This window comes from Piliocolobus tephrosceles, chromosome 8 (assembly GCF_002776525.5).
Source record: "Piliocolobus tephrosceles isolate RC106 chromosome 8, ASM277652v3, whole genome shotgun sequence".
Lineage (NCBI taxonomy): Eukaryota > Metazoa > Chordata > Mammalia > Primates > Cercopithecidae > Piliocolobus > Piliocolobus tephrosceles.
In genome coordinates this window covers 86,800,609-86,872,697 of record NC_045441.1, presented here as the reverse complement: position 1 = coordinate 86,872,697, position 72,089 = coordinate 86,800,609, and positions in this window count along the sequence as shown.

The window sequence follows — 72,089 nt, the reverse complement described above, 5'->3', positions numbered from 1 at the left end:
AAAAGATGTGTTCATAAAAGCACTATTCATAATAGTCCCAAACTGGATAAAGCTTATAGTATATTTATACAATGGGCTATCATATGGCAATGACAATAACAAGCTACAACAATTAATGGAATGCCATAAATGTTATGTTGAGTGAAATAAACCAGACACAGAAGGGTACAGTTTGTGTAACTGTATTTATATGAAATTCAAAAAGACAAAGCTAATCTATTGTATTAGAAGTTATAATATGGTTATACAAATGTACTGATGGAAGTGAATGTTAGGCAACCCTGGGGTTCTGCTTATGTTCTATTTCTTGACCTTATTGCTTATTACCTAGGTGAGTTTGTTTTGAAAATCAAAAAACAAACAAACAAAAAAACTATCAGCCTATACACTTTGATCTGTATTATTTTCTACATGCATAGTATACTTTAATATAAAGCTTATATTTACAGAAAAACACTTTTCTCTCTGGAGTATGAGAGTTGAAATATGTTCAAGTAACACTTATATTTTAAAAAAAATTTTACAGAAAACTTCCCCTGTTACTCTCAACGTATCCACACAGCCCATCTCCCTAAATCAATTTTATGGGAGAGACAAAAAATGCTTATGTTGATGTAAGTCACGCTATATCTATTTAGGCTTATTATGCAGCACATTCTGTCACCTCTGGTGTGACTTCAGGATCTATTGAAAAAGATCATTTGTCTCTACATTTGTCTTCCCCATTTACTCAATGTAAATTGGAAAACCTTTCTGGATCTTTGTTTTGCTGGGAGCTTTTATATTTTACTGTGGATTTGTTTAGCAATATAACAGTTTGAGTCATTTATGTTCTAAATTAGTTTATAAAATAAACATAAAATTTACTGATAAAGCAGGCAGGAGAAATATGAAAGAGAAGTATGGAAAGTTCATAGAGTGGATAGAACTGGTACTTCTCTAGTTTCACAGATTTATGTAGAGTTGAGATAAGGTCCCCTTGAGTAGAGAAGAGACAAAGAAGGCCTGTGAGTTAAATTAATATTATTCATACTATCTTTGAAGGAAATTTATAAATCTATTAGTAACTTTGGAGCAATGCTTAAAAATACTGCATTCATCAATAGAACTAAAAAATAACTATACTATATAGCACACAACATTTTTTTTTTTACTTTTTCCTTCATGTTTGCCTTCTTTCTTTTTTATTTTACTTTTATAATTGACAAATACTAATTTTACATGGGGTACATCATGATGTTTCAATACATATAATGTAAAGTGATTAGATCAGGGTAATTAGCATATCCAACATCTTAAACATGTATCATTTATTTGTGTTTGGAACATTGAATATCTTCCTTCCAGCTGTTTGAAATGATGTAGTATAGCTAACTATAGCCATCCTACAGTGGTATGGAACACTAGAATGTGTTACCATTATCTAGCTTATAACCCTGTATCCATTAACAAATCTATCTCTATTCCTTCATTCTTTCCATTATTCCCAACCTCTAACATCCTCTGTTCTACTTTTTGCTTCTAGGAGATCAAGTTTGTTTAGCCTCCATATATAAATAAAGACATGCAGTGTTTAATTATCTTTTCCTAGTTTGTTAGAGGACATAAAGTCCTCCAGTTTCATCTATGTTGCTGAAAATGACAGAATTATTTTACATGACTGAATAGCATCCTATTTTTTGTGGTGTGTATGTGTGTGTGTGTGACATTTTCTTTATTAATTCATCTGTTGTTGAACACCTAACTTGATAAGACCTCTAATGCAAACACAAAAGTAAGCAAATGGGATTTTATCAAACTATAAAGCTTCTGCACAACAAAAAAGAATAAAAATACAACCTACAGAATTAGAGAAAATATTTGTAAAATACTCATTTGACAGCAGTTGATATATAGAATATGCAAGGAACCCAAACATCTCACCAGCCAAAAAAAAAAAAAAAAAAAAAAAAAAAACAAACAAAACACACACACACACACACAATTAAGCAATGGTTCTGGGCTTATGTTTTGGTTGGTAGGCTATGTATTACCAACTCAGTTAGAGAGCTCATTATTAGTCAGTTCAGGAATTCTATTTCTTCCTGGTTCAGTATGGAAGCATATATGTGCCCAGGAATTTATCCATTTCCTTCAGATTTTCTAGTTTATGTAGATAGAAGGGTTCATAACATTCACTGATGGTTGTTTGCATTCTGTGGGGTCAGTGGTAATGTTTCACTTGTCATTTTTCATTGTGTTTATTTCAATCTTCTTTTTTTTCTTCTTTATTAGTCCAGTTAGTGGTCTATTTCATTAATTAAAGAAAAAAAAAGAACAGCTCTTGGATTCATTGATTTTATTTAAATTGTACAAAAAAGAACTGGTACGATTCCTGCTGAAACTATTCCAAAAATTGAGGAGGAAGGACTCCTCCTAACTCATTATATAAGGGCAGCATCATCCTGATACCAAAAGCTGGCAGAGACATGACAACAATAACAACAAAAACTTCAGGCCAATATCCTTGATGAACATTAATGCAAAAATCCTCAAAAAAAAAATGCTGGCAAACTGAATCCAGAAGCACATTAAAAAGCTTATCCACGATGATCAAGTAGGCTTTATCTCTGAGAGGCAAGTTTGATTTAACATATGCAAATGAATGTGATTCATCACATAAACAGAACTAAAGGAAAAAAAACACATAATAATTTCAGTAGTTACAGAAGAGGCCTTCAATAAAATTCAACATCCTTTCATGTTAGAAATTCTCAATAAACTAGGTATTGAAGGAACATACTTCAATGTAATCAGAGCCATCTATGACAAATTCACGGACAACAACATAATGAACAGGCAAAATCTAGAAGCATTTCCCTTGAAAATTGGCTCAACTCAAGGATGTCCTGTCTCACTACTCCTATTCAATGTGGTATTGCAGTTATGGCCACACCAGCCAGGTAAAGGAAAGAAAGAAAGGGTATCCAAATAGAAAGAGAGGAAGTCAAACTATCCTTGTTTGCAGACAACATAATCCCTATATCTAGAAAATGCCACAGTCTCAGCCCAAAAGTTCCTTAAACAACTTTAGCAAAGTTTCAGGATACAAAATTAATGTGTAAAAAGTCTCTAGCATTCCTATACAGCACCAGTCAAGCTGAGAACCATATCACAATTACCACACACACACACACACACACACACACACACACACACAAATATCTAATAATACAGCTAACCAAGGAAGTGAAAGATCTCTACAAGGAGAGCTATAAACCATTGATCAAAGAAATTAGAGATGACATGAACAAATTAAAAAAACATTCCATGCTCATGGGTAGGAAGAAACAATACCTTTAAAACGGCCACATGACTAAAGCAATTTATAAATTCAATGCTATTTTTATTAAAATTAGCATTGACATTCTTCACAGAATTAGAAAAAAATTTCTTTTTGAAAAATCAGATGGAATCAGAAGAGAATCCAAATAGCCAAGGCAATACTCGCAAAAAGAACAAAGCTGGAGTCATCATGCTACCTAACTTCAAACTATGCTACAGGTCTACAGTAACCAAAACAGCATGGTACTGCTACAAATACAGACACATAGAACAATGGGACAGAATAGAGAACCCAGAAATAATGCTGCACACCTATGACTACCTAGTCTTTGATTAATATTTCAAAAACAAACTATGGGGAAAGGACTTTCTATTCGATAAATGGTGCTGAGAAAACTGGCTAGCCATATTCAGGTGATTAAAACTGGACCCCTTCCTTTCCCCATACACAAAAATTAACTCAAGATGAATTAAAGACTTAAGTGTAAAAACTGAAACTACAAGAAACTCTGGGAAATAATTTAGGCAATACCATTTTGGATACAGGAATGGGCAAAGATTTAATGACGAAGACACCAAAAGCAAATTCAACAAAAGCAAAAATTTAAAAATGGGATCTAATGAAAGAGTTCTGCACAACAAAGGAAAATATCAACAGAGTGAACAGGAAACCTACAAACAGGAGAAAATTTTTGCAAACTGTGTACCTGACGAAGTTCTAATATCCAGCATCTATAAAGAACTTAAACAAATTTACAAGAAAAAAACAACACCAATTAAAAGTGGCCAAAGGACGTGTACAGACACTTTCTAACAAGAAGTACATGTAGCCAACTATCATACAAAAAAAAAGCTCAGCATCAGTGATCATTAGGGAAATGCATATCAAAACCCCGATGGGATACCATCTCATACCAGTCAGAATAGCTATTATTAAAAAGTCAAAAAATAACAGATGATGGCAAGGTTGTGGAGAAAAGAATGCTTATACACTGTTGATTGGAGTGTAAATTAGTTCAACCATTGTGGAAGACAGTGTGGCAATTCTTCAAAGACCTAAAAACAGAAATACCATTTGACCCAGTAATCTCATAACTGAATATATACCCAAAAGAATATAAATCATTCTATCGTAAAGACACATGCAAGCATATGTTCAATGTAGCACTAATCACAATATCTAAGACATGGAATCAACCTAAATGTTCATCAATAACAGATGGATAAAGAAAATATGGTACATATCTACCATGGAATATTATGCAGCCATAAAAAAAACAAGATCATGTCTTTTTGCAGAAACATGAATGGAGCTGGGGGTCATTATCCTTAGCAAACTAATACTGGAACAGAAAACCAAATACTGTATGTTCTCATTTATAAGTGGGATCTATATGATGAGAATACATGGACACATAGGAGAGAATGACACACACTGGGGCCTATCAGAGGGTGGAGAATGGGAGGAGGGAGCGGATCAGGAAAAAAGATAATGAATTCTAGGCTTAATACCTGGGAGACAAAATAATCTGTACAACAAACCCTCATGGCACATGTTTACCAATATAACAAACCTGCGCATGTACCCCGGAACTTGAAATAAAAGTTAAATTTTTAAAAATGAGCAAATGATCTAAACAGGCATTTCTCAAAAGAAGGAATACAAATGGACAAAAAATAGTTAGAAAAATACTCAACCTCACAAATCATCAGGGAAATGCAATTCAAAACCACAATAAGGTGTCATCTCATTCCATTTAGAAAGGCTACTATCAAAAAGACAAAAAATAAATGCTGGCAAGCATGCAGAGGAAAGTGAACTCTTATACACTACTGGTGGGAATGTAAACTAGTATAGCCACAATGGAGAACAGTGTGGTGGTTCCTCAAAAAGCTTGAAACAGAGCTACTATATGGCCGTCTTTCTTGAGCAGAGGAACCAGTAAGTAAGTCACATGCTTTTTTTCAGAATGCTTTGCACCTCAGATTTTCATTGAGGTTACGAATTCACAAAATATTTATGACTCTAAACTGCAAAATAAATTTTCAGGGAAAATGATAAATTTTTAATGCCATTTTCCTTTTTACTCTCTGCTTACCTATTTATATGTATGCACACAAGCATATTCATATTTTAAACAAAATATGCAATATATAATATAAAAACATGCAAGTAAATACTTTTTCTTAGAGAAAAAAGGAAAAAGAAACTTTCATAAATTCAATGTAAATAGCAAGGGTGTCCTCCATTACCATTGCTTCCTCAAGTACTTCTTGCTTTCTCCACACCACTGCTCTACTTTTTCAGTCACTGCTAGTTACCAACCCTGCCTGGTCTAGAAATCTCTATCACCATTCAGTTGATGCATCTTCTGCAAAAGCCACAATCATGACCAGGTAAACCAGGGAGGGCATGCTACTATGATAAGTGACCTCTGACCTTCATACATAGGTTTTAAAGACAAGAGTGGCCTGATAAAGAAAAAATGGCCGAGTGCGGTGGCTCACGCCTGTAATACCAGCACTTTGGGAGGCTGCGGTGGGTGGATCACGATGTCAGGAGATCGAGACCATCCTGGCTAATGTGGTGAAATCCCATCTCTACTAAAAATACAAAAAATTAGCTGGACGTGGTGGTGGGCGCCTGTAGTCCCAGCTACTTGGGAGGCTGAGGCAGGAGAATGGTGTAAACCCGGGAGGCAGAGCTTGCAGTGAGCTGAGATAGCACCCCTGCACTCCAGCCTGGGTGACAGAGCCAGACTCCCTCCCAAAAAAAAAAAAAAAAAGAAAGAAAGAAAGAAAAATGTGGAGTTACATATATACTTCCATATTCAATTTTACAACAAGATTACACTTTCTCCCAGTTGGCTGAAAAAAATATAATTTTATCATTTAGTAAGTCTTAATAATCTACATTAGAATTTTTTTCTCTGTTTTTATTGTTATCCTTTCTTATTCATGTTTTCAATATAGCACTGTCTGCTATGTATGGAACAGCATAACACTGTCTACATATGTGCAGACTGAAGGACTCCTCAACAAATAATTATTTATGAGAGTGTGTCCTAGAAAATCTCATAGTTACATGAATTTTATTATAAGTGACAGAGAAGAGTCAAGCCAAGGTCAGCCAGTAACTCTGACCTCCCTGGAAACCTGGACCTTAGCTAGATTTAAGATTTCATGCATTTCACAAATGACAACCATATACTCTTCCTTGAAGTGACATAGTAAGATAATAGTAAGGAATTTCAAAGCAGTTAGAAACCCATGATTTCCCCTGTAAATAGTGTTTTTAAGTGGATGCACGTCTCTTGGTTAGCAATAGCCAGTAACCTGCAAGTTGCATTATTTATGACACACTTTCATATACATACTGCCACCTGCTGGTAACTGTGTATATATCAGTCCACAAAAAGTCCTAAATCCTAATTTTTCAAAAGACTGGTTGTTTCAAAAGCCCAATGACTCAGCTTTGGATTTTAATGATTCTTTCTGTTAATAATTAGAGAAATGCACTGGTATCAACACCTAGATTCAAGTAAATACTTACAACAATAATGAAGACTTTCATAAAGGGTTTCGTAGTTTAATTGGATCAACTTTTTGAGATAAAAGGAAGCAATACTAGTGAAATATATGGTCAACTTTTTATAAATACACTGACTGAGTAATTTGTAACAGCCCTTTTATCATTTTTATGACTTTTAGTTTACAAATTTAATAAAGTTAAAAATATATGACATTCTTAATTACAACTGCTGTTAATATGGAGGGTGTATTATATCCCAACCATATTAATTATCTCTTTCAATCCTTACAACAGCATTATGGGGCATTTACTGAAAAATCCTCTTCTTAAAGATGAATTCAAGGACACAAAGCTGGTAAGTGGATTATGAATAGATCACTGAATATTGGAAATATTAGACAACTCATTGTTAAATTAAACTTGTCCTCCAAACTGGTTGACTTAGAAATTTGTAAATTGTGAATTTCCAAAAACAGCAAACCATTTTGTTATTTTGTAATAAATCTAATTATGATCCTACCTTTAATTATAATGGGCTCTATGTGACAAAAACACACACGAAGACCGGCAGCTATTTAAAAACACAAAATTGAACAATTAAAATATATGGTCATGATAGTATGTAAAATCAGTAAAGGCCTAAAATGAAGAATAATGTAGACATTCCAAAAAAGTTACGCAGTATAGAATTAAATCAGGGAGAAAAAAATGTTGAAAACATGTCTGTGATGATGATACCTACGCTATTATCTAATATAAATACAAGAAATCATTTCTAAGTAGATTCTAGTGATTAATAACCAATAAAACAGCAAAGACATTTAAAAAATATATATTTAGAAGACAAAGCAATTTCTAAAAAAGACATATTAATTCACGTTTTGAAAAGACTGTCACTTAAATACTGAATGGTGTCCCCTAATGTGTATCCATTTACATAGATTTTAGAGACACAAATGATGTTAGAAGGATGAGAAACCTGATTTGTTTCACCATGCCGTGCTGAAAAGCACAATGTAAGACTCAATCATATTTATAGTAACCATATGTTTTTTATTTTCTGGGACAATCTGGATATCATATTTGCTTTTCAATAAAGATGACCAGTTAAATTTACAACTAATATGATTTCATTTTTATGCCTTTAGAATAATAATATATCACTTAAATAAATACAAAGTACGGTACAAAATGTTTTGTTTTATTGAATGCACTCAATTTTTATTTGGCCAATATAATTATTCTTTGTGTTATTGAGCTGTTTTAGGATAAAGGAATTTGGTTGTATCGGGAACAAGTATGATTTAGAACCTTGAATTTTCTAGTATGTGCAGAAATACCTCATCTTATTAAATGATGTAAAGAGTGACCAGCTACCTGTAGTCAGGCTTAGGATCAATGAAATCCTATGCTCTCATTATCTTTTTACCTAGATCACTAATTTGAAACTCCACCTTTAGATGTCTACTCCTTTATTCAAAATAAACATAGCTTTATCCACTTAAAATGGAATTTCTCTGTAGAAATCTATATGTTTTATGAGTTGTGCATTATAGAACTTATATTATTTCATATGATCAGGTGTCATAGAATACTGAGAAGACAGTTGATGCTGAAGGGAGAAGCAGAGGTAAACTTCATCTACCTTACTATTTGCTTATCTATATAATATGATGCTATTTTTGTTCAAATGGACCTAAGTTAAAGCTCATTTGTGATGCTCTCCAGAGGGTTCCATAAATTACATATTGGTAGACTCTAAGATTATTATAATAGAAATAAATTCCATGTTAAGAAGCTCTTTCTCCTGAATTTTGACATTTTACTGAAATAGCTGTACAAGCTTTAAGGCACTTTATACATATGTGTTTTTTCTTCTTTTCTCAAAGTTAACTATGACCAGGTCCATACATAGCTCATGTTATGCTCTCAAAAGTAAACTCCAAACCACATTTTCAACCTTATGTTGAATGTTTTTCTCTGATTGTTAATTCAACAGATGTTTTTTACAAAATTCAATGAAACCACCTTTCATTGTCACACTCACACCACAAAGCGAGTACATGTATGGATACAGCATAAGCTATGCTCTTAAAAGCTTACAGTCTAAGAAGAAACAAGTTAAGCATAGGGATATGCTGATAGGTATTTAGCAATCAGCTCTTCAGGGAAAAGTGAGAGCCTGATTTGAAGCATTTGTCAATTTTTTTGGTGTTAATGCTCCCACCATGACAGGTTTTAGGCTACCAAACTGAAATCATGGAAGTAGGGATTGGGAAGGAAATGTGCATAGTTAGCTTTTGCAAACTTGTAAAAGTTGGCACTAGCACACCACTGGTTATGCACACATTATTTCAAGCACAATGTGATAAGTGATGTGATTGAAGCATGTTACGGTGCTGAGGAAACACAGGAAAATGTAGGGAGTTTTGTCAATCAAAATCAGAGAAGGCTTTCAGTAGGGCAAAATCAATAACCCAAACTCAGTGTCATCTCATTATTTCCTCAACTTTATTATTTTCTTCATCTACTTGCTTATATTAAAAATACAATAGTATTTTTAATTTACTTAGAAGAAATACAATCTTAGATTTACCATTATTTCTTCTTATTATTATTTTTGTCCATCACCACTTATGTTCAGATTTGAAGCCCTATTATTTTGACTTTCCTTAAAACATTGATATGGATCCCCTGACTTCTGAGCCTCACTGACACAATCCTTTTGCCCTGGTCCAAGACACTTTTCTGATCAAGATAAAGCAGACATGTATTTTCAAGATGTTGAAAGAGGTTATCTGTGGTTTAGCATTTCTTGCCTCATTCTCGCCATTCATTATATCTATATTTTCTTTGTAATTATTTATTTGTCTTTACACATCTTCCTTCAAAAACTTACAATTTGCTTGAGGGCAAATGTGTTGTCTTATTCACCACAGTAGCCTTAGGACCTAGCAGGTGTGTCTTATTAGTATCCCCAATAAATATATATTGAATAACTGAATTTATAAATAAGTATCTACTGAAATTTTTTTCTTTATTAGTTCTCTAATTATCCTTCTCCATTTTTCATTTGATCTTTATATCCTTTATTAGACACCTCTCCTATACCTACCATAACATGCATTCTCTCCCTCCTAAGTAACAAATATACTCAAAGTAACAAGACTTGCAGCTACAAGTTGGTCTTATTTGGTCTCTCTGTGGCTATGTGACTAGAAATGGCTTTGGACTATTCCTATTCAATTATAAGTAAGTGGAAGTGTCTGGGAGTAGTTCTAGGAAGCCTTCTTAAAAAGAAGATAGTGGGCTTTCTTCACCCTTTTTGCTTTTTGTTGCTGGAACACAAGTGTAATTATTCAATTTCCATCAGCCATGTTAGGACATGAAATGACTTTTAAAATGAAGGCCATGAACAAGATGGTGAAGTAGCAAGATAAAAAAAACTTGTGTTTATGACATAACTAAATCATTATCTCTGAATTAAATTTCTCAGAAATTGATTGACTGCAGAGATAAACAAAGAACACTGAATTCTCATAGAAACTACTATAGTCATACAAACTGCTCCTATTTCTTATCAAATATAGCATAGCCCAATATTAACCAATATTGTTTCCACCATCTCTTGCTGTTCCAACTTTATTTTCCAAGTTCATTTATTTCCTCTCATGATCACCACTTGTTTCTATTATGCACTGTATCTTCAGCCTGATCTTCTAAATCAATTACTGATTAAGAATTTCTCAGAGTCCAATACCACCTTCTTGGGGAACTTGTACAGGTTTTGAGCCTCTTCAAATATCAAAGCCCAGTATATCTGCATGTGGTTACTGTCTTCTGTTTTTGAAGCCTCTCTCAGTTGTATTCCAGAAATAGCACAAGTTCTCCAAGCCAAAAAAACAGCTCTTCCTTTATCTTGGAGATAAGGAACAATTGTAAACAGACCCCTTTAGCAGACTTGTCTGTAGAATGTATTTCTTTTATTCTGGGTTTAGCATATTTCTGATATATGTCACTGGGATTCATGACCACATGGAAATATCAGGCATCTCTATGATTCACTTTGTGAAAGTTGAGACTTTGTCCACTTCATAAGATACTTGCCCCAAAATATGATGGTGTACGTAGCTCCCTGGCATCACAGATGTGGAATGGAAATCACTTATACGTATGAAATACTGTATAGTTTACAAAGTCTTTGTGATCAATTATCTGATTGCAGCCTCGCAAGACTTAGTGAGGAAAGAACCAGCATTATACTTATATATTGCAAAAAAAGGATTGAGACTCAGGGAACTTGCCCAAAGAAAATAGGAATAATTAAATTCAACACAGGTATTTTTAATGCCAAATCCCATGATCCTTCATTTTAACATTTCTTTGGACCTCTATTGAGCAAAAGTTGAACTTGGAATAAATTTAATATAAGGGTATTAGTAAAATCTTTCATTTTAATATCAAGAGAAAGTTATTAATCCCTAAATACCTTTTGCCTGGTTTAATCTTGAGTATGGACTAAGGTATATTGCAGTAACTGATGGGCTAAACATTTCAGTAGCTTAAAATCACAAAATTTTATTTATTGATGCCTTTTAATACATACCCTGAGTAGATAAACTGGAGTAATATGTTTTTTAAGTCAGTCAGAGACATAGGGAGATGGAAGCATCGTCTTGACTCATGTGTCCACATCACTGTCTCAGTTCTTGCTACAAGGCCCTGTACTGACAAGTAAATGCTTCCACCTGAAAGTGACTATCTTCATTGATGCTAATATTTTACTGGTCAACACAAGTCACATGGCCCCAATGAATGTGTGTTAGTTTCCTAGGGCTGCTGTAACTAATTACTATTAACTTAGTAGGTTAAAACAATAACAACAACAACAACAACAACAAATTCTTTCACAGTTATGGAAGGCAGAAGTCTAAAATCAAGATGTGAGCAGAGCCATTCTCTCTCTGAAGGCTCTAAAGAGATTCTTTCCTTGTTTCCTCTGGTTTCTAGTGGCTCCAGGTGCTTCTTAGCTTGTGGCTGCATAACTTCAGTATCTGCCAGTGTCTTTGCATGACCTTCTCTTCTATTTAATAAAAGACGCTTGTAATTGCACTTAGGAAGATGCAACCAGATAATCCAATATTTTATTAGTATGTGTCTTGTTGGGATAAACCCTAAATATTCACTTGGCATTTGAGTTTCATTTCTGCTGCTTTTGCAGAACTCAAATTGCAAATTGGCTTCAATTTGGGTGATTGATTGTATCCTAGTTTCCCTTTTGCAATGGAAGTCAATACTTTCCCTGCCTCTGTGCCCCCCTCCCACCACTCTACTTAAAGCCAACCCACATATTTCCATATTTCCACATCTCCTATATATGGGACATGGCAGGCAGAATTCTAAATGGTGCCCAAGATTACTGCCCCTTGATTTACATATTCTATGTAATCTCTTTACCTTGAATGTAAGCAAAATCTATGAAAATGAGGTGAAATCACTCCCATGATTATGTCCTGGTATATGGCAAATGTTGTTTTGAAGATATAACATTCTTAGTCAATTGATACTAAGTTATTGAAAAAGGAGATTATTCTGGGTGAGTCTAACCAAATCATGTAAGCTCTTAAAAGAAGTCAGCAATTTGAAGCCAGAAACACTCACCTACCAGCTTTGGGAAAGCAACAGGCCATGTTGTTGAGACTGCCCCATGTCAGAGAATGATGGACATCCTCTAAGAGCTGAGGAACTCAGTCCTACAACCATAAGGAAGTGATCTCTGACAACAATTTGAATGTGCTTGGAAGTGAACCCTGAGCTCCAAATGGCACTCAAATTTGGCTGACACTTGGATTTCAGTTTTGTGGGATCCTGAGTAGAGAACCTGATTGTGGTAAACCTGGATTCTGAGCTATGGAACTGTGAGACAATAAATGGGTGCTGTTTTAAGCTGTAATTTGTTACGTACCAGTAAACAACCAATATATGGAGGATTGTACTTGTTATTGCTTAGTAATGTTTGTCTTTAGCTCCAAACTAGTTAGCCATAACAGTAGCCTAAACAATATGGTCACACATGTAACTCATTGATTTACTGTTTTATAAAAATGACAGCTTCCGATTTTTATCTGTGAAATGATAATCCCCTTATAAGTATTGATGCTGGCCCAGGATACATCTAAATATGTCACATCCCTTTGAACACTGGTTTTGTATTCTGTCACTGGTCATAAAGATCACCCATAGTTTAACATTAAGCCAATTATGACCCATTCTCTGATTTCTGGTTTCTTTCTTTTTCTGAGTAATTGCTGATGGAAATTCCTGTCTATTTAGCAGCAAAGCCAGAAGGGATTGCAACAAACATATTGTTAAATTGACTAAAATTTTAAGAGAGCGGTAAATGAAGATGCCACTCTTGGTTACCATCAATGAGATTTCTAATAAGATATTGCTCAGAATAGAAAAAAAATAGATAGTTTTAGATTATGTGAATTCAATCATGTAATAGTAGCAGAACTGTACATCTTCTAGCATTTTCTTTGTTAGGATATAAAATAATGTTTAATTTTCACTGAGTTTTGTACTTCTTATTAGACAGGTATTTCTCCCTTTTATTTCATTGTGTAAACTTCTAATAATTTCCTGTTAGAACTTTGGTTACGTTAGTGTGTATTTATATATAATCCTCTCATTTTATTCTTTAAAATATGCATAGTTTTGAATTCTTTTAAACCCATCTGTACTGCACACCTCTGTATATCATGTCAGTAGTGAAAAGTTCATCCCAAGAACAAAGATGATGAGGAGGACACCACAGCAGGGAAATTTAAAATAAAAGAAAAACATATTTGTTAGCATGGCTATAAGAAGGAGAAAGACGTATATTGTGTAGAGGACCTTCTGCCAACTCCTCAATTTAAACTCCCAACAGTCCTCATTCAAAATAGAAAGCATTCCTCCCCTTTTGATGTAAATTCCTTTGCACTAGAAGAATCTGCATTGGACACAAGGGAAGAGATAGGCATGCTTTCAAGAATCCATGGAGGTTACCAGGAAATCAGGAAAGACAAATGGCAACCAACAAGGAGTAGAGTAACTTGGCATTTTAGAAACCTGTGGAACAAATCCAGAAGAAGGAAGGGCACTTTAAAAGCTTGAACAGTCAAGACTCTGATAAATTTGATTTAAATTAAGTCTACATGTCTCTTTCATTTTTAAAACATGGATCTTGCTTTGTAAGAGACAACAAACAACACAGGGGAAACCTGGCTGCCTAGCTGCTAAGCTCAAGTTTGGCCCTGTCTTCAGTTTAATCTGTAGTCTTGAGTAAGTCACAAAACTGTCACAGCCATTGGATTGCAGATATTTAAATCACTAAAATAATATTTACCTAACTCAGGGGGATTTTGAGAGTTTTTTTTTTTTTTTTTTTTTTTTTAATTCTCATTGCAAAGCATTTTTTTCTTTAAAACTTTTAAGTGAACAGTACTGAGATATATAAAATAGCATTATCAGTTTCCTTCTAATTGATTGATTACAAAAATGCAGTCATGTCCCAGTTTTCTCCAGTGAGTCAAGTCAAAATCTAACACTGGTTAAGTATTAAATTTTACCTTTTTTTTTTTTTCTGATAAATGTCCCAGGCCAAATGTACAATATATCTTAAATGTATGGCAGGAAAAGAGGTAAAGACAACCCCATATGCACATTTATCTTACTATATTGAGTAGACAGACTTTAGTCTCAAGGTAATGGATAGTCATTATCTCAAATATTTGAGATTAAAACAACACTTAGTAAAAAAGAAAAAACTTATATGCTCTTGTGGCTTAGTGCATTATATCTGTAATAGCAGAGTGACACAGACATCTTACATTCAGACATATTTTATAGGTTTTTAATGTAATATCTTCCAAGCTGACCTCACTAAAAAAAAAAAAAAAAAACCTGAGGCTTACATACTAGCAATTATTTTATACTATGCACATTCTGTATATTACTACAACTTGTATTAATTATTCGTTTCCAGGTAAACTACAGTGGCTTATAATTAGCAAGTTACACTTCTAAGTATTGTGGGACTTACAAAGGGTATAACCACTCATCCTCAAGGAATCTAAATTTTACATTGGTAGGTCAATTTTGTAAGCATAAAAACTCAGAAGACAATTAAAATATTGCAAGTTCACAGAAAGCACCAGAAACATTGTTCAAAAATAATTGCTTTCAGATGCAATTCCTTATAAAACAACAAGAAGATCAAAATGTTTCCTTTTTTCCAAGATTGGAATTCCTTTTGTAACATGTGAAAACTGAGGCTCAGAGAAGTTAAGAAACTCTAGAGTAGAAAACAGAGGGGAAATCTTTTGTAAGAGAAGTGGGGCTGCCAATAGCACATGTAGGGTGAGGAATCTAGACTGACTAGAGCAAGGAGTTCAGATGGGGAGTAGTAACATAAGACTAGAGAGAATGGTTAAGTTGGTATCTGCAAGAGATTTTTCTTAAGAAATCAGCTTAATTATTTTATTAGCACATACAGCGTCATCTAAGACAATAGAGTTTGGCTTTTCAGTTTTTAGCATTGTCTTCTTGTTTGAGATAGACACCTATCAGTGATTCTACTTGGTTGCTGTGAGTGTAAAGTACACTTGTAGAGTAGATGATGATTTTTGTTTCCCTGTGTTCCTTTATGTGTGTGTGTGTGTATATATATAAATTTATATATATTTATGCATATATAATTTATATATAAATATTATATATATATATATATATATTTATATTTGCCACTCAACATTCATTAACTCTGACATGAGCCACCAGTTCTCACTTGAGATTCCATACCGTATTCATTCTCAGTTTGTGTGTTTCTGCCATAGCTAACAGTATTCTTGATGGCAAAAAATGGCATATAACTTAAGCCTTAAAACCTCCAGGAACAGTGATTAGATTAATAATTGGACTCAGGCCAGGCAATAAAAGCCCAAGACATTAAATCGAGATTTTCATTTTGGTTAAGTGAAATGGACACACGATGTGGATGGAGCTGCTGCAGCACTCATTTTGGTGAATTAAAGGGAATAGAGCTGAGATATTGAGAGAAATATGGCCTTGATGAAATAATTTACAGAAATATTCTAGATGAAGCTGTGTCTAATTCTATTCCCCAGTATTTTTTAGAATTTGAATTTGGTAGGCAGAATAATGCCCACCAAAGGTGTCCAGGTTCTAGTTCCTGGAAGTTGTGAATTTATTAGGTTACATGCAAAGGGAAATTAAGGTGGCAGATGAAATTAAGGCAGAAAATCAGATGACTTCACAATAGAGAGATTAGTCTGAATTATCCACTAGGCCTAATGTAATTGCAAGAGTTCTTAAATGTGGAAGAGTGGAGTGGAAGTAGAGGATCAGAAGATAATCAACCTATGAAAAAGTGGTGAGAATGTTGCAGCATTGCTCTCCTGCAAGATGAAGGAATGGGGGCCAAGATCCAAGAAATGTGAGTGGACCCTAGAAGACGGAGAAGGGAAGAAAATGGATTTGTCCCTAGAGACTCCAGGAAAGAACAGTCTTATGACACCTTGATTTTAGCCCAGTGATATGTGTATTTAATGCTAATCTACAGAACTGTAAGAATAAATTGTGCTGCTTTAAACCACGAAGTTTGTGGGAGTTTGTTACAGCAGCCACAGAAAATATATTGAGTGAATAAATCTCCCTCCCACTCCCCGCCACTTGTTTTATTTCTCAAAAATTTTCTTTCACTTGCAGGAAAGTGGTTTAACTGGTTAAGGTGAGAAAATATATAAAAAACTTACAAATACTTTAAATCAGCTTAGGACTTTGTGACACAGTCCAAGGGCTACATACATATTCCATAGTATAGCAGCTTTATGTTATCAGTTTGAGAAACTTAAAACATTATGCTTATTGAACGGATAGATTGATTCTTTGAAAAATTGATATTAACAGTGCTGATGTCTGGGGAAATAGAGTGAACTATCACGTAAATTTTATGTTGTTTCTTTTTCTGTAACTTTATTCTTAGATGTATCAAAAATTATAATTTTAAGGTAATTTCTTTCAAAAGAATCATTACGAGACATTGCTAAGGTAAGCAAAGGGTTAATAGATCTAATTTTATACAATAATGCAATTTAATTTAAGGAAAATGAGTTTTCTGTACATAATCAAGAAAAAGTTATATTAATTTGGAGCAAGATAGGGGAATTCAGTATTGCATTTTATGAATTATTTTTATAAAGTATCTGTTATGTTTACCATTTATAAGATTGTCTTGCTCATGAAATGTGGTTAATCATACACTTATGTTCTAGGATAAACAAGATAAAATGTTACTCTATGTAGAAATGATGAAGCCACCTCCTTTAAAAATACTAGCCACATGCATTTTAACTGTTTTCCAACTCGTAATGTGCCTAAGAGTGTTAGTGGATTATACAATCCCAACATACGTTTTTTATTCAGCTGTGGCTTGGAACCTTGGAGAAACTTTGCAACTGAATCAAGCTATTTTTGGTAGAAACATGTGTCTTTTAGTTTTTTTTTTTTTTTTTTTTAGTTGAATAGTTTGTTTATGTGCATTCATATATACAACAGCAGCCATGCAAGTTAATAATGATTATTAACTAAACTTTATATGTACATTTAAAATAAGTGTATCAAGAAGAATAATTTTTTATTGGTAACTAAAAACAAAAATGATGTAAGATGTGAAAAAAAAATTGTAGCTGCCAAAAATCAGGCTCATAGCAATATTGGACAAATAGAAGCATGCTTTGTGTTCCTGACACAGATGACCACCAACACAGTTATGTGACTATCTTGAAATCTTCCAATCTATGAGGCATGCAGGAAACAATGACAAAGTCATTTTTCCAGGGGGTCTATTTGGCTTCACTTTGAGCTGTTGATAATGTAAGCAAAGAAGTCCTAGAAAAACTAAGAATTCAGACAATTCTCCAGTTTCAGAACAAATACATAAATGACATCTGCTAATTCTCAGGGACGGGATAAACCAGTCCTTATTATTCAGTATCATAGAATCTGAACTATATTAGGAAAATGAACTGGGTTCTAATCTTGGATCAAATTCTGAAATCATGTATTAAGTCAAATACTTAAGCGAAAAAATACCTGTTTCAATTAAATACTTTTTTCACTTAAATACTTTTTATTTTCCCCAAAGGAATAATTACTCCTGATTTATGTTATGGAATAGTAGGCTCTCAATGTAGCAATTTGAAAACCGTTGTAAGATTTTATTATGATTATCTCTTTTCAAGAATATTTTCTGTTAAATTTTTGGATGACATACCTAGAGAAATTAATTCATGTAATTAATGAATCATAATCAAATTTAATGCCCCATTATATATAGGGACCCATTTCTTCATGTAACCTCTGCCTCACGGGTTCAAGCAATTCTCCTGCCTCAGCCTCCTGAGTAGCTGGGATTACAGAGGCGCAACACCACACGCGGCTAATTTTTGTATTTTTAGTAGAGACGAGGTTTCACCATATTGGTCAGCCTGGTCTCGAACTCCTGACCTCGTGATCGGCCCGCCTCAGCCTCACAAATTGCTGGAATTACAGGCGTGAGCCACCGCGCCCAGCCGAGGATTTTTCATAGAGTTGCCTGAACAAGTAAGAACAACCTTAGCTGGCTGTCTGCACAGAAGTATGCTGCCTATATGTGTGAAGACAATCATCTCATTGCATCCCTGTGGATGTTTATAATATCAGTGTTATATAATTGCAGGCATTTGCTGTTCTAAGCACTTAAAACAGAATTTAAAGTATAAAAGCTATGATAAGGAGCGAAATACTATTTTATTGCCAGAATAAACCTTAAGAATATGCTGAATGAATTATCTTTTTGGAAACAATCTGATATTACTGTGTTGCTCCACATGTATTGGCATATTGCATTTCTGGCTTGCAATTTTTTTTTTAAATGTTGATTTCAACATTCCTTTTGGTGTAAAGAAGAGAGAAGCAATTATGTTCGACTCAAGCCAAGAGAAAAATAGGAGTATTCAATTTGCTATGATAAACAGACCATATGAGTAAGACAAGGTCAAGAATGAGTATGAGAGAAAACAACCATACTTTTGGGCTCACCAGTTCTCACTAAATTTTATAAAAGGAAAAACAACCTTAACGGAACAATTTGCTATAATGGGAATAATAAGAAAATAATCATTTACTGAATATACAGTTTCTCTAAACTGTAATTTTCTTTCCCACCTTACTACAATTTCCTGGGTTAGATTTGCATCTTTTCTCCCTCGATTGTTAGTCTCTCTCCCAGTGCAGCTAAAATATTCTAACTGAAACACAAATCAAACCACATAATCCCCCTACTAAAATCTCTTCCATCGTTCTCAAAGGTTAAATCCATTACTTGACTCTTACTTACTGGTAGTTTTATCTATCTATCTATCTATCTATCTATCTATCTATCTATCTATCTATCTATCTATCTATCTATCTAATCTATCTATCTATCTATCTATCTATCTATCTATCTATCTATCTATCTATCTATCTATCTATCTATCTATCTATCTATCTATCATCTATCTATCTATCTATTTTGAGATGGAATCTGCCCAGGCTGGAGTGTAGTGGCGCTATCTCGGCTCACTGCACGCTCCGCCTCCTGGGTTCAAGCCATTCTCCTGCCTCAGCCTCCTGAGTAGCTGGGACTACAGGTGCCCACCACCAACCCCCAGCTAATTTTTTGTGTTTTTAGTAGAGACAGGGTTTCACCTTGTTAGACAGGACGGTCTCAATCTCCTGACCTCGTGATCCTCCCGCCTTGGCCTCCCAGAGTGCTGGGATTACCAGCGTGAGCCACTGTGCCCAGCCACTTACTGGTAGCCACTCCTTCTTTTATGACTTAGTAGTACAAATTGTGTTCAGTGGAGTTCCACACACACCACATTCTGATATGCTTTGTTGACTTATTCCCTCTGACTAAGTGGTCCGCCTATGTAATTTTTGCCTGGTTTATTTTAATTTATCCTCTATAAATTAGCTTCCTGGAACTGAGTTAACTTTATTATTCCTACTTGAGCTAAATACTCTTATGTTCCCTAACTACCCCTCTTCCTTGGATATCTCTATCTTAGCATTTGTCACTTTATTTTGACATTGTTTGTCTTTCTCTTCCATTAGATTTTAAATTCCCTAAGACCATTTGTGTATTCTCAACAACTTGCATTCATGACACATAATTTACTCACAGTAAATTTTTGTTAGGATGAATTAAGTTAAATCAGATAACTTGGTGCATTATTATCTAAATAACGCTCACACAAATATTTCAGATAGTCTTGACTAATATTATTATTTACATTTTATGTATGGGAAAACCGAGGCATAAACAGTTCTAGTGATTGACCCAAAACCACACACTGAGTGAGAAGAGACACTGAAACCAAACCCCAGGCCTTCTGGTATCAGATTTCTTTCTTTCACTGCTTTTCTAGAACATGGACAACTAGAAATCAAAGTTCTGATTTCAACTTTTACACTAAATCAGTATGTGACACTAGGCATGTCGTGTGAGCTCTTTTGGTTTCAGTTCCCTCTTGGTAAAACATGAGCACTAAACTAGACTCTAGAGTCCTGCCATTTTGTTTTATGGTCTACTGAAACTAAAATAAGCAGTTTGTTGTTTCACAGTAGTACGTTACTCTGATTTTACAGTTCTACTTGAACTTTTCCATAATATAAACATTTTATGGACTTAAATTTTGCTCAATTTCAATTAGCTCTTCTGTGCTGGTTGTTGGGGATTGAGGGAGTCCACTCAATAGCTCTATTCTTGCTTTCCTCGGATTTGTACCAAACCAGATACCAGAGTTAGCCAATGGAGAAAAAAAAAAAAAAATTGTTATTGTTGAAACAGGCCAAATTGAAGATACAGGTTAGTGTGATTGTGAAAATAAACTTTCTAAGCCCCTTTTCTCAGTCTTGACCTGGAATAACTTAAGAGCACAGACTCCCATAGCTCTGAATGAATAAGTAAAAAGAAAAATACCAACACTACGTTTTTCAAGATAAGACACACTATTGGTAAACCTCCTTCAATCCATAAACATGGCTAATGGCAATCAGAAGTATTTAGAGAATAATTTTCTCTGTGGGAATAAAAAGACTAGGATACAGCATTTATTTTAATATGCATACAGATAAGAATAGCCTCATATCAAGCAACTGGTGGGAGCATAGTATTAATGAAGGACAGAATTATAAATTTAATAAATTTATGGACCAGTCAGTTTTTCACAGAATATATCATGGTTTCAACAATGCAGCTTGATCACTAATACCAGTCTGTAATCCCAAAAGACAGCAGGTAAGAGGCTGAATTTAGCTGAGTCAAATTCAACACACCTATTAGAAAAACAAATAAACAAGAACTACAAACAACAAAACTCAAAAAGCCTGTGATTTTATATGACTATATATAAATGCAGTTATGCTTAATGAAATTGCTATGTAAGCTCTCATCAAATAATAATTATGAAATGTGGACAAAATATTTTTGAATACTCAAAAGCACTGGAGAAAGACTAAAAAGAAACAATATCCACTCAGCAATAAAAATATACTAAAAAACTGATACACACAACATTAGGCAGAGTGAATGGTCTTTCACAAAATAACAAATACTGTATGATTCTCTTTATGTGGAGTTTGAGAACTGGAAAAACTAATCTGTGGTAGAAAATATTAGAAGACTAGTTGTATCTAGGGGAGTGTAAGTAAGTTTAGCTCTACTAGGAAGAGGCATAATGGGACTACCTTAGGTGAGGGTAATATGCTGTATCTTGATAGGAATTATAGTTTTGTATATACTTGCCAAAACACAGAAAATGATGCTTTTACAGTGTATGCATTTAATTTATGTGAACTATACCTAAAATAAATAAGAAACAAATATTTAACTTTGGTTGAAAATACACATTCTGAAGTATAAGCTGAAGTAAACTGACATCTGCAAATTTGAAGTACACCACAAAAGATGGAATAAAAGATAGAATTGGTAGATGATAAATATGTAATAAATCAAGCATATATAATATTTATTATAAAACCTATGTAACATATATAAAGGTATTCAGTATAAAATTATTTTAGTTTTTCTGTATGTTTAAAAATTTTTATAATAAAACTATAGATACCTGAAAAACATATATATATATAATGTAAATTACGCATATATGTAAAATGTTATAAGTAAATGTAAAACACATCAAGCAGAACTTAAAAAGTTAACTCACCTTTGCTTCATTGGGTCTTGTGCTAAATACTAATTCAGTTTTCGTTCTCCTAAAGAAGATTATGGCTTGAGTGTTTGAGGGAGTACTCATGCCTTGTAGATATATGGTTGCCTTTGGCATCCATTGGGTAGTATTGTCATCACCCTAAATCCAGGAGAAATTCCAAATTAATACCCTTATCTCACAGTAATGGATGAATAATCTAAAACATTTCAATTAGAATGAACATCAGTATTTTTCAAAAAAAGCTGTAGGAAAGATGCTCTCACTCACTTAGATAAGTATCAGAAAGCATGCAGTTGTTTTTGTACCCATACCATGATATTTTGGTTACTGTAGCCTTACAGTATAGTTTGAAGTCCAGCAACATGATGCTTCCAGCTTTGTTCTTTTTGCTTAGGATCGCTTTGGCAATTCAGTCTCTTTTTTAGTTCCTTACCAATTTTAGAATAGTTTTGTTCTAATTCTGTGAAAAATAGCATTGGTCGTTTGATAGAAACAGCATTGAATCTGTAAATTGCTTTGGGCAGAATGGTCATTTTAACAATATTGATTTTTCCTATTCATGAGCATGGAACACTTCTCCATGTGTTTGTGTCCTCTCTAATTTACTTCAGTAGTGTTTTGTAATTCTCATTGTAGAGATATTTCAACTCCTTGACAAGCTATATTCCTTGGTATTTTATTCTTTTTGTGGCTATTGTAAATGGGATTGCATTCTTGATTTGATTCTGAGCTTGGACCCAATTGGTGTGTAGAAATGCTATTAGTTTATTTTATATATATACTGATTATGTATCCTGAAAAATTACTGAAACCATTTATCAGTTCTAGAAACCTTCAAAAACAGACACAAAGACCAATGGAACAGGAAATAAAACCCAGAAATAACATCACACACATACAGTAGTCTGATCTTTGACAAACTCAACAATAACAAACAATGTGGAAAGGAGTCTGTATCCAATAAATGGTGCTGGAATAACTGCCTACCCATAGGCAGAAGATTGAAACTAGACCACTTTAATTATATACAAAAATTAACTCAAGATGGATTAAGGACTCAAGCATAAGGCCTAAAACAATAAAAATCCTAGAAGAAAACTGAGGAAACACTATTCTGGACATCAGTCTTGGCAAATAGTTTATGACTATGTCCCCCAAAGCAATTGCAACAAAAATAAACATTGACAGTGGCACCTAATTTAACTAAAAAGCTGCTGCACAGCAAAATAAAATATCAACAGAGTAAGTAGATAACCTACAGAATGGGAGAAAATATTTGCAAAGTATACATCCAAGAAAGCTCTAACATCCAGACTGTATAAGGACCTGAAAGCAGCCAGAAAAAAATCTATTAAGAAATGGGCAAAGGCCGGGCGCGGTGGCTCAAGCCTGTAATCCCAGCACTTTGGGAGGCCGAGACGGGCAGATCACGAGGTCAGGAGATCAAGACCATCCTGGCTAACACTGTGAAACCCCGTCTCTACTAAAAAATACAAAAAACTAGCCGGGCGACCTGGTGGGCGCCTGTAGTCCCAGCTACTCCGGAGGCTGAGGCAGGGGAATGGCGTGAACCCGGGAGGCGGAGCTTGCAGTGAGCTGAGATCCCGGCCACTGCACTCCAGCCCGGGCGACAGAGCGAGACTCCGCCTCAAAAAAAAAAAAAAAAAAAAAAAAATGGGCAAAGGACATGAATGGATGCTTCTCAAAAGAAGATATACATGCAGCTGACTATACAAAAAAAATGCTCATCATCACTAATCATTAGAGAAACGCAAATTAAACCACAATGAGATACCATCTCACATCATTCAGAATGGTTACTACTAAAAAGTCAAGAAACAACAGATGCTAGCAAAGTTGTAGAGAAAAGGGAACACTTACACACTGCTGATGGGAATGTAAATTAGTTCAGCTGCTGCAGAAAGCAGTCTAGAGATGTCTCAGAACCTAAAACAGAACTACCATCCAACCCAGCAATCCCACTAATAGGTATATACACAAAGGAAAATAAATAATTCTATCAAAAAGGCACAGGCACTCATATGTTCATCACAACACTATCAACAATAGCAAAGACCTGGTATCAACCAAGATGCCCATTAAGGTGCATTGGATAAAGAAAATGTGGTATATATACACTGTGGAATACTACCCAGCAATAAAAAAAAACATCATGTCCTTTCCAGCAACATGGATGCAGCTAGAGGCCACTATTCTAAGTGAACTAACACAGGAAAAGAAAACCAAATATCACGTGTTCTCACTTACAAGTGGGAGCTATATATTGAATGCACATGGACAAGAAGAAGGGAACAACATACATTGAGCATTGCTTGAGAGAAGAGGCTGGAGAAGGGAGCATGGTTTGAATGGCTACGTATTGGGTACTCTGTTCACTAACTTGGTAATGGGGTCCTTTGTACACCAAACCTCACTGCCACACAATTTACCTATGTGACAAACCGGCACATGTACTTTCTGAACCTATTTAAAAAAAAAAAAAAAAAGCAGGTAATTATTCTTCTCACGCATGAAGCCAACCTGAAAATAAAATTGTCTCATGCAGTGGGGCAGAGCCAAGAGAGCCACAGGGAACTCACAGGGACCTGGATTTGCAGTTCTGAAAATATAATGGCCTCTGGATCAAAACAACATTATTTCTGATCATTCTACTTACATGAATTTTCTCATGGTTTCTTGATATTTAGACTCGAAGTTTTAAGTAATCTGCCACCAAAGGCATACTATTATACAAGCAAATGCCTTATATATATTAAAAATATACTGTCATCTAAAAAGTAACATCTTTCTATTGTATATTCTCTTCTTTTGCTGTGTTTTCCATTCTCCTCCATGTCTACTTACTGAGTTTTATAAGGCATGCTATGCTGGATAGAGCTGATAGTCAAGCATGGCATTTTTATTCCTATGTGCATCATTACTCCCTCTTCCAACTCTGTGTCTTACTTAGTTACCATCTACTACTTCTTTGGATATTCCGGAGTACTAACAGTGCCAAATATGCTCAAAGATCTAGGATATTTTAGGGGAAAATGTATTTCTCCTCTGCTATGTACTAGAGTAGAGCTGTTTGTATTCCTGGGCCTCACAAATATTTTACTAACACTGATTATAGTTTTGACTTTTGGAAATCTGTCTACTTAGGACTCAGGCATGAATTCTTGAGTCTTGAATTCATAAAAAAATACAAATAAACAGACATTCAGTTGCATGTAAAATCCTTTTTCTCAATTTTCGAATGTTGGTTTTCTTAGGAGCTTATTATAATTGACTGTATTCTCTTTAGATGAGTTATTTTGGAAGCAAAGTCTTCAATCAATTGTGCAAATGACATTCTGGTGCTAGCAGTTAGTGGAATATACCCTGATATGGCTAAAGCACAGCTACTTTAACCCAGATCCACACCATATAAGGATTTCATCATTTTTAAAGATAAGGTATTACATTATACTTAGTGGTTAATATCCCTGTACTTTAGAGTCAGAGCTTTGATCTGAACCTAAGGTCTGCCTCTATTTCTAGCAGTGTGATCTTGGGTAACTTTCTTCAATTTTTTAAGCTTTAGCTTTCTTAACTTTATAATCTGCATTGTCCAATACAGTAACCACTAGCCACATTTTGCTATTGAAATGTGTGTGGTGCAAATTGAAATGTATTGTAAGTATAAAATATATAATTTTGAGATATTTTTTATAAAATTAATGTAAAATATAGTGAAGACTCAATAAACATTATCTATTTTATTTCCTTCATATAAAATACACATTAACAGTAATCATGAACTATTAACAGTATATATGAAAAGTAGTTTGCATAAATTTCTAATTTGTTCAGAAAAATAAATCTCATATTACATATATTAAAAATACATATATTTTTTAATATATGTAATTCCATGTTGTATAAAATAAAGCTAAAAATATAGCTTAAATTAGTGACTTACAAATATTTTATAAATGTCTATGAGACAAATACTGTCTTTATTTGAAAAATAAATTAATAGTTTATTTTAAGAAAAATAAATATACTAAATATGACAAGATAATCTACTTTATTTGGACAGTTTATTAGAGAAAGCATGACTCTCAACTCACATTCTTCTAAGTTTCCACTAGAGTCATTCACTGACAGTTGAGCAATTTGTTTAAGCTACATCTACTATTAGCACAGGCTATAAACCAAAGTGTAGGAGGAGGACAGTGTTTAATATTTTTATTCAGGAAATATCTTGACACATCCCAATGAGTAAAGTGTTTTCATAAAGCCAGAAGGGAGTCCTGAAAAGTGGGAGTCGAACCACTCTCCATTGTTGCCACACAGCCAAACAGGTAACACAGATGGGATGTAGACTGACGAGGGAAAAGACAGCTATTGCAGAAGAGAGACTGCTTGAGTTAACAAGTAAAATAGAGGGTCAATGTGAATGAATAATCACTACAATATGACTATTCAATCACATTGACCCTCTATAGTCACATTGGAAGTAGTGAAGCTTTCACTATCTCCTACTTGAACTCAATTGTTAGACTGTACAGAATGTGTCTTAAGCAATATGTTAAAAAAAAAAAAAATGACAGTACTGATTTGAGGAACTTATTATAACTGTTGTGTAAACGTAAGAATGGAACATGTAAAAGGAGTAAGGGACCTAAAGAAATTAACCAACAAAGTCCCTAAAGTAGAATGTAAACAGGGGGAATACATTGTTAAGCAATGTCACCAGTTCCTTAACAAAGAGGAACTGCAAGGTGATAGTATAACTGCTCTCTACATTTGTATTTGTTGCATTTACTTCTGCTTATTTGGTGTATAGTAAATTGCATATAGTTTTCATCCTATAGTGAGAATGACAACGCTTTTTTATATATCTAACTTGTACAGTTAAATAATGCTTTCAGATATGGTTATAACCATCTAAATATGGTGAATACTACTCAAGTATTGTATAGAAAATTTTGGAGTGTAAATAGGTGAAAGCTAAGTATTGATGATTTATACACTGAGTCCTTACTTACTGGTCTATTGAGTCTAATTTCTGACTGAATAGGCCATATATTACATTATTTCCCTTTTTGTTTTCTTCTGAGTATGACTTTTTTCCCTTTGGTCTCTAACTCTTCCTCCTTAAAATTATGTGCCACCTCTATATAGTTACAATCAAACAAATTGTATTTGATAATATATTAGTCCGAAGCAGTGAAGTTTATAGAAGTTCCTATTTTTCTCAGTTTGGGTTCCTGGGGGGAATTTTCTGAGATGGAGTTTAGTGTAAAGGAGATTTATTAAGTCATATACTTAAGATCAAGACCTGTAGACTGCAGGGGGAGGAGGCGGAGTGCGTGGGGGAAAGTTGAGCTGCAGTGCTGTCCCAACAACAGCCTTGGCCAACCCTGGGGGAGCACTGAAACTAGAAAGACATTTCAGCTGTGTCCTGAGTTGGAGGGGTAACCAGGCCTTTAAGTCCTGTCTTGAATGGTCATGAGTTTTGGTCACCTCTGGAATGAGCATAGCCTCAATTAAAGCTGCTTTGTTTCACTACTGTACACTAGAATATTAGTCGTTTAATTTTAACATTTAATATTGATATTAAACATTTAATATTTAACATTTAATATGAACCAGCTACAGATTATTTTCAAGTATATATATGAATATAATTTTAGAATTTTGACCTGCAGAAATAAGTCAATAGGACATTCTGCCATTGTAGTCTTATTATGTAGAAAGTTAACTATTCAGAATAGCTACAACACAATTGTACATTATGAGAGACTGACAGATCTATTAATAGTTGAAATGCTTTCTACCTTAAGTGGGATCATACAGGTTTACTCCGCCCTTGAGATTTAGATTAAATTATTTTATGACAGGAGATAACACGTTTAATTAACAATTTGGTGGCAAGCCCTTCCTCTCCTTGTTAGATTTACATTTCCCACTCAAGTCTTTGCATGGCTTCAGTTTTCTTCACATTGAGCCTAATGTGGACTCCCAGCCCTTTTCTTAGATTTTCACCTAAACACTCATCATGGGTGTATTTGTAGGTGTTGCAGATTTGGGGAGACAAAACACTTTGCATCACAGACATAAAATGAATTATTAATAAATAATCAGTTGCTCTAAAAAAAATGCCTTTTCTCAGCCATCATGTTCAACCTTTGTTGAACATCATGTTCATTCTTTTCTCTCTCTTTCTTTTTCTCTGTCTCTCTTCTAAGACTCAGTTCTCAGGTATCTGCATATATATATATATATTCATTTTGCTATATAGATGAATTTAACTTTTTACTCTTTTATTTGAAGATTTTTTTTAAAGATGATGCACCATTGTTTTTAGAGTTCATCTCCACTAGTTTCCAAACTACAAATAGGCACTGGAATTTGAATCTCTACTTTTCTCCATCCCTCACAGTGTTTGAGAGCAAGGGAGGAGTAGTGACATAAGGAACTTTTCTTCTAGTAATCTTTACTTCATACTTCTTTGGAGGCAGAAGTGGCCACAGTCAGGGTTTCTAGAGTATCCCTGTGATATCAAATCAAGACAAAACTTTAGCTCCACCTTTACATCTTCTCTCACTGCCCCAACTTTCCTGATGGCGCATATGTTGAGAGAGAAGGAGAAAGGCTGTGAGGTAAATTAAAATGAATGAAATATGTAAAGACAAAAATTGTTTCCAAGTGGCTTAATATATAATATAGAGGAGGTTGTCTTGCTTTAAACTGAGGAAGTTTAATACAGGTAAAATTAAAAAGCAGTAAGGGGAAACACATAGTTAATTTTTTTCAATTTAAACATAGAAACTAGAATTTCAAAGATAGAATAATATGACATGTTTTAGGGAAGATTATTCTGACATTTGCATGCATAGTAGACTAGAGTGAGAAAGGAATACACATTTGAACTAAAGTCCTATGAAGGAAAGGAAAACAATAACTATATAGCTGCTTATTGATCATCACAATTTTTTAATGAAGAAAAGATTGCAAATTAGAAATATAGAGAAAGAGTTAATAAAACCACTCAAGGTACGTAACTTTTAGAGTTTTCAATAAAGTGAATTTTTAGGTTTGGTCTTTGAACCAAACATCCCTAAGTCTAGATATAGAAAACCAACCATTCCTAAGTCTAGATATAAGGAAAATAAAGATTAATTCACAGTACTTGATTTTAGTCATAATATTATTTTAACTCAAGTGTCTCATACATTATAATTTTTGAAAGCATATTCTATCAAGATTTCTCGAGACAACGTTAGTCAAACAGAATGTGGCTAAAACTGATTTGTGCAACCAACTGTTAGTAAGTATTAAGTATTACTAAGTATTAGTAGTAAGTGTTACAGACAAATTTGTTTTTAATCCATGTACCCTATGCTGCTATAAAAGTGTTTAATATTTTCTAATAGCTATAGTTCCTATTCAAAATGTCTCATGAGAAACTACTTAGAAGAAGGCTGTCTGAATAGCTTATCATTGGAATGATAAGCTCATATTTACTTTTTTTCCACATACTGGTATTAGTTAGTGACTTTATAAAACTATGTCAGGAGTTGTACGTAAATGGTTAGTGATTTTAAAATCATGACTTTAACAAATTGATGACAAGGCTTATTTCTTGTTTATAATGTTCATTAGCACTACCGAGGTTTAATGCAGTATTTTCACAATAATAGAAAAAGAAATAATTGATCAAATGTATTCTAATTATCATGGTAATTTTTGGAAATGACAACTTGTTTTTCCTGAGTTTTGCTAATGTTTGCCATTTCAGCATGTGTTCAAAATACACCAGCTACTTCATTTTCAAGGAGTCTCTGAAAGCCCATTATTACTCTTGATTTTCCACAACACATCTATTGAAATTACAAAGCAAGGAGTTATTTTACTTTCTAAATGGAGAATTCTTAAATTATCTTAATTCAAGATTCTGTAACAAACAATTTCTCTGAAGCCACAACAATGAAACCCTCTGCTTTTGGAAATGGTGAATCACTTAAGACCAGTCTTCCCACTGAGAACAATCAGAAAACTAGTTAGATAAGTAAATAAATAAATACGTGTGTGATAATTGTGTGTGTGTTTGTGTGTGTGTGACAGTATCAGACAGTAACCAAAGCAGTAAGTATACACAGAGCCTAGTTGTCAGAGAAGAAGAGATGAGAGGTGAACTTAATATTTGGTGGAACTGTCCCCCTTCAGGCATTTGCCAATTGGAAGGAGATGATTGAGATACTGACAAAACAATTAAATCTTACATCAAATTCATGGGCTTATATAAATAAACATTATAATCCAGATCATGTCAAGGAGAAAAAAAAAAAAAAAAAACACCCAAGGGTTTCGTTTCAGTAAGGATCATGAAGGGACACACACATTCACAGAAGCTAAAGCCCATCTCCAAGTCCAATATTTGAGTGGATTAAGGTGCTCAACTCTTACTGACATATGTGCTAGAAGCAAACATAAACATACTTGGGAGAAAAATATCATAATCTAGAGGACCAGGTAATCACTACCTTTTATTAAATCCACCATGTTTGTCCCTGCATTAATTACCATGCAAAACACAAGATTTGCTCAAAATCAAGTTAAACATATATGTAAGAAACAGACCATAAGAGGCCTGGATATTGAAATTATCTTACATGATTTTTCAAATAACTATGAATAAACATCAAGGAATTCAATGACAAAATACATGATTTTGCTACAGAAATGGAAACTACAAAAATATATTGAAGAGAATAAGAATATATATAAATTATTAATTTTATATTAGAACATAGTGGGTAGTTTAAGAACAGAAACATAATATTGAAGAGAACATCTCTGAATAAAAGATTGGTGAAAATTTTACAGCCTGAAGTGTAGAAAGAGAAAGAGTTATAGACAGCACACACAGACAAGATTCTAAGAAACACACGTGGTCCACCACATATAGTCCTAGAAGAAGAATAAAAACTCAGGGCAGCAGCAATATTTGGAGATATAAATGGTTATGAAGTTTCCCAAACTGATAAAAGTGGGCAAGCTGCAAATTCAAGGAGCACTACCAGCACTAAACCAGAAAGCAGCAACAAAAACAACCAGTTAACCAAAAAAACCTCATGCACATCATAGTAAAACTGATAAAGTAAAGTAAAACAAAACAAAACAAAAATTAAAAGCAAGAAGAAGAAAATATATAATATTTAGAACATAGCAAAATTATTCTAACTATCAACTTCTCAACCAAATAAGTGGTATTAAAAAGAAAGTGAAAAATTCATTCATAGATAAAAAGACTAATCTTAATATGATAATAACAGAAATTATTAGAATCCCTAAATTTCAAGTACAATAATCTTGAATTCCTGGAAAAATATTTTACTTTGCTTTATCCAAAGACTTTGTACTTTTGAAGCATTACCTAAGATGCGTAATATCAGAAAAATATAGATAAGCAGATTTCTTTCCATTCGATCAGTTTCAGAAATCATACATTCTGAAGAGCCAAAATGCATTCAAAAGAAAAGACAATTTAGAAAGAAAACTCAGGCATCTATTCTTAGATTTAAAGTGAACTTTGAATGACAAAACTAGACATTCCTTCTGTACCGTTACTGAGAAATAAAAAAACTGAGCTAATGCATACTCAAAAATATAGATGCCAATTTATGTTAACACTGTCTGATGAGTTTAAAAGTTGATTTACTGTGTGTTTATCTTAAATGTAAAAAAAAAAGAAACCATAATAATTTTATTTGTAATGTTACCTTAACTAAAACACTTCACAGTTTACACATGCATGATCATTATTTCATCAAAACTTGTAATTATGAAATAAACTTTGAACATGTACAATCTGCATCTTCCAAAAATAAATTTTAAGCCTATTTTTATTCTAATGAAGAATCATTGACAATAATCACAAGATAGCCTGATGGAATTTATTATATGTATTCTGCATATTTTCTTTCTTCAGTCTTAACATGTGCTCACTTTCCTTCTCAGTTTCTCTCTTTAAAAAGGATTGACTTTTTTAAAAAAAGAGGAAATACTTTAAAATTACTCTAGACCAGTTAATATCATACTTAATCCATAGAATTATACGGAAATGATACAACTGTGCAGTTTCTACATGACAGATCTGGTTTTTTCTTTTTTCTTCAAAAATGATATAAATAGTGTTTTCTAATTAGCCTAAAAGTTTAAGTTTTCTCAATTGAAAAGCCGGTTATCTTATTTTTCCTTTTCTAGTCTTGAGAAATTAGAATATTTCACTTAATTTTTCTCATTGTATGCATGTATATGGCTGAGGGTCATGGTAGTTGGAGTCCCAAGGCTCATAAGGATGTTTTAGGCATGTATAAACAGAAGCACAACATATCGTTGATTGCCAGTGGTACACTCCTGTGTGTGCTCTTGAGTCAGAATAATCTGAATAATCTGTTTCAAATTTTTGCTTTATCATTTATAAACTGTGTTTTCTTCATTTACATCTAAAGCCTCAGTTTTCTCCTTTATAAAATAATACCTATGTCATGTTGTTTTGTAATGATTAAATGTAATAATTCATAAAATAATCTACTTAATATAGTTCCTGGAATATAATGCACACTATATTTATATAAGTTGATTTTGTTATTGCATTTTTCTTATTATCAAATATAGTGAAAATCATAGACCCAGTGCTTTCAACGTTTTAAATGGTTGAATTACAAGTCATTTATCTAATTGGAAAACAAATAAGACTCAGTTGAAAAAAAAAAAAAGAGGAATGGGTTGAGTTCAACCAATTTATTAGCATTTGATCTTTTGCAAATTACTTAATTTCTCCAATAATTGTAAACTAGAAATAATAATAATAACTTGGCTCATAGCATGAATGAGAAATATAGTGGTGGAGCTTAGGATACTAAAGGATACCTAACAGAGACTCCATTACTGGTAATTTTCTCTCTCTTTTAAAAGTTTATTCAATTCAATACCTGACAAAGAGAATTTCTTTTTTATTTTCACTTATGGACCTTTATGTGATAAAAAATTTTGAGACAAAACTTGGTCTCATGTACGTCAACTGCCAAATGGAAAACAAATAATTGGGAAGGATAGACAGGCGGCATATGAGTATTTTATAAATTCTAATATAAATACGGTTTCCCCCAAAAACAAAATATGAAGACTTTATAGAAACAATAACTACATTACATACATGTTTTTGAAATTTTCCTTAAATTCACAATGAGACTGAAACTGAGGTATGAGTCTAAGTTTCTCAAACCCCGTTTTTGTTCACAAAATTTTTATGCTTAATGCATTGGACAAATCAAATATGCATCAGTGATTCTGATTCATAACATTCACATTCACGGCCTTAATTGGTTGGATTTTACTCAAAAGTTTAATGTGCTTGATAAGGATTTTAGCTTAGGGAAGTCTTTTACAATTCACATTGCTCCATCAAATAAATTCTCTTTAGGTTGTTGGATGGGTTTGGAGAGACAAGGAAAAAAATATCACCGATCATGTATTCCCCCCATGGCAACAGGGAATTTATTTGGGAAATTAGAGAACAAAACAATGATTATCTTAAACAAATGAAGATTTAATACAGTGTTTAAAGATGTGGTGGTTCACATTCTGATTGGAAAATGAAATTTGCAGTTAGCAAAATTATATTTCCATTTAGACACTATAAAATAAGACATATCCAAGTGTACCAAGGAATCTTTCTTTTGATTGTTTCTTTTGCAAATCCATTAAGCTCATACAACCTTTTCAAATAATGTAACCTATAATTTATGATGTCTATGCTTTAATTATTAAATAAATGGGCAGATTAAAAAATAATTACTCCAGCTAAACTTTATTCAAGTATGTTTCCTTTATACCGTATTACTTTTAGTCTAATTTATATATATATATTATTTTTATACACATATATAATACAATTATAGACACTTGACTATTCTATATTTTTCAAAAAAATTGATTGAGTTTGTACTGCAAATTTTTGTAATTGAAGACTGTAGTTTCAAAATGTGTACCTAAAATCAAAATGATGTTTAGACAAAATAATACTTTGAAAAATTTCTTAAACAATTCTTAAAGTATGTAGATTATACGTGTCACTTGCCAATAACATTACATTATGCTCAGGTGGACTTGGCGTAGATGTAGACCTGGATCATGCTCACTAAAGTTACATGGTCATTGGGTCACTGAGTCATTGAGTTTAATGCAGCGAGAGTCTTTCATTCTGTTGCACCCTTGCTCGCACTTGCTCTTTATCTCTGCTGATACCATATAACTAAATGTGTGATTGTTATATTTCCACAGTAATAGATACAGTACCATGTGTTTGTATGTGTATGCTGTTCTAGTCAATACTGAAAGATTGCAAATCAGAGTTTAAACCAAATTTCAGAAAGCAAGGTATAATCGAAATGTAGATTTAAGCATATATACACATGTAGGTACACACACAGACACACACACACATATATACATATGTGTATATGTGTGTATGAATATATACACATAAAGCTTTCTTCTCTTCCCAAAAGTCCTAGCCCTGATTTTGACACTTTTAATGTGCTGCATGCGGAAAGCTGAAAGTAGATGAATAGTGATAAAATTTGTGTCTTTAACTTTATAAAACATTAAGTGGTTTATAATTAGGTTTTTAACCTTTGGAAAAATTTAACCTTTTTTAAAGGGCTGAATTAGTGCACTATAAGATTGAAGAGAGACGTGAACGACTCTGTCTGACAGCTTTGAAGAGAGCAGTGGATCTCCCAACATGGAGGTTGAGATCTGAGAAGGGGCAGGCTGCCTGCTCAAGTGGGTCCCTGACCCCTGAGTAGCCTAACTGGGAGACATCCCCCACTAGGGGCAGTGTGACACCCCACACCTCACAGGGTGGAGTACACCCCTGAGAGGAAGCTTCCAAAGCAAGAATCAGACAGGTGCACTCGCTGTTCAGCAATATTCTATCTTCTGCAACCTCTGCTGCTGATACCCAGACAAACAGGATCTAGAGTGGACCTTAAGCAATCTCCAACAGACCTATAGCTGAGGGTCCTGACTGTAAGAAGGAAAACTATCAAACAGGAAGGAAACCTATATCAAAACCCCATCAGTACGTCACCATCATCAAAGACCAGAGACAGATAAAACCACAAAGATGGGGAAAAAGCAGGGCAGAAAAGCTGGAAATTCAAAAAATAAGAGCGCATCTCCCCCTGCAAAGGAGCACAGCCCATCACCAGCAATGGATCAAACTTGGTCAGAGAATGACTTTGACGAGATGAGAGAAGAAGGCTTCAGTCCATCAAACCTCTCAGAGCTAAAGGAGGAATTATGTACCCAGCGCAAAGAAACTAAAAATCTTGAAAAAAGAGTGGAAGAATTGACAGCTAGCATAATTAATGCAGAGAAGGTCATAAACGAAATGACAGAGATGAAAACCATGACACGAGAAATACGTGACAAATGCACAAGCTTCAGTAACTGACTCAATCAACTGGAAGAAAGAGTATCAGCCATTGAGGATCAAATGAATGAAATGAAGCGAGAAGAGAAACCAAAAGAAAAAAGAAGAAAAAGAAATGAACAAAGCCTGCAAGAAGTATGGGATTATGTAAAAAGACCAAATCTACGTCTGATTGGGGTGCCTGAAAGTGAGGGGGAAAATGGAACCAAATTGGAAAACACTCTTCAGGATATCATCCAGGAGAACTTCCCCAACCTAGCAGGGCAGGCCAACATTAAAATTCAGGAAATACAGAGAATGCCACAAAGATACTCCTCCAGAAGAGCAACTCCAAGACACATAATTGCCAGATTCACCAAAGTTGAAATGAAGGAAAAAATCTTAAGGGCAGCCAGAGAGAAAGGTCGGGTTACCCACAAAGGGAAGCCCATCAGACTGACAGCAGTTCTCTCGGCAGAAACTCTACAAGCCAGAAGAGAGTGGGGGCCAATATTCAACGTTCTTAAAGAAAAGAATTTTAAACCCAGAATTTCATATCCAGCCAAAATAAGTTTCATAAGTGAAGGAGAAATAAAATTCTTTACAGATAAGCAAATGCTTAGAGATTTTGTCACCACCAGGCCTGCCTTACAAGAGACCCTGAAGGAAGCCCTAAACATGGAAAGGAACAACCGGTACCAGCCATTGAAAAAACATGCCAAAATGTAAAGACCATCGAGCCTAGGAAGAAACTGCATCAACTAATGAGCAAAATAACCAGTTAATATCATAATGGCAGGATCAAGTTCACACATAACAATATTAACCTTAAATGTAAATGGACTAAATGCTCCAATTAAAAGACACAGACTGGCAAAATGGATAAAGAGTCAAGACCCATCAGTCTGCTGTCTTCAGGAGACCCATCTCACATGCAGAGACATACATAGGCTCAAAATAAAAGGATGGAGGAAGATCTACCAAGCAAATGGAGAACAAAAAAAAGCAGGGGTTGCAATCCTAGTCTCTGACAAAACAGACTTTAAACCATCAAAGATCAAAAGAGACAAAGAAGGCCATTACATAATGGTAAAGGGATCAATTCAACAGGAAGAGCTAACTATCCTAAATATATATGCACCCAATACAGGAGCACCCAGATTCATAAAGCAAGTCCTTAGAGACTTACAAAGAGACTTATACTCCCATACAATAATAATGGGAGATTTCAACACTCCACTGTCAACATTAGACAGATCAACGAGACAGAAAGTTAACAAGAATATCCAGGAATTGAACTCATCTCTGCACCAAGCGTACCTAATAGACATCTATAGAACTCTCCACCCCAAGTCAACAGAATATACATTCTTCTCAGCACCACATCACACTTATTCCAAAATTGACCACATAATTGGAAGTAAAGCATCCTCAGCAAATGTAAAAGAACAGAGATTATAACAAACTGTCTCTCATACCACAGTGCAATCAAAGTAGAACTCAGGACTAAGAAACTCAATCAAAACCACTCAACTACATGGAAACTGAACAACCTGCTCCTGAATGACTACTGGGTACATAACGAAATGAAAGCAGAAATAAAGATGTTCTTTGAAACTAACGAGAACAAAGATACAACATACCAGAATCTCTGGGACACATTTAAAGCAGTGTGTAGAGGGAAATTTATAGCACTAAATGCCCACAAGAGAAAGCAGGAAAGATCTAAAATTGACACTCTAACATCACAATCAAAAGAACTAGAGAGGCAAGAGCAAACACATTCAAAAGCTAGCAGAAGGCAAGAAATAACTAAGATCAGAGCAGAACTGAAGGAGATAGAGACACAAAAAACCCTCCAAAAAATCAATGAATCCAGGAGTTGGTTTTTTGAAAAGATCAAAATTGACAGACCGCTAGCAAGACTAATAAAGAAGAAAAGAGAGAGGAATCAAATAGACGCAATAAAAAATGATAAAGGGGATATCACCACCGACCCCACAGAAATACAAACTACCATCAGAGAATACTATAAACACCTCTACGCAAATAAACTAGAAAATCTAGAAGAAATGGATAATTTCCTGGACACTTACACTCTTCCAAGACTAAACCAGGAAGAAGTTGAATCCCTGAATAGACCAATAGCAGGCTCTGAAATTGAGGCAACAATTAATAGCCTACCCACTAAAAAAAGCCCAGGACCAGATGGATTCACAGCTGAATTCTACCAGAGGTACAAGGAGGAGCTGGTACCATTCCTTCTGAAACTATTCCAATCAATAGAAAAAGAGGGAATCCTCCCTAACTCATTTTATGAGGCCAACATCATAGTGATACCAAAGCCTGGCAGAGACACAACAAAAAAAGAGAATTTTAGACCAGTATCCCTGATGAACATCGATGCAAAAATCCTCAATAAAATACTGGCAAACCGGATTCAGCAGTACATCAAAAAGCTTATCCACCATGATCAAGTGGGCTTCATCCCTGGGATGCAAGGCTGGTTCAACATTCGCAAATCAATCAACGTAATCCAGCATATAAACAGAACCAAAGACAAGAACCACATGATTATCTCAATAGATGCAGAAAAGGCTTTTGACAAAATTCAACAGCCCTTCATGCTAAAAACGCTCAATAAATTCGGTATTGATGGAACGTATCTCAAAATAATAAGAGCTATTTATGACAAACCCACAGCTAATATCATACTGAATGGGCAAAAACTGGAAAAATTCCCTTTGAAAACTGCCACAAGACAGGGATGCCCTCTCTCACCACTCCTATTCAACATAGTGTTGGAAGTTTTGGCTAGGGCAATCAGGCAAGAGAAAGAAATCAAGGGTATTCAGTTAGGAAAAGAAGAAGTCAAATTGTCCCTGTTTGCAGATGACATGATTGTATATTTAGAAAACCCCATCGTCTCTGCCCAAAATCTTCTTAAGCTGATAAGCTACTTCAGCAAAGTCTCAGGATACAAAAGTAATGTGCAAAAATCACAAGCATTCTTATTCACCAGTAACAGACAAGCAGAGAGCCAAATCAGGAATGAATTTCCATTCACAATTGCTTCAAAGAGAATAAAAAACCTAGGAATCCAACTTACAAGGGATGTAAAGGACCTCTTCAAGGAGAACTACAAACCACTGCTCAGTGAAATCAAAGAGGACACAAACAAATGGAAGAACATACCATGCTCATGGATAGGAAGAATCAATATCGTGAAAATGGCCATACTGCCCAAGGTTATTTATAGATTCAATGCCATCCCCATCAAGCTACCAACGAGTTTCTTCACAGAATTGGAAAAAACTGCTTTAAAGTTCATATGGAACCAAAAAAGAGCCCGCATTGCCAAGACAATCCTAAGTCAAAAGGACAAAGCTGGAGGCGTCATGCTACCTGACTTCAAACTATACTACAAGGCTACAGTAACCAAAACAGCATGGTACTGGTACCAAAACAGAGATATAGACCAATGGAACAGAACAGAGTCCTCAGAAATAATACCACACATCTACAGCCATCTGATCTTTGACAAACCTGAGAGAAACAAGAAATGGGGAAAGGACTCCCTATTTAATAAATGGTGCTGGGAAAATTGGCTAGCCATAAGTAGAAAGCTGAAACTGGATCCTTTCCTTACTCCATATACAAAGATTAATTCAAGATGGATTAGAGACTTAAATGTTAGACCTATTACCATAAAAACCCTAGAAGAAAATCTAGGTAGTACCATTCAGGACATAGGCATGGGCAAGGACTTCATGTCTAAAACACCAAAAGCAACGGCAGCAAAAGCCAAAATTGACAAATGGGATCTCATTAAACTAAAGAGCTTCTGCACAGCAAAAGAAACTACCATCAGAGTGAACAGGCAACCTACAGAATGGGAGAAAATTTTTGCAATCTACTCATCTGACAAAGGGCTAATTTCCAGAATCTACAAAGAACTCCAACAAATATACAAGAAAAAAACAAACAACCCCATCAAAAGGTGGGGAAAGGATATGAACAGACATTTCTCAAAAGAAGACATTCATACAGCCAACAGACACATGAAAAAATGCTCATCATCACTCGCCATCAGAGAAATGCAAATCAAAACCACAATGAGATACCATCTCACACCAGTTAGAATGGCAATCATTAAAAAATCAGGATGCAGCTGGAAACCATCATTCTTAGCAAACTATCACAAGAAGAGAAAACCAAACACCGCATGTTCTCACTCATAGGTGGGAACTGAACAATGAGCTCACTTGGACTCGGGAAGGGGAACATCACACAATGGGGCCTATCATGGGGAGGGGAGAGGGGGGAGGGATTGCATTGGGGAGTTATACCTGATATAAATGATGAATTGATGGGTGCTGATGAGTTGATGGGTGCAGCACACCAACATGGCACAGGTATACATATGTAACAAACCTGCACGTTATGCACATGTACCCTAGAACTTAAAGTATAATTAAAAAAAAAAAATTAAAAAATCAGGAAACAATAGGTGTTGGAGAGGATGTGGAGAAATAGGAACACTTTTACACTGTTGGTGGGATTGTAAACTAGTTCAACCATTATGGAAAACAGTACGGCAATTCCTCAAGGATGTAGAACTAGATGTACCATATGACCCAGCCATCCCACTACTGGGTATATACCCAAAGGATTGTAAATTATTCTACTACAAAGACACATGCACACGTATGTTTATTGTGGCACTATTCACAATAGCAAAGACTTGGAATCAACCCAAATGTCCATCAGTGACAGACTGGATTAAGAAAACGTGGCACATATACACCATGGAATACTATGCAGCCATAAAAAATGATGAGTTTGCGTCCTTTGTAGGGACATGGATGCAGCTGGAAACCATCATTCTTAGCAAACTATCACAAGAAGAGAAAACCAAACACCGCATGTTCTCACTCATAGGTGGGAACTGAACAATGAGTTCACCTGGACTCGGGAAGGGGAACATCACACACTGGGGCCTAACATGGGGAGGGGGGAGCGGGGCGGGATTGCACTGGGGAGTTATACCTGATATAAATGATGAATTGATGGGTGCTGACGGGTTGATGGGTGCAGCACACCAACATGGCACAGGTATACATATGTAACAAACCTGCACGTTATGCATATGTACCCTAGAACTTAAAGTATAATAAAAATAATAATAATAATAAATAAATAAAAAATAAAAATAAAAATAGTATTTTAGACACCAAATTGAAAAAAAAAAAAAAAAAACCCTTATCATAACCTAGTAAACATAATGACGCCATATTATAGATGAGAATACAGACTCGGACAGGCCAGGGAATTTTCCCAAGGCCTCAGAGCTCCTAAGTGGCTGAGCCAGGATTGAAGGCAGCTGGCCAAGGAGGCATTAAAAAAAAAAAAAAAAAAAAAAAAAGATTGAAGAAAAAAACATAAAACATATTAACTCTTGAAATCTAATATATGACTTGACCAGACGATGATAATATCTATTCTAAGAACTAAGCTAGTTTGGCCTTTGTGAAACCCCTAGGTTCATATTATTCATGCAGTATCCTGTATAACTTTTAAGGATTACTAGTCATGGAATCTATTGTCTATTCCCATTGAATATGATATTCTAGCATAAATTAGATTTTTCAGATTTCGTACTAGGTAGGGTTGGGTAGATGTTTAACAATGGTAAAATATTCAAATATTCAGGTCTTTATAAAGCCCATGATAAACTATTACTGGTAAACGTACTATTTTACTAATTTTTTAAAGCAAAAATATCCTATACTTGCCTATACTCTGGCATTAGAAGTTTTAAGAATGTTTGAAATGTAGAGCTTTCTTACATAAATACTTTTTTTCCAACCAAAAATATTTACTTAACATGTAGAATGTGTATCTTCACACTTGCTACCAACTTGCTTATCTAAATTATTTTACTCAACTGAGTCTTGGGAGCTTGTAATTTCTTGCTAAATGTGCGACTTTCTAAAATATTTTATTTTATTGCCAAGGGTCTGCTCTGTAAACTTCAGGTGATGTTTCTCCCCAAACTCTAAGTAAAATGTATCCTTGGCTGTATGCTTGGTTCATTGGATCTTTTAAAATTGATCAGTCACACTATGTAAATTTGAACAAAAAGGAAAGCAGATGATACTACTTCTTTTTGCTATGTTACACCCCTGTAGACTTTCCTCAGCATGCCTTTTTCTTATATTTCCAAGGTATCTGTTCGGCTGATAAGTCACTTCTGGTCTTTCTGAAGTCTTGCTCTCTCTCTTTCTCTCTCTCTAGGTCCCTCTTATTTCTAGTTATTTCTTGAGTAAACTTTTCCTCTTATCCAATACTTAAATTTACAACGATAGCCATGTTACCTAAAGTGATGAATTACTTGCAGATTGTTAGGAAATGTCTACCCCCAATTTTCTAATTATAATTGATGCTCCACTCTTGTTTCGTGTTGTAGCTTATATATACTAAAATTAGCTAATCTAGAGGGAATCTGAGAGTCCTACTTAGTGAGAAATAACTGAGTTCTATTACGAGAAGAAAAATTGAGTATGTACATGTAGAGTAAATCAGTTATGTACATGGTATTGGGGAAAGAGAACTGTAACACGTTTGTTCCTGCTAATAGATGTGATTCAACCCTTGTTGAAAACTCTCCTCACTCAGGATTCAGGCATTCCATTTATATAAACGGCTGTTCCACCTCAAATTTCTGGTGAGATACATTCATCTTACAATATACAGTAAAATGTAAGGGAAAATGCTGTATTACTAGCTTTCAAAATGTGCAGTATATAAAACAGATGTCTGAAGCACACCAATATATCCATTGTGAATACCAGGCTGTCACCACACCTCTGGCACATCTCCTGCAAGCCCTGCTTCATCTGTCATTATTAATACACTTCATTTTAAAAAGACATAAGACAGAGCAGACGATGCTCCTGAATACATTTGCCTGCTTAAAGGCCTCATATGTGCTCCCATTATTATTTTAAGTAATTAACTCACGGTTTGGGCAGGTTCTGGCCCAAAGATAAATTTTAATGTTTTCTTTAATGTTTTAGTATCTCTGGTATGCAGATGATAGAAAAACAAAGTCCACATTCTAGATAAATCTTGAACAACTCCCTGAAATAAACTTACTCCTGTTGAAGAGAGCTGTCATTTCCCTCTCATCTCTTGGGCAGCAAGATTTGGGAGGTCTCCTTTCAAATTAATTCTAGAGGGCTATGTTTGTTGCTCATATGGGCTACATTTACTGACTTAGGAGCATGCGATCCACCAGTATCTGCTTCCCTTAAGTGCTGACAGATCTGTAATTCCAAGTGGGTTTTAAATTTCAGAATATTCTATTTTGCTTAATAAGATTATTGCCATGAAAGGAACTGGTCACCCAAATATTCAAAGAGAGTACAAGGAAGATGCAGCCTATGAAACTGCAGTTTTGTTTATGTGGGATTATTTAATCTGAACCTGGGACCTTAAAAATAACTTACACTAGTTCACTGGAGTAGTTCTGAATTGTGAATTACAATTACATAAGTTTTCATAGAGACACTTTTTGCAAAATGCTTATTATTTGAAAAATTATACTTATTTTATGTATTGGCTGTATAAATGATTGCACTTTCTATGCAACTTATGAGAACAAAATGGTCCTGATACTAGAACTTCATAACAATATTACAAGAAAATATCGTAGGCCAATATGCCTTGTAAATATGTCTAAAAATTCTTAACAAAATATTACAAATGAATCAAACAATATATAAAATTGATAACACATCATAACCAAGTGGGGCTATCCCCCAAATTCATTTAAAGTCTACATAGTAAACCTCATTAACAGAATTAAAGAGAATACCATTTTTAATCTCACCAAAGAAGCAGTATCTCATTATAATATAAAATTTATCTCAGTAAATTTAAAATAAAAAAGAACTTCCTCCTTCTAATTAAGAGCAAATATGAGAAAGAAATTTAACATCGTAATTAATTGTGAAATATTAAATATTTATCATTGGCTACAAATAATGCAATAATATTTGTTACACTTGCAATTAGGCAAAAATTAGAAATAAAGAGAAGTAAACTTTCATTGATTACAGATGTTATGAGTTATACATAGAAAATCTTTAAAAATATGTAAACTATTACAAATAATAAATGAAGTTAAGAAGCCACAGGATACAAGATTAACATAAGGTACAGTTATTTTATGATATCTAATAACAATAAACAAAAAATGATTTAAAAATGTGCTTTAATAGTAGCATGAATAAACATCTAATGATGAGGAATGAATAATAAAAACTGAAAAAGACTCTGTGACATACTGACTCTGTGAACAATGCGAAAATAAATTAAATACATAAATAAAAACAAAGATAAGCCATATTCATGGGTTGGAAGATTCTGTATTATTATTTTGATTCTCTCCAAATTGATTCATAGATTTAGCCGTATTCCTGATTAAAATTCCAAGAGGCTTCTTTCAAGAAATAGGTGATTCTAAAATTACATGTAGGTGAAAGTATCTAAAATAGCCACATCCTGAAAAGGAATAGTGAATTATTTTATATATCTTATAAATAATGCAATTATAAAATATACCACCTGAATTAAAGGTTTACTATAAAGCTACAATACAGACAATGTGATCTTGGCACACAGGTAAGCAAATACATCGGTGTAGCAAAATAAAGAGTTTTGAAATAAATCTATCGTCTATCTATGTATCTATCTATTACAAATAACACTACTAATGCAAATAATAAACTATTACAAATAATAAATAAAGTTAAGAAGACACAGGATACAAGATCAGCATAAGGTACGCTTATTTTGTGATATCTACTAGGAATAAACAAAAACATTTTAAATTGCTTTAATAGTAGCATCGAAAAACATACATATGGGGTCAAAGGTTTTTCATGAAAGATACCAAAAAATAAATAAATAAATAAATGGAGAAATGACAGTATAAAAAAAAATGCTGCTGAACAACTGGATGTTTATGTAGGGAAAATGATTATTGCAGTCTATACCCCCAAACTTGAGATGAATTGTTGATGTATACATAAATCCCAAACCATAAAATTATCAGAAACACAAAAGAATATCTTCATAGCTTTAGGCTAGGAAATATTTATTGACAGAACAAAAGAAGCACAAATCATAAAAGAAAGAATTATGAAATGGAATTCATTACAACTAAATTTTTTTTCAACCATAAAGAGATGTCACTAGGGAAATGAATAAACAAGTGACGGACTTGGGAAAATAATCACATACATCAGACAAAGAACTTGTGTACACAATGCATAAAGAACTCCTACAGCCGGGCGCGGTGGCTCAAGCCTGTAATCCCAGCACTTTGGGAGGCCGAGATGAGCGGATCACAAAGTCAGGAGATCGAGACCATCCTGGCTAACACGGTGAAACCCCGTCTCTACTAAAAAATACAAAAAACTAGCCGGGTGAGGTGGCGGGCGCCTGTAGTCCCAGCTACTCCGGAGGCTGAGGCAGGAGAATGGCGTGAACTCGGGAGGGGGAGCTTGTAGTGAGCTGAGATCCGGCCACTGCACTCCAGCCTGGGCGACAGAGCGAGACTCTGTCTCAAAAAAAAAAAAAAAAAAAAAAAAAAAAGAACTCCTACAAATTAGCAATAAACAGTTTAACAGTCTCTAATACATACTTTATAAACATAAGATACAAGTGGGCAATAAGCACACGAGAAGATGTTCACCATTATTAGCCATTGGGGAAGTACATATTAAAATCACAATATAATATCACCGCAAACCCAGTACAATGACAAACAAAAATGACTAACAATACCAACATTGGTGTGAATTCCATTAACTTTCATATTATTGGTGAGAAAGTAAACCTGTGAATTACTCTGGAGAACTGCAGATTTTTATTTAAAATTGAATATATATTTGCCATATAACCCAGCAATTCAACTTTTGATATTTACCTAAAAGGGATGAAAATATAGACACACAAAAACTTGCACAACTCAGTTCATAGCTTTATTCATGATAGTCCTAAGTTGGAAACTTTCCAAATGCCCATCAACAAAAGAAGAGCTAAACAAATTGTGATATAGCCAGCCATATTATCTAATACATTGAGAAGTTAAAACAACAACAAAAGGAATAAATTGCTGGACACTCAACAATGGGAAAAATCTCAAAATATTATGTAAATAAATGAAACCAGATGCAAAAGAGTATAGAGTGATTTCATTTCTCTAAATACAAATACAAAATAAATAAATAAATAAATAAACAACTAATCTATATCTTATTAATTGTGATAATGACATCAGTGTACTTTCTGGGGGCTTGGTAATTGATGCTCAATATTTTGATAAGAATGCTCGTTACACATTGATCAAAATATTGAACAGTTAAGACATTTTATTGCTGGTTAATTCTATCTCCATTTAAAAAAAAATAACAGTGTAATATTTAGAAAAAGGATGACTTACTTTGGAAAGCTGAACTATTTAATACTGTATATAGAATCACCACAAAATGTGTTATTTATATTGAATGCATGTCTCTATTATTTTTTTAAAAATCCAAAAATTCCCTTTCCTATTTTTGCGTATTTGTATAAAACATTTATTTTCTCAACTACCTTATTTCTCTTTGTAATAAAAACTCTTTGTAAAAAGGAAACTTAAGCAACATAAAAGTTAAAAAACAATACTACAACTTGGAGAACGAAATAAAACAAAGAAGCAAGCAAAAAACCTCACTACTAACCACTTGATGGATACCCTTTCAGGTAGCACTGTGAGTGGTAGATAGCTTAATGGGTAAATTCAGATTAAAATGTGTTCATTAACACGAACACAAAAAATAAAATGAATTGACTTAACCAACTATTTGCAGAAATAACAATATACAATGGAAGATAACTTTTAAATGAATAAATATATTATTTAATTAGTATTTAGACAAGCTTACTTTATGATAATTGGTTCCAATAGGACATTTGAAACTATACTCCAAAACTTCTTTAAATCTCTTTTTTTCCCCCCTTAGAGATTAGCCTACTCTATGGATGTTTTACATCCATCTCTATAAATACTCAATGTCAGTTTCCTGCATTTACTCCTTATGTGTTGAAGTTCTCCAGGGACCCTCCTTTGATCACTTTAGTACTCTCCCTTGGTGATGTCATCCACAAAAACAGAACTCATAAGCACTCATACGCTGTGGTCCCAAAATGTGTGTTTCAAGTGTAAATTATTACTCACGGCTTGGAGATAGCATTTTACTGTCCACTGGCATTAAAGATTCAACATGTTCAAAATAAACCATCTCCCTCTGTACACCTGCTTCTTAGCCTACCTTTGTTCACTTAATGGAATAAATGGCATAAACAGACACTTTCCTGTACATAACAGAAACTAAAGAGTTCTCTTTATTTCTTTATTTTTTTTATTTTTATTTTTTTTTTTTACTTCTTCACAGCAATACACCATAACCTTCCCAACCTACTTTCTAAATTTCTTGTAAACAAATTTTCATTCTCCCTTGCTACTGACACTGCATTAGTTCAAATCCTCGAGCTTTCTTTTACCCCTGGGCAATACACTGAAAGTGCTTTTTCTTTTATCCATTGACTTCTTACTGGGTCTGAGTCATCTTCCACTAATGAAAATATGAGAAGGCCATTTCCTATTTAAATCTGCTTACTGCCACTTGTATTTCAGTAATTCTTACTCATTCTAAGAATCAGAATTTGCATCACTTTCTCAATGGAGCTATCGTTTATATTCCTCTTCTAACTCTAGCCTAAGGCAGGTGCCTTCCCATTTGACCTCGTAGCATTCTTTGCATATCTTCTCAAAGCACCTATTACTCAAAATAATTTTCATTTGTCTATCTTTGCTTCTTGACATTGTCCTCTTTGATGACATGAGCTTTTTGGCATCTCTTTATAGTTAGCAGCTAACTCTAAACCAGTACATGGTAGATTTTGAAGAAATATTTTCAAATGAATGTCATATATTGAAGCCATTTTTCCAAATAAGCATAAACCTATGTTAACACAGTAATGTTGAAGATTAACAGATAATTTTAGTCCTGCTTATTGAATGCATTCATCATGTCAACAAACGTTTATTCCATGGCTCTATTTCAATGCTGTGCTTAATGCTGTGCATGTGTAATGAATTACACAAGGTCTATACTTTAAAACCTTTTTTATTCTGAAATAGAAAGATCCATGTAGATAAACTGTTATTGAACATTTTTGGAATTATGAGATAGATAGCTCTGAAACAGAATGGGAGACTATTGGAAAATCTTTGAAATTAATCTTTTTTTTTTTTTTTTTTTTGAGGCAGAGTCTTGCTCTGTCGCCCAGGTGGGGGTGCAGTGGTATGATCTCGGCTCACTGCAAGCTCCGCCTCCTGGGTTTACGCTATTCTCCTGCCTCAGCCTCGTGAGTAGCTGGGACTACAGGCGTCCACCACCTCGCCCGGCTAGTTTTTTGTATTTTTTTAGTAGAGACGGGGTTTCACAGGGTTAGCCAGGATGGTCTCGATCTCCTGACCTCGTGATCCGCCTGTCTCGGCCTCCCAAAGTGCTGGGATTACAGGCTTGAGCCACCGCACCCGGCCGAAATTAATCTTAAGTAATGAGTTGTGTAGAGGTAGTGTATAGATAGGTTCGTAGAGTGGGGCATTTGAAATAAAAGTGATTTCAACAAAGTCATGGAAGTGTGAACCATCCTGCACTTAGAGAAATTTTATTGTAATTTAGGATGGCTAGAGTAAAGAGCAAAAAGAAAGTTTCTAGAAGAAATGAGTTTGGCAAAAGACAACCAGATTTTGCAGGCTCATGTACGCTATGCTAACGAGAGCAAAGGGGAGATAAAGTCAAGATGAGAAAGAGAAACAAAGCCATGAAAAGTAAGATAAGGAAAGGAAAAGTAGCTAATTCAAATGTGCAGAAGCCACAATTATAACTGAAGCACTAGCGAGGTTAAAAAGAAAAGAGAATGGTAGAGTTGTGGTTGAAATTGTGGAGTATGTCAGACAAAGTTGCCAGAGAAGGATGGAAACATAGGGTCAAAAGAGTCTGCTTCAGGTATTAGGAAGACTCATTATTCTGGCTATCTCTTCTATTTTAAGCATTTGCTATGCTGTTATCTGGATAACATGAATTGTGTTATGTCGCTGAACATAGGACTATTTGCATTTTTTTTCGAAAACAGAAGTCTGTCATGGAGAATTTCATAGAAAACCTACTCTAAAAAACAATTGATATAATATAATTATTGGCAATTAGTGTGTGGATGGATTTAATTCCCATGTTTCTTTTAAAAATAAGTTCCTATACCGTCAAGTTTTTATTTGGAAAAAAATCAAATTGATGGAAAAATTTAAAAAATAGTACAACACTCATGAACGTACCTTTCAACTACAATCATCAATAGTTAACAATTTATAAAGTCACTTTCTAAACTTCAGTGTTCTCTTATTCTCTATTTACATGTATATTTTAGTTGGCTGAAAATTAGAAATTTTAATTTTAAAATTAGAATTAATTCTAATTAATTAGAAAATTAATGGCAGACTTTATGATATTTCACACTTAAGTACTTTGCAGGAAATTCCACGAGATGATTCCTGGTTGAACTAAATAGTGAAATAATTGTTGGAAATATTCCCCTGCAAATTATAGCTCTGGTTAAGTTCTTTCAGCTCCAGCTTTCACTTCTTAACAGAAATGTATGCTTAAAAGGACTTTTTCTATGGCTCTTTCTACATAGTTCCCGAATCTATCACCTCATTTTGCACTATCACAACAACCTGCTTTTTATTTGCCAACATTATTTATTTACTACTTATATATTTCTTTTTTCTCCATATAATAACATACCTTTTATAAAGGAAAAAAAAAAAAAAAAAAACCTTTGTTTTATTCACCATTTTTGCATTAGGACTAAATTGACTTAATGCAAGACTCAGATTTAGAAACTACATCTTCTTCTACTTTTTAATTCACAAGTTTCTTTATATTCAATATCTTCATTCTATTTTCAATTAAAAAAACGCTCAGGCCGTTTTTACCTTTTTTGCCATTTTTGGAATTAAATTTTGGATTCTAAGCACAATAACTTCTAGGTCTTTTAATAACATCAAAATTTTCTCACATATTGGCATATTATGAAATTATGAGATTAATTCACTATTTGATTTTTAATGATTCTGTGTAAGTTGAATATAAACAGGCAGTCTTACCACAGATGTCATTTATGTTGGCTAGACATTAAATCACTGTATTTTGAATTTTTTACATAAACATTGAGATTTTGTTTGGAACGTATTCAGGTAAACAGGAGCACATGGATTCTATTTTCCAGTATAGAACTATTTGGAAAATCCTCTTAAGAACCCACGCCCAAAGACCCAATCACTTTCCATTTTGTAAGGCTATAAAGCTTAAAGTATTTCCATAATTTGCAATTGCTGCATGTAACTCAGTAGGGTTTTAAATTAATGTTGCTTCTCAGATTTGTTTTTATAAGCACCTGAATTTGGAAATCTGTCAAGTGGTGTTTTGTGCTTGCTGGTAAGAAACATCTTGATTTAATTTAGCATATGTATCATCTAAGATGAACAACTTGTTATATGACAAGGTATCCTACGTGGCAAACGTGTACCCACAATAGCCTTGACAAGCCCGTGAAGAGCATTTCCATTCATGTTGTACTGCAATCAGAGATGACCAGAATTGATCACAGAGTTGCTGAATGAGATTTGAGACAGTTTTCCTTGCATACTATTGCCTGGCTCTTTAAATTCCTCCCACAAAAGGAAGAATAAAATAAATAATTTATTCTTCAGGCCTTCTTATGTTTGGCAAGCACAAAAATTTAATTTTGTTGAAGTAAGCATGATTTTAGCATGGTTTTCAAATTATTGCTCTCCACCACTATAAACACACATATACTCATCCTAAATGAAAATATTCAGTCTTTCTTTCATCTGATTTTAGGTGAGATAATTTTTTCCTCCCATTCAGATTATGGCAATATGCCTTACTTTATTTAAACTAAAGTATTATTATTGATGGAGGACTGCTGTTTATAAGTCACTATGCTTGGGGCTTATGAAAGAGGTAGAATAACACTGAGAATAAGATATAATTTCTACTTACAGGAGTTCACAGCAAAGTTACTTCATATGGATACACTTTTCATGTTTCAATATCTGCTGATGTCATTATAAAAATATGAAGTTCAGATATTACCTCAGACTCAGAAATCTGGCTGGCTTCTTTTTTTTTTTAAGCATGATGGCTTACTCTACTAATATCTAGACACCAAACTCATATCCAGTATCAACTTTACGAAATGATTCAATGTGCTCTTTAAAAGGTATTATAAATATATTGGTAGTTTAGAAAAGTAAATGAGCAATGCTAATATTAATACATTAATGTTTACTCAAGAAGAGGCTATTTTTAGTAATAAAAGTTCACGTGGCTCAAGCCTGTAATCCCAGCACTTTGGGAGGCCGAGACGGGCGGATCACGAGGTCAGGAGATCGAGACCATCCTGGCTAACACGATGAAACCCCGTCTCTACTAAAAAATAAAAAGAAAAAAACTAGCTGGGCGAGGTGGCGGGCGCCTGTTGTCCCAGCTACTCGGGAGGCTGAGACAGGAGAATGGCATAAACCCAGGAGGCAGAGCTTGCAGTGAGCTGAGATCCGGCCAAACTGCACCCCAGCCCGGACGACAGAGCAAGATTCCGTCTCAAAAAAAAAAAAAAAAAAAAAGTTCATGATAATAGGAATATGTTTTGGTACCCTGGATAATAATGAGTTGCTGAATATGTATTTTAAGTCACAAAGAATGTCAGCATTTGAAACTTAAGATATATGCTTAGTCCAGACAGAGAAGCGAAGTGGCTTAAAGAAAATGAATTTCATCACTAAACAAGCACATCAGAGCCACATGGTTGGGTAGGGCAACTAAAACATTTCCCTGTTCATCAGCTTCCAGGTTGGAAGGACCTATGTCTCTGAACTTCTCCTTAAAGAAGCAAGGGTGTAACCATCCATGAATTAGGAGAGAGAAGGAAAGCTCCTTCCGTTGCTAACTGCCAGTCACTGTTGAATCGTTAGTCCCATTTGCCTTGTAAGCAAATAGCCTTAGTGATTCTTGTTTCTCTTCTTTCTGATATCTGAATCCTGATACTCCTTTAACTGAGTAAAGTGAATTTTCTTTTATTCTATAGCAACAGATAAAATGCTTAAACTGACAGTGTTCCCGGGTTCATGGTTTTTTGAAAATAACCACATCAAGGACAATCCTCGATCTTGTATATCTCATTGTGGAGAAGGTGAATAAACCTGACAGCATCAACGGTCTATATTTGAGGAAAAGATAGAAGCCTTAAGATAGACAGGCTTTTCCCCATGGTTAATATTGCTTTTATTGTAACAAAAAGGGAAAGCAGACATTTTACTTGAATCCATCTTAGGCATAACGACACATGCTGATAATGGCTCGTGAGTAAAACTAAAATGTGAATTACTTATTCTGAAGGGGCCTAACATCCAGAAAATATTTTAATTCAGATAATATTACTAATATTTTTCTGTTTTTCAATGTTATGTTCTAGGCACTAGAGATACTGAGAGAAAAAAAATTCCACTTCTACCCTTGAAGAACTCAAAGTCTGTGGGATTTTAACAGGTATGTAAATATATGAGATCTTAAAGATACCGTCAACAAGTCAAAAGGATAAAGAAAAGGGAGGAAACTAACTGTGGGAATGGTTTAAATCTGGAATGGGTTCTCGACATCCTGGATATAGGATTTTTTCTCAGTCATGGTTCTTACACTTTTGTTACTGCTTACCAGTTAATAAGCACCAGCAAACTACAGCACATATTAATCAGTTTTTAAGTAGAATTAATGGAAGTAATTAGAAGTGGTAGATCATCCTATACCACCATCTTGCCTTTTTTGTACCTTAGGATATAATTCATTTTGCAGAGTTATAATAGAGTCATATTTCTGCTGGTAAAAGTGTTTCCAGTTCATACGAGATAATTAAATATGTCAGTATTTCATGGTCTGTTGTTATGGCTATGAAAATCCCCAAAGTACACTATGACTTCCAGATGCTTTTCCATATTAGCACCGGGCCAGACGATGTTTAACATGTATTCCAGCTCTATATTTTTGTAATTACTTGATTCACAATTAGGTATGATGTAGTCAAACTGAAATAACACATCAACACAGACATTCAATAAAACAACTTTCAAAAGTGACATTCATAAAACTATTGAGGTATACTTTACATTAGATTTCACCTTTTACTTTGCCTTATGCTTAAGAAAGATCACTAAATGATGGGTGATGATGAGTAGTGAGGATGTCAGTGAGAATCTGGCCAGGAAAACACACACTAGATAACTTAATAGAGAAAAATTTAAATATAAAAATTGTTTGCAGGTATTAGACAACTAAAAAGGCAAATGGAGAAATAGCAAATGAAGTATCACAGAAATAGCAAATGAAGAAAACAGTTACCACTACAAGGGCTGGGAAAACAAAGGGAAATGGTGGAATTTGGACCCAGACTAGAACTTGGAGGAGTGGTCCTGTCTGTGGTGCTGGGCCCGGATGCTTGAGAGAACGCTCCTCAGCTGGTGCTTGTGCCTCAGGAGCTCAGATGAGAGCCCCTGTGCAATTGAGACAGACCTCTGTGGCCAGGGAGCCAGCCAGTTGTTGCTGGTATTTCCAATGGGACTCAATGAGGCTAGTTCTGGGAGTGTGAAACTAAAGACCCAGAACCAGGGTAAAGAACTATTGCTGAAGCAATGCTGATGGGATCGGGAAGCAAACAAGAAGAGTGAAGTCCCTTTTCTCTCCCAGATTTCCCATCTCCCTCTAGTAAAACCTAACATGGAGCCAGTTGGTAATTGAAAAATGTGTTTCTCAGAGTCCCAGACTCAGCCTCACACAGTAAAGTACAGAAGGAAGCTGCAAAATAATAGTTTTTTAACCAGCACAGTGAAGGGGTTGGTGGCGGGGGTGGGGGGGGGGGGTGACAGGCACTGTAACAACGATTTAGAGTACAAGTAAATATTCAAAAGTAAAACTGGAGAAAATTGTTAAGCTATGAAAGCAAAAGCTGCACTTTTAAAAGCTTTATATTTCTACAAATGAACATAAAATTACAGCGTATTTATCTTACCAATTATTTCCATTAAATAAAAACTGAAGCCCTGGTATAAAAAGTAGATTTTTTTTTTTCTTTCCACAGGACTCACAAATACATACATGCAAATACAGATGCTTAAACAATTATTTTTTAATTTGCTAATTTTATTTTCCAGTATGGAACATTAACAAATAATGGATGTAAGTTTACAAAATTTATTCCAGTAAGTTATTTTGAGAATCAATACCTAAAATACTCAGAAGATAAAATGCTTTTAAAAATAAATGATCATTTAATGAAAAACAAAGCAGAACATAGAGGTTTTCTTATGTTAAAAGAAAAGAACTATTGTAGTAGAAATTCACTGAAACATCTACTTATAATTTAGGTAACTCTATGAGTGCAGTAAAATTTACACAATGTTATTGTATGGCTCTTGGAATGTTCCAGCTGCACTGACTGGTTAATTGATCTACCCATTTATTTTTTACTACTGAAAAACATTAATGAATAAAAATGACTCAAACTAATCATTTGAGCATTGTGTAGACATAACAGATTTAAAAGCTATTCTGTGTCTCCCAATTAATATAAGAATCAAGAAAAAAGTTAAAGTAGAAACTGTTAAACAAGCAATGACTATTTTTTCCAATTTTATATAACTAAATATTAAAGATAACTATAGCTTATTTCATGTAAAATCGAAGAATCCATATCCTTTTGCCCAAACATATTGTAGATTTTAATCTAAGCTATCCTTATAGGATAATATACTATTTTATAATTTTGCTCTTTGTTATGATATTTCAATGAGGTTGGAACAATTTAATATTTTCTTCCATGATTATGCACCTGTTGAAACTTATGTTAAATGTAGATTTGTATCTTTATCTTTTTAGTTTAATTCATTTTTCACAGAATGACACAAAAATGTTGAATAAACTATTTTATGCCAGCAGGTCCTGATTTAACATTCAGAAATCCAGAAAAAAAAAAAAAAAGCTTCTAAATTGTGCGCATGGATCATAGTCCTGACCTTGGAAAAACACTATAATTTATATTAAATGAATTACAGCTTTAATTATCATCTCGATGACTTCAGTCATGCATTCAATTAACATTTTTAAACTAATATTTATATGGAACAGACAGGGTAAATATTTTACTCCCATATGAGATCTGTGTATTTTAATATTTAGTTCATAAATATAGTCAACACAGTATAAAACTTACTTCTTGCCCTTGAGTTCTTACAATTTGATGGCATAGTAAATTGTGTAAAAGACTAATTGCCAGACAGCTCTCCAAATAGTAACCAAATTATTTTTTTAGGACATTAAGGGTCGAACCGATGACTTCTCAATGTCTTTATTAAAAACTAGAATTCGTTTGAGCACTGCTGTTGGAATCTATAGTTTAGAGAATTGCCTTTGCAATTGCTGTGACATTCTTCATTGTCTTAACAATCTGGTGGTTACCTCGTAAGCACTTGCCAGCTTTTTAGTGATATACCTCAGGGGCCTATTGGAACTCTTTTATATGAGAAGTCAGTAGTCTTGACAGTTAGTACAGCTTTCAGTGGCTGAATATAGCAAAGTTGTGACACCTGCAAATTCCTAAGGTATTGCAAACTGAAAAATCTAGACAGGCAAATTAATGTCCATTATATGCAATTATAGCCTGAATTCCTAGCTACCTTTTGGAATTCAGAGAGAGCAGCTGTTGCTGCTATGTATTTTAAATCTTTTCCTGGAGAGAAAAAGAATATTTGTCTATCATAAACAGTCCTTGGTTTCTAAAATAAACATGTTATTTCTCGAATAGTTTGGCATAAAGTGGGCATATGAGGCCTGAAGAAAAGGTTTTCTTGCTCCTTTCTTGCAGATATTCTCCTGAATTGTGCCCTTGTCTTTCTGTTCTGTTCTCTACAGTTAAGAGAGGATTAGAGAGAAAAATTGTGCTTCCTGAAAGTGTCTTGTACTTAGTCAAAGAATTCTGTAAGGGCTCTCATCAAGAGAGCTGTGAAAACATTGTTTATGATTATGAATTAAATATGACACATTGTCCACAAAAAGGTAATATTTTCAGCGGATTTTGTTCATTGCAATGATGATTAATTGGGATGTAAGTTATTCCAAAGCAGGTGTATTAACTTCATGGTTTATCAATGCTTTCAATAAACTCAGTACATAAGACACAATTTAGAAGCTTCTAAATCCTCTGGGACTTGTTTAAAATACATTCCTTATTTAATAACTTTTTTTAAAGAAAACACTGCTAATTATTTTAGCTAAGAAAAATAATTAAGATTATATAGGAAAAAAAAATGATTTATAATACATCTTTTTTGACCAGAAAATAATCTTATTTATCTACCTATTTTGTCATTTTTATTTGTAACTCGTCAAGGGAATTTTTAGTTTCTTTTCATCAAGTCACATGGGAAGTGTATAGATTGTCTAACCTTGTTCTTGTCATTTCTTTATTATTCATCTTCATAACTTAACTTACCTTTTTAATAAAGTTATTGAACACTTTACCTTCTTGAAATAAAGTATGCTATTTTACTTGAACAATATTCTTACTCGTCTTCTGAAGAAAAGCAAAGTTTGTTATTTGTTTTCACCCTCAGATATTTTTATTTTTGAAAAAAGTAAATCAAGACGTTTTAGCCCACTGGTTAAATTCTTCTTACTATTCAGGACCATTATGTTGTCATCTGAATAACTGAGGACTACCTTTAATGAGGTGTGCGTGCCTGGTTGCATTAGCTGCCTAACAGATGTCTGAGTGATTAAAGCTCCCCTGAGTACCATAGCTTTGGTATTTCATTGAATCTCATTTGCTTTCTGACCTAGGAGTTCCACTGTATATTCCCAATTGATGCTTTATTTTTCCCTTTCAACTGTTAACTGGATGATCAAAGTAGTTTATAAATATCTTATTATCAAAGGTCATCTTCCTGGAGTTTGTACAAAATTATTCCTTTTATCTTTATCTCCTCTAAAAAATTCCAGTGTCAGTGAAACAAATAAAAATATTTAAGAATTTTAAATACCCTATTGAGATCAGGTGGTTATAGGCCCACCTGGTGTTTTGTGCTAAGTTCCAGAATTGTTGCAAATACAAAGTTGTACTATTGCACAAACAGACAAAATAATCTTAAACATCTAAAATATAGCCAGGCTATGATTTGAAGGTGTCACAGAAAGATCCCTACTTCACACAAAGAGCTGGCTTTTTGGACCTGGTTTATCTGCTTCAGAAAAAGGGAAGGGGTTGGTTGACAGGATTTAAACCTGTGGCTCCAGGCAGTCTAGGCACTCTAATTTGGATTCTCAGATCACTAAGCCAAGTCTTGTAGCTCTCTGAAACTCTGTATTTATACATAGATAACGATTATACCAATCAAGTTGACATTCAGCAATAAGAATTTCACCAAGTTTCATTTATACCTTCAAATGTGTTATTGTTTAATCTCCTCATGTGAGTCAAGTTGAATCAAAGCCAGCCTTTCCTTTTTTCCTTCCAATATCAATTATGAGTAATTGTATTTAGCTTTGTTTCTTGCATTTATAGACTCTATTCTCAAAGGACATTGGAACTGGTTTTGATGAAATACAATAATGCTGCTTTAACTATAAAAATATGGAAAGAAACAAGTCACAGTTTTTTCTAATTGCAAAAAAATGATGTAGTATATTGAGATTGATGTTTGTAAAGAAAAAGTTGTATAACATATATTGTGTGCAATTTTCATATTACATTAAAGGAAAAATCATTTCAAAATATAGTCTTCTCTAATCCTCCTTTTCACATTCATTTGGCTCTAAATCTATTATTCTGCATATTTGACCTACAATGCAAGCTAGACTGTAATTTTCTGGGCATCTAAAGTAGACAAATAGGAACATATATCTAATATTTTATATTATAATTATATTCTTTGAGATTACTATAAATACAGACATTCCCCTCATTATCTTTGTTCTTCGTTTTACAAGATTTATCAACAAGTTAATTTATTGATCATTTAATCTCTATATAAAATTATGATAGGGAAATGAGATAAGCATTAGGAAAGTTAAAAAAAGAATTTAATGGTAACTTGTAAAACATATACTCAGAAACATATATAGAAATCTTCCAGTTGAAAACATATCCAGTGTTTGTAAAATATAGCATTCAAAGTTTAATGTACATTGAATAAAGGTAGAATAAAAATAGCATATAATGCTGAATACTTACTTGATATTAGATATTTTATGTAGATATATAATGTGGTAAGTGAAGTAATGTCCGGAGCCATAAGGCCCGGAGTTAGCCGACCTCTGTTGCTTGATCTCCGCAAAGCGGAGACAAAATGGCACATTTCCGGGTTCTTCATTATAACCTGTTCCCGCGCGCGCCTAACACCTTTCCCGCGGGCGCCTAAAACCTTTCCCGCGGGCGCCTAAAACCTTTCCCGCGGGCGCCCAAACCTTTCCGCGCGCGCCCAAACTTTTCCCGAGTGCGCCGACCTTTTCGCGCCCAGAAAGATATGCAGCCTATGGCGCAGGTGCAATCCCGCGCCCGGGAAAAATACAAATCCACGGCGCATGCGCAATTGTAATTTGAGAAGACCCGGCCCCCCGTCACCGCCCTGGCCCAACCTCTTCCCCTGCCAGCCTATATAAGGCATCGCACCACCATTATTAAACGAGACTTGATCAAGGTATTTGTCTTGTCTCCATTTCTCGTGTTTTCTTGTCTCCTCCATTCCCACTCCCCCTTCCAGGGCCCGTTCGACTGTCCCGCGGGTCGGGACAAAGTAAAACAATGCTAAATACTTGTCTGTGCTCCCAGTTGTACTATTGGCAAATTAACCTTATCTCTAGACTCTGCATAACAGAAACTTATCAAGACATTTATACTATGATTGAACAGTTTCACGTTTTAATGCATTTTTAAAAGAATTTCTTCACCGAGGATGAGGCCTCAAGAAGTGAAATTGCTGGCTCACTCTCCAGAGGAGGAAAAAAAAGAGGGGTTGCACATTGACCTTGCTGCCTTTTTTTGAAGATTGTATACTCTGTCATTTTGATTTCTTACTGTTTAACTAGGGTGTTTATAAAATTATCTCATTTAAGACAAATAATGACAAGAATATAGCCGTTATTTTTAATCATATGATTCCAAATTTGCCCTTATTTTTTATATTTCGTTAGAATAAAAGTGAACTATTCACAGGTAAAATTAGTTGGGACATATCTTGCAACCATATCCTATGTCTCCTGCATATCATATCATACATATTCATACATTTCTAGACAAGTTGAATCATACTAAAAATTCAAATATACCCCACGTCAAATAAGCTGGAATAAAATAAATTTATATTAAGGGACTAAAGATGAATTTGAAATGAAAAAATCTAAAAAAGATATTTTTGAATGGATTATACTCCATAAATGAACAAGTTAATAAGTAGAAGCTTTCAGAATTCTCTTATGTGCAAAATATATCAATGATGGCTATTTCCTTTTAGATTTTTTACATGTTTCTCTATATAAGCTATAAAAGTCACAATAATTGAGTAATGGAAGTATAACTTCTAATTATGACTATATTAAAACCTAAATTTTGCTATAAAAATATATCTAGCTATTTATTTTGTAAGATGGTAGAGTATAAAATAGACTGAATTATAAAATATCTAAATTCTTACCCAGTGTATTAAAAACTCACTATCAACCCACTAATCCCACCTTGTATTTTTGAACTATGGGTTTTTCCAACTTGGGTACTGTTTACTTACTGAGTTGTCAGTAACTACATAACCTTGTATTATACATTTTTTTAAAAGCATTTTTTATTCGTATTGCCACATAACAAGGAGACACTTCATTGCAAAAGCTGAATTAACACTCTAATCATGCCTTACTGCATTTTATTGAAACTCTCTAAATTTACTTCAAAGTTTATATATGTGAATGCTTTTGATCTCATTCCTCCTTACTGTTGGTCCTACCATTGATTCTCTCACTATAAATCAGATAGCAACTGGCATAATTCCAGGAATCTTGAATAACATTGAGTATTCATTTAAGCAGAAAATAAGCTTTATACCTTATCGAGTGGTGAATTACCTCCACTGCCTCATTGCAATGTACCATGATGCAAATGGCATTTGTGGAGTTGTGTGGTGCGCAACCTGAGCAGCCATACATGGAGGAAAAAGCAACCAAAATAATCTGTGTTGTAGAGATTCAATGTAAATATCTCCATTCCAATTCTTTTTTAAAGGCATTGCTGCAACTACAGTAAAAACTAATACTGATTGGGACACTTATAGTGTGTTTGGCATTATTCCAAGTATCTACAATTGATTCTCTTAATCCTCATTAAAGGACTATGAAGCAAATATTATTATCCTAATTTTATAAAAAAGGAATTTGAGGTAGAAAGAGGGTAAGTAGACACAGTCAAACATCTGGTAAGCTCTAAGTATCTTGAGCCTCTTTAGATTGCCTTCACAAATGGCTATCACAGGATTTATACCCTTCACTATTTTCCCCTCAATTTCTTAATTTATCTACATACTTTTAACCAGTCTTTGGGTCTACTATTAGCTATATATCAGTGGGCTATTAAATGAACGAATAAGTGAAATCTGGATCTTCAATAAAAGTATTTCCTCTATGCTAGAAACATGTACAAATATCGACTGCCTGAATTCTATCTGCACGCATTGCAAATGTCTTAAATTCAACTGCCTCAGTTCTAAATGTATCATCTACCCCATCAGGAACAATGCCTCTAGTCTCTATAGAATTGTGATAGTTATATACCTTTTTCTGTAAAAAAAGGCTCGCCTTTTTTTTTTTTTTTTTTTCTTCCCAAAGAGCCTCTCTGAAAAATCTGCAAATTGCATTCCTCCTTTACTAATAGGCCGGTTTCCTTGTTATATCTGTGAGTGGCAACACATGATTTCTTAACAATCTGTTTGCCATTCTTGTTAGTATCATCCTAGCAGCAGCTGATTCCAGCATCCTGCTTCTCTTGCACCCACAAAACCAGTGGCAGCCAGCATTCTCACTCAGGGATATGAGTCCCAGACCACAGAACCCCTTCTCTGAGCTTCTAGGTTCTGATAACAGAAACTTCTTCCATTTATTTCCCTCAGATCTAGGGGTAGTAGCGCTTCCTTCAATTATATTCCTAGAATATCCTGTAATTCTTCCAGCCTCTAAAACCAGCGTAACTCACTACCAATATTAAATTCCATCATTTAGAATACCTAATGTGATTTCTGTTTCCTGACCAAACCTCCATCAATATATTCATGTATTAGAATTTCCGCTGACTATTCCAGGAATTTTTCCTTTGATTACTCCAGGCATTTTCTTTAGCTACTCTCGTTCTTGCTTCTGCCACATGCAACTGATTTCCCAAAACTGCCAATTACACTCCAGAATATCTCAAAAATCTGTATTGTTCTTTTAGTGTCGATCAAAATGCAGTAGTAAAGAGCAAGGAGTTTTGATTAAAAAAAAAAAAAAAGGCATGGATTCAAAGTACCTACTGTTTGGTAGGTCTAAGCCTGAAAGAGACTTGATGGTTGCCTGGTTTAACATCGATAATCCTAGAAAGTGCTAGTTTAGGGAAAATACTTGTGACTGTAACCTCACAGAACAGGCTACTGAAGGAATTACAATCTTAGGATTTTATTTCAGAATTATTATTTTGTTCCTTTCTATTTTGCAGAGGGTAAAAGAAGGAAAAAGGGCAAGAAAGTGAGGGACAAAAAATAGAGGAAAAGGAAACAAAGAAACCAGTTAGAGAAACGAAAAAAATTAAGAGAAGTGGAGGAAGAAATATACACACACACACACGCACACATACACATATATGTATTTCTGAATTTATATACCCACATATAAATATATATTATATTTATAGTTTCATATATAAACATGTATGTATAAACACATATGTACATATCTTTATATGTTATGCATATTATTTTATACTATACATAATTTTAATGCTTCAGGAATATATCATATATATACACACCATTGTGTCATCGACACTCTTGCTCTGAGGCTGCCTTAGCTCTAGTGACAAATTTTGCCATCATCCCTTAAAAATTAGGAAAAACTTATAACAACTGCTATGTTTACTGAAAAATAAGTGTTTTCAGTTATTCTGTTTTAAGTATATTTATCCTCTTTTTTCTTTCCTCTTTTAAGTAACTTTTCTAAATCAAATAAACTAATGCTATATTCAAGAAGATAAACCAGTCTTCTCTTAAATATGTAAGTTTACCAAAACTCTAAATGGAGATCTGTGAAAAGATACCAACATACAATTATGGATATTAACTTAAATTTAGTGTACGGTATATTCATATTGTAAGATTTTGGAAGGTTCATCTGGCAAAATGCAGCATTGTGATTAATAAAATTACTGTAAGTTCAGTGCATATGTAATGATAAAATAAATTCACTTGCCTAACTTTTTAGAATATTCTTAAAATATGTCTGTAAAATTAAGTTTGGTAGTTATTATTATGACTTGTGATAATCCACAGTTGAGTTCTAGTGAGTAGATAATTCGGGTGGGTAGAATGTCAGATACGCCATTTTTGCTGCTTTGGGCAACATTTGTTGAGCCTTGGTCTCCCATACCCAGGCAAATGAAAAGTTCTGTAAATGAAAATTCTCCATCTGTTCTATGCTCTTTGACTTTCTACCTCATAGTGTTGGCATTATTCTCAGGTCTCTCTAGTTATTCAAATAAAACTCTATTGAACTATGTATAAAGATATTGATATGTTCTTTTAAAAAATCCAGTAAAGAAAGATGCTTTCTCATGTTTAAAAGTTCAAAATTACTTTTCTGTTTCACTGTACTGATACGTTTCCACATCTTAATTATTATAAATAAAAGTAGTAAATTTAACGTTTTGTTTTCTACTAATAGTGTTTTTGAAAATCTTCAATGTATATGTTTTGTGCAATCAGAACATATGGCCTATTTTACCAATGTGCAGTTAAATTCAGGTGTTTCAAATAACTTCCTGGAGATACAAGCTATATTAAAATTGGTTTACATGAAAAAATACCACACAACAAAACAAATGTTGAAAAGGTTTAAAAACAGCTGTAGGTATTAAAAATAACACTTAGAACAGCCTGTTCCAAGTATACTACATAAAGGGATTATGGACCCAATTGTAAAATAAATTTTTTTAAAAGAATTTGTGGCCTATGACATAGAGAGCCATGTATTGTATATGTATTTTATTTTTCTCACACACCTGGTTTGACATTCTACACACAGACAAAAATTTTATTGACTGACTGACTAAGCCAATAATAGGTCTCTACAGATGGTAGGACTGTCATTCCATTCAATCAACAGGTACTTATTGATTGTTTCAAACACTCTGTCATGAACTGGGGATACTGTATTGGACAAATAAGCATTGTGCATGATTCCATGAGTTTAGTTCTAATGAGGGAAACAAATTTAAAAATAAATCAATTAAAACAATCTAACAGAATGTACAATTACTAACATATTTACCGATATGGATGAATATGTTTATATACATATATACACACATACATACACATAAACAACAACAAAGACCTAAAAGATGTAAGTGAAAAGGTACATTAGACATTACTTACAAAGGAGGGTGCACCCAAAATAGATGAATAGAAACAGCTCTAGCCTCCAGCTCCCAGCATGAGTGACACAGAAGATGGGTGATTTCTGCATTTTTAACTGAGGTACTGGGTTCATCTCACTGGGGCGTGTCACATAGTCAGTGCTGGTCAGTGAGTGCAGGCCAACCAGCGAGAAATGAAGCAGGATGAGGCATCGCCTCACCTGGAAAATGCAAGGGGGAAGGGAATTCCTTTTCCAAGCCAAGGGAAACTGAGACACACAACACCTGGAAAATCAGGTAACTCCCACCCTAATACTGTGCCAAGGGTCTTAGCAAATGGCACACCAGTAGATTATATCCCACAACTGGGCCGGAGGGTCCCACGCCCACAGAACCTTCCTCATTGCTAGCACAGCAGCCAGAGATCTAACTGCAAGGTGGCAGCATGGCTGAAGGAGGGGTGCCCACCATTGCTGAGGCTTAAGTAGGTAAACAAAGCTGCCAGGAAGCTCGAACTGGGTGGAGCCTGCCTCAGCTCAAGAAGGCCTGCTTGCCTCTGTAGATTTCACCTCTGGGGATAGGGCATAGCTAAACAAAAAGCAGCAGAAACCTCTGCAGATGTAAATGTCCCTGTCTGACAGCTTTGAAGAGAGCAGTGGTTCTCCCAGCACAGAGGTTGAGATCTGAGAACGGACAGACTGGCTGCTCAAGTGGGTCCCTGACCCCTGAGTAGCCTAATTGTGAGACAACCCCCACTAGGTGCAGACTGACACATCACACCTCACACAGCTGGGTACATCTCTGAGAAGCTTCCAGAGCAAGAATCAGACAGCAACATTTGCTGTTCAGCAATATTCTATCTTGTGCAGCCTCCACTGCTAATACTCAGGCAAACAGTGTATGGAGTAGACCTCAAGCAAACTCCAACAGACCTGCAGCTGAGGGTCCTGACTGTTAGAAGGAAACTAACAAATGGAAAGGACACATACACCAAAACCCGTATGTCACCATCATCAAAGACCAAAGGCAGATAAAACCACAAAGATAGGGAAAAAGCAGTGCAAAAAAGCTGGAAATTAAAAACATCAGAGCGCATCTCCCCCTCCAAAGGAACACAGCTCATTGCCAGCAACAGAACAAAGCTGGACAGAGAATAACTTTGATGAATTAAGAGAAGAAGGCTTCAGTCGATCAAACTTCTCAGAGCTATAGGAGGAACTACGTACCCAGTACAAAGAAAGTAAAAATCTTGAAGAAAGAATGGAAGAATGGATAACTAGAATAAGCAATGCAGAGAAGTCCATAAACGAACTGACAGAGATGAAAACCATGACAAGAGAACTACGTGACAAATGCACAAGCTTCAGTAACTGACTCGATCAACTGGAAGAAAGAATATCAGTGACTGAAGATCAAATGAATGAAATGAAGCGAGAAGAGAAGTTTAGAGAAAAAAGAGTAAAAAGAAATGAAAAAAGCCTCCAAGAAATATGGGATTATCTGAGAAGACCAAATCTACGCTTGGTGGTGTGCCTGAAAGTGATGGGGAGAATGGATCCAAGTTGGAAAACACTCTTCAGATTATTATCCAGGAGAACTTCCCCAACCTAGCAAGGTAGGCCAACATTCAAATTCAGGAAATACAGAGAATGCCACAATGATACTCCTTGAGAAGAGCAACTCCAAGACACATAATTGTCAGATTCACCAAAGTTGAAATGAAGGAAAAAATGTTAAGGGCAGCCAGAAAGAAAGGTCGGGTTACCCACAAAGGGAAGCCCATCAGACTAACAGCAGATCTCTCAGCAGAAACTCTACAAGCCGGAAGAGAGTGGGGGCCAATATTCAACATTTCTAAAGAAAAGAATTTTCAACCCAGAATTTCATATACAGCCAAACTAACTTTCATAAGTGAAGGAGAAATAAAATCCTTTACAGACATGCAACTGCTTAGAGATTTTATCACCATCAGGCCTGCCCCACAAGAGATCCTGAAGGAGGCACCAAACGTGGAAAGGAACAACAGGTACCAGCCATTGCAAAAACATGACAAACTGGAAAGACCATCAATGCTAGGAAGAAACTGCATCAACTAATGAGCAAAATAACCCGCTAATATCATAATGACAGGATCAAGTTCACAAATAACAATATTAACCTTAAATGTAAATGGACTAAATGGTCCAATTAAAAGACACAGACTGGCCAATTGGATAAAGAATCAAGACCTATCAGTTTGCTAGATTCAGGAGACCTATCTCACATGCAGAAACACACATAGGCTCAAAATAAAGGGATGGAAGAAGATCTACCAAGCAAATGGAAAACAAAGAAAGGCAGGGGTTGCAATCCTAGTCTCTGATAAAACAGACTTTAAACCAACAAAGATCAAAAGAGACAAAGAAGGCCATTACATAATGGTAAAGGGATCAATTCGACAAGAAGAGCTAACTATCCTAAGTATATATGCACCCAATACAGGAGCACCCAGATTCATAAAGCAAGTCCTTAGAGACTTACAAAGAAACTTAGACTCCCATACAATAATAATGTGAGACTTTAACAGCCCAATGTCAACATTAGACAGATAAATGAGACAGAAAATTAACAAGGATATTCAGGAATTGAACTCAACTCTGCACCAAGTGGACCTAATAGACATCTATAGAACTCTCCACCCCAAATCAACAGAATCTACATTTTCTCAGCACCACATCGCACTTATTCCAAAATTGACCACATAGTTGGAAGGAAAGCACTCCTCAGCAAATGTAAAAGAATAGAAATTATAACAAACTGTCTCTCAGACCACAGTGCAATCAAACTAGAACTCAGGACTAAGAAAATCAATCAAAACCACTCAGCTACATGGAAACTGAACAGCCTGCTCCTGAATGACTCCATAGTACATAACGAAATGAAGGCAGAAATAAAGATGTTATTTGAAACCAATGAGAACAAAGATACAACATACCAGAATCTCTGGTACACATTTAAAGCAGTGTGTAGAGGGAAATTTATAGCACTAAATGCTCACAAGAGAAAGCAGGAAGGCAAGAAATAACTAAGATCAGAGCAGAACTGAAGGAGACAGAGACACAAAATTCCTTCAAAAAATCAATGAATCCAGGAGCTGGTTTTTTGAAAACATCAACAAAATTGATAGACCACTAGCAAGACTAATAAAGAAGAGAGAGAAGAATCAAATAGACTCAATAAAAATGATAAAGGGGATATCACCACTGACCCCACAGAAATGCAAACTACCATCAGAGAATACTATAAACATCTCTATACAAATAAACTAGAAAACCTAGAAGAAATGGATAAATTCCTGAACACATACACTCTCCCAAGACTAAACCAGGAGGAAGTTGAATCCCTGAATAGACCAATATTAGGCTCTGAAATTGAGGCAATAATTAATAGCCTACCAACCAAAAAAAGTTCTGGACCAGATGGATTTACAGCCAAATTCTACCAGAGATACAAGGAGAAGTTGGTACCATTCCTTCTGAAGCTATTCCAATCAATAGAAAAAGAGGGAATCCTCCCTAACTCATTTTATGAGGCCAACATCATCCTGATACCAAATTCTGACAGAGATACAACAAAAAAAGAATTTTAGACCAATATTCCTGATGAACATCAATGCAAAAATCCTCAATAAAATACTAGCAAACCAAATCCGGCAGCACATCAAAAAGTTTATCCACCATGATCAAGTGGGCTTCATCCCTGGGATGCAAGGCTGGTTCAACATATGCAAATCAATAAATGTAATCCAGCATATAAACAGAACCAAAGACAAAAACCACATGATTATCTCAATAGATGCAGAAAAGGCCTTTGACAAAATTCAAGAGCGCTTCATGCTAAAAACTCTTAATAAATTCGGTACTGATGGAACGTATCTCAAAATAATAAGAGCTATTTATGACAAACCCATCGCCAATATCATACTGAATGGACAAAAACTGGAAGCATTCCCTTTGAAAACTGGCACAAGACAGGGATGCCCTCTCTCACCACTCCTATTCAACATAGTGTTGGAAATTCTGGCTATGGCAATTAGGCAAGAGAAAGAAATAAAGGATATTCAATTAGGAAAAGAAGAAGTCAAATTGTTCCTGTTTGCAGATGACATGACTGTATATTTAGAAAACCCCATTGTCTCAGCCCAAAATCTCCTTAAGCTGATAAACAACTTCAGCAAGGTCTCAGGATACAAAATCAGTGTGCAAAAATCACAAGCATTCTTATACAATAGCTGACAAACATAGAGCCAAATCATGAATGGACTCTCATTCACAATTACTTCAAAGAGAATAAAATGCCTAGGAATCCAACTTACAAGAGATGTCTAGGACCTCTTCAAGGAGAACTACAAACCACTGCTCAGTGAAATAAAAGAGGACACAAACAAATGGAAGAACATACCATGCTCATGGATAGGAAGAATCAATATTGTGAAAATGGCCATACTGACCAAGGTAATTTATAGATTCAATGCCATCCCCATTAAGCTACCAATGACTTTCTTCACATAATTGGAAAAAAAACTGCTTTAAATTTCATATGGAACCAAAAAAGAGCCCACATTGCCAAGACAATCCTAAGCCAAAAGAATAAAGCTGGAGGCATCACACTACCTGACTTCAAACTATACTACAAGATTACAGTAACCAAAACAGCATGGTACTGGTATCAAAACAGAGATATAGACCAATGGAACAGAACAGAGCCCTCAGAAATAATACCACACATCTACAGTTATTTTATCTTTGACAAAGCTGACAAAAAGAAGAAATGGGGAAAGGATTCCCTATTTAATAAATGGTACTGGGGAAATTGACTAGCCATAAGTAGAAAGCTGAAACTGAATCCTTTCCTTACTCCTTATGCAAAAATTAATTCAAGATGGATTAGGGACTTAAATGTTAGACCTAAAATCATAAAAACCCTAGAAGAAAACCTAGGTAATACCATTCAGGACATAGGCATGGACAAGAACTTCATGTCTACAACACCAAAAGCAAGGGGAACTAAAGTCAAAATTGACAAATGGGATCTAATTAAACTAAAGAGCTTCTGCACAGCAAAAGAAACTACCATCAGAGTGAACAGGCAAACTACAGAATGGGAGAAAATTCTTGCAATCTACTCATCTGACAAAGAGCTAATATCCAGAATCTACAAAGAACGCAAAAAAATTTACAAGAAAAAAAAAACCATCAAAAAGTGGGCAAAGGATATGAACACACACTTCTCAAAGAATACATTTATACAGCCAACAGATACATGAAAAAATGCTCATCATCACTTGCCATCAGAGAAATGCAAATCAAAACCACAATGAGATACCATCTCACACCAGTTAGAATGGCAATCATTAAAAAATCAGGAAACAACAGGTGCTGGAGAGGATGTGGAGAAATAGGAACACTTTTACGCTGTTGGTGGGACTGTAAACTAGTTCAACCATTGTGGAAAACAGTGTGGCGATTCCTCAAGGATCTAGAACTAGATATACAATTTGACCCAGCCATCCCATTACTGAGTTTATACCCAAAGGATTATAAGTCATGATGCTATAATGACACTTGTACATGTATGTTTAGTGCGGCACTATTCACAATAGCAAAGACTTGGAATCAACCCAAATGTCCATCAGTGACAGACTGGATTAAGAAAATGTGGCACATATACACCATGGAATACTGTGCAGCCATATGTGGCACATATACACCATGGAATACTGTGCAGCCATAAAAAAGGATGAGTTCATGTCCTTTGTAGGGACATGGATGCAGCTGGAAACCATCACTCTCAGCAAAATATCGCAAGAACAGAAAACCAAACATCGCATATTCTCACTCATAGGTGGAAACCGAACAATGAGATCACTTGGACTCTGTAAGGAGAACATCACACACCGGGGCTTATTTCGGGGAGCGGGGAGGGGAGAGGGAGAGCATTAGGAGATATACCTAATGTAAATGACGAGTTAATGGGTGCAGCACACCAACATGGAACATGTATACGTATGCAACAAACCTTCATGTTGTGCACATGTACCCTAGAACTTAAAGTATAATTAAAAAAGAAAAGAAAAGAAATGTGAGGTTACGGGGCCTGAGTCATGTGACAGGCAGCTGTAACCTTTCTTGCTCTGATTATACATTAGCTTTCCTCACCTATGTTGTTTTCTAAAATGTTATATATTACTAAAGGGCACTAGGGAAGACCCCTTCCTTCTTACCTGTTGATCTTTATTATAGATTAACTTCTTATCTTTCTCAGATAAAGGCTTTATGGTTGTCACATTGTGTTCAGATTGAATATTAAATATACTCTTTTAAATTGGAAAGGAAATGAAAATATGCTGTATGGAAAACAAAATGAACTATAACTAATCAAATGTTTATAACTCATAAAAAAAGAAATTACTTACAAAACATATCATGTCAAATAATCAATTCCCAGAATATATAAAATACTCATTGGAATTCATTTCTTTTACAAAGACAAACAGCATCAAATAAATAAAAACAACAACAACAACAAAACATTCATTTTTTTTCCTTTTACTCTGTTGACCAGGAAAACACAGATTTCTTTTCAGAAGAATAAAAATTATAAACCATCCCCCTATATTAATAATTAAATAAATAAAAATGAAGACTTCAGTAGGTATTTTCTCTTTTTTAATCTTAATTTTTGTGGGTACACAGTAGGTATATATATTTATGGGGCACGTGAGATATTTTGAAACAGACATTCAATGCATAATAATCAACATTATAGAAAATGGGGAATCCATCCCCTCAAGCATTTATCCTTTGTGGTACAGATAATACAGCTATAATCTTTATGTTATTTTAAGATGCACAATTACATTATTATTGATTATAGTCATCCTGTTTTGCCAGCAAATAATAGGTCTTATGTATTCTTCCTAACTAATTTTTTGTACCCATTAACCATCCCTCACTTTCCCCCTGCCTTTCCACTACCCTTCCTAGCCTTCGTTAACACCCTTCTACCCTCTGTCTCCATAAGTTCAACTGTTTTGATGTTGGAACCAACGAATGCATGAGAACATGCATCATTTGTCTCTTTGTGACTGAATTATTTCACTTAACATAATGACCCCCAGTTCTATCCATGTTATTGCAAGTGACATTATCTCATTCTTTTTTAATGGCTGAATAGTACTCCATTGTGTATAAGTAGCACATGTTCCTTATCCATTCATCTGTTAATGGATACTTAGGTTACATCCAAATCTTGGCTATTGTAAACAGCATTGCAACAAACATAGGAGTGCAGATATCTATTTGATATACTGATTTATAGTGGTTGTACGAGGGTTTCCTGTTTTCTACATCCTCACCAGCATTTGTTATCATCTGTCTTTTGGATATAAGCCATCTTAAACAGAGTTAGAAAATAGCTCATTGCAGTTTTGATTTGCATTTATTTGATAATCAATGATGTTGAACACCTTTTCATCTGCTTTTTTCCCCCCTTTTGTATGTTTTCTTTTGAAAAGAGTCTATTCAAGTCTTTTACTCTTTTACCCATTTTTAAATCAGATCATTCTATTTTTTGAACTCCTTATATATTCTGGTTATTAATTCCTTCTCAGATGGGTAGTTGGCAAACATTTCTCCTATTTCTGGGGTTGTCTCCTCACTTTGTTGACTTTCCCTTGGCATGCAGAAGTTTTTTAACAATGTGACCCCATTTGTTCATTTATTCTTTGGTTGTCTGTGTTTATGGGACATTACTCAAGAATTTTTTCCCCAGACCAACGTCCTGAAGACTTTCCCTCAATGTTTTCTTGTAGACATTTCATACTTTGAGGTCTTAGACTTAAGTAATCCAGTTTGATTTGATTTTTGTGTATGATGAGAGACTGGGATCTAGTTTCATTTTTCTGCATATGGATATCCAGTTTTCCCAGTACCATTTACCAAAGATTCTCTTTATCCCAATGTATGTTCTTGGCACCTGTGTTGAAAATGTGTTAACTATACATGTGTGGATTTGTTTCTAGGTTTCCTGTTCTGTTTCTTTGGTCTGTATGTCTGTTTTAATGCCAGTGCCATGCTATTTTGGTTATTATTTTTGTAATGTAATGTGATTCCTCCAGTTTTGTTCTTTTTGCTCAGGATAGCTTTGTCTATTCTGTGTCTTTTATGGTTCCATATAATCTTTAAGATTTTTTTCTACTTCTGTGAAAAATGTTGTTGGCATTTTGATGGGGATTTCATTGAATCTGAAGATTGGTTTGGATAAAATTGATATTTTAATCAATATTGTCTCTTCCAATCCATGAACACAGAATATCTTTTCATTTTTTGTGTCCTTTTCAGTTTCTTTCCTCAGTGTATTTTAGTGTTCATTGTAGAGATCTTTCACTTCTTTGGTTAGTTAATTCCTAGGTATTTAATTTTATTTGCACCTATTGTAAATGGAATTACTTTTTTTATTGATTTTTCAAGATACTTTTTTACATCTCCCAGGTTGGCAAAAA